Source organism: Triplophysa rosa, linkage group LG20 (genome assembly GCF_024868665.1).
Source record: "Triplophysa rosa linkage group LG20, Trosa_1v2, whole genome shotgun sequence".
Lineage (NCBI taxonomy): Eukaryota > Metazoa > Chordata > Actinopteri > Cypriniformes > Nemacheilidae > Triplophysa > Triplophysa rosa.
This window is the reverse complement of record NC_079909.1, coordinates 17,181,007-17,246,377: the sequence shown is the minus strand read 5'-3', so window position 1 is coordinate 17,246,377 and position 65,371 is coordinate 17,181,007. Positions and strand designations below refer to the sequence as shown.

At 37.9% G+C, this 65,371-nt stretch overlaps 4 protein-coding genes, 1 long non-coding RNA gene and 1 pseudogene across 8 annotated transcripts; 1 reads left to right on the top strand and 5 right to left on the bottom strand.

Annotated features, from left to right (window-relative positions):
* Window positions 1–22,966: 22,966 nt before the first annotated feature.
* Window positions 22,967–39,068, bottom strand: mst1rb (macrophage stimulating 1 receptor b). Its single transcript, XM_057362880.1, has 21 exons — window positions 38,833–39,068; window positions 35,798–37,093; window positions 33,442–33,618; window positions 33,221–33,343; window positions 32,455–32,625; window positions 32,035–32,195; window positions 31,671–31,809; window positions 31,430–31,566; window positions 31,154–31,333; window positions 30,758–30,857; window positions 30,245–30,463; window positions 29,696–29,842; window positions 29,448–29,601; window positions 29,177–29,269; window positions 28,582–28,788; window positions 28,282–28,362; window positions 27,182–27,363; window positions 26,860–26,969; window positions 26,449–26,614; window positions 26,229–26,365; window positions 22,967–24,697 (listed from the first exon to the last, which is right to left on the bottom strand). Exons 2-21 carry the CDS (start codon window positions 36,998–37,000, stop codon window positions 24,466–24,468), a joined length of 4,119 nt encoding a protein of 1,372 aa, XP_057218863.1. The 5' UTR covers window positions 37,001–37,093; window positions 38,833–39,068; the 3' UTR covers window positions 22,967–24,465.
* Window positions 39,069–40,004: 936 nt separating this feature from the next.
* Window positions 40,005–42,201, bottom strand: LOC130571383 (urokinase plasminogen activator surface receptor-like). Its single transcript, XM_057362304.1, has 5 exons — window positions 42,083–42,201; window positions 41,865–41,981; window positions 41,632–41,772; window positions 41,359–41,472; window positions 40,005–41,270 (listed from the first exon to the last, which is right to left on the bottom strand). Exons 1-5 carry the CDS (start codon window positions 42,129–42,131, stop codon window positions 41,089–41,091), a joined length of 603 nt encoding a protein of 200 aa, XP_057218287.1. The 5' UTR covers window positions 42,132–42,201; the 3' UTR covers window positions 40,005–41,088.
* A 423-nt stretch (window positions 42,202–42,624) lies between these two features.
* Window positions 42,625–44,759, bottom strand: LOC130571680 (uncharacterized). Its single transcript, XR_008965108.1, has 5 exons — window positions 44,648–44,759; window positions 44,316–44,411; window positions 44,117–44,233; window positions 43,881–43,980; window positions 42,625–43,799 (listed from the first exon to the last, which is right to left on the bottom strand). It is a non-coding gene; the product is annotated as an uncharacterized LOC130571680 (long non-coding RNA).
* Window positions 44,760–45,394: 635 nt separating this feature from the next.
* On the bottom strand, window positions 45,395–52,920 carry mon1a (MON1 secretory trafficking family member A). Of its 2 annotated transcripts, none has more exons than XM_057362476.1 (6): window positions 52,857–52,920; window positions 51,744–51,965; window positions 50,489–50,923; window positions 49,647–50,412; window positions 48,872–49,019; window positions 45,395–48,468 (listed from the first exon to the last, which is right to left on the bottom strand). In XM_057362476.1, the coding sequence occupies exons 2-6, from the start codon at window positions 51,871–51,873 to the stop codon at window positions 48,328–48,330; spliced, it is 1,620 nt and encodes a 539-aa protein (XP_057218459.1). In that variant the 5' UTR covers window positions 51,874–51,965; window positions 52,857–52,920; the 3' UTR covers window positions 45,395–48,327. The 2 variants fall into 2 exon arrangements, with proteins under 2 accessions (XP_057218459.1, XP_057218458.1); XM_057362475.1 differs by lacking the exon at window positions 52,857–52,920 and adding an exon at window positions 52,650–52,762.
* traip (TRAF-interacting protein) lies at window positions 52,052–57,274 on the top strand. 3 transcript variants are annotated; one of them, XM_057362479.1, is made up of 16 exons: window positions 52,052–52,119; window positions 53,235–53,339; window positions 53,534–53,591; window positions 53,693–53,779; window positions 53,879–53,918; window positions 54,360–54,487; window positions 54,618–54,712; window positions 54,827–54,940; window positions 55,199–55,286; window positions 55,387–55,476; window positions 55,699–55,787; window positions 55,892–56,047; window positions 56,131–56,170; window positions 56,252–56,359; window positions 56,452–56,502; window positions 56,620–57,274. In XM_057362479.1, the coding sequence occupies exons 2-16, from the start codon at window positions 53,242–53,244 to the stop codon at window positions 56,734–56,736; spliced, it is 1,359 nt and encodes a 452-aa protein (XP_057218462.1). In that variant the 5' UTR covers window positions 52,052–52,119; window positions 53,235–53,241; the 3' UTR covers window positions 56,737–57,274. The 3 variants fall into 3 exon arrangements, with proteins under 3 accessions (XP_057218462.1, XP_057218460.1, XP_057218461.1); XM_057362477.1 differs by lacking the exon at window positions 52,052–52,119 and adding an exon at window positions 52,963–53,079 and having other exon boundaries at window positions 53,222–53,339; XM_057362478.1 differs by lacking the exon at window positions 52,052–52,119 and adding an exon at window positions 52,966–53,079.
* Window positions 57,275–62,547: 5,273 nt separating this feature from the next.
* Window positions 62,548–65,371, bottom strand: part of LOC130571654 (uncharacterized) — a 3,754-nt pseudogene continuing 930 nt past the window's right edge.

Sequence of the window (65,371 nt, the reverse complement as noted above, 5' to 3'; positions counted from 1 at the left end):
GCAGTTGAAATGACTGTATACTTTGTTATAAGTGTATTTCCACTGTGATCTTTTTTGTGCAGCCACATAGACGGACTACTACTATAGGGAATGGAACACAGAGTCTTGTTGTTAGCGCACCACATACAGGAGTGCTACACTACCAGGTTTTCATTTGTGCGGAGTAATGAGTTTGGATTGAACACAACCAACTTAGAGCAACATGTAGAAGAACTGAGATAGAGCAGATGTGTAGAAACAGAGGGAGGAATAGAAATCTACAGACTTCCAAGCATGCATGCTTCTCCCCCACACTGTGTCTGCATCGCAAGCAGCTGGTAGGTGGTGAGATGCTGTTGACGTCTGCTCGTGGGTTGCTCGTCTGCACTGCTTTTTTAACCTCTCCCTCTTTATTTTTCACTATTCATTGACGGCAAAAATGGAAAAGTAGTGTGAGATGGTCTATCTTTACGAAGCCAGAAGTCAGCAGTCAATATCTGCTTGTTGTTGTTGCTTTGGTTAAGATACTGATATCTGCAATATCAGGGTTGCCATAGTTATAGAGAGGCAAAGGAAAAACAGCAGTGACGGTACTGTAAAACAATAATAATCTCTCAGAAAAGACAGGTGAACAGATCAGCAACAGATTAATGTTGATGATAACAACCTGTGTGATAGAGTAAACAATGCGATGAGAAGTAAAATATAGATAATTCTGTTCAACACGCTTTGTCTCTTGAGAGAGTATTTGTCATGCGTCTTGATATAAGGGGGGTGTTAGGGAATATCATCTAAGTGCACTAAAATGCAAAAAAAGTGCTCTATTTTCACACACTAATTTTGAACTTAATATACAAGAAATTAGCCATAGTACTTTATAAGATAAACTTAAAAAGATCTAAGTGTACTAAACTGTGCTATTTTTGAGATGCCACAATGACTATTTTGAAAGTTACATTTTCTTTAAAAAATTACTGTTGTGAAAAAACAGCAATGGCATTTTCTGTCAGCTTGATATATATTTTTTCTACTAAATATTGAATCATCTAAATTTTATTGATTTATTTGAATAATAAAATCCCATTACGATATGACATGCCCTAACTGCGTAGAAATGTGTTAGAAAACATCCAGAACATCTTAGCAACTGCATAGCAACACTCTAGCAACCACCCATAGCAACCCAGCATCATGACAGCGAATTCTGCATAGACAAGCCCCACTCTTCAGAAAATGTCAATATGTAGTTGTCATTAACGTGTGATCATTTAAAAAGATTCCCTTCGAACAATACAGTGGTCTCTGATACTTGCACATCCTTTTCCAGCAATGTACTTAAAGGGGGGATGCAACGGTGTTTCGTGCATTCTGACTTCTTTACCATGTTAAACGTCTTCTCATGCTTGACATGGTCAACTTGTCAAAAAAACGAGTTGGACGTATTACGTAGTATTTCTGTGCTCGATACACTCCCCCAAGGTTCGTATAGGTTTCGGAAAGTTTTTTTCGAACATGAAAAACGTTAGGTAACATCTTTTCTTAGTCCCTTATTGGGCAATTCTCCTGGAAAAGCACGCCCACGGCAAGGCGAAAGAAATAGCTTGCCTACGCGTCAACCAACGAGCGATACCCGCTTACCATCAAGATTGGCTGCGCTGTGGACCTGCAGCTGCAGCTCATTACTCTTGCGAAAGTGAGAAGTTGTTTGTTTGTTCACAGCATTTCAGTGATGGATGTTCTATAAACGGTGGATATAACGCTGGATTTGGAGATCGTTTGAAACTGATATATGGAGCGGTCCCAGCGCTAAAAGATGAGGGACATGAACTGCACGTGGTAAGTGAAACTGAGACTTATGTCTGTGTTTTGTTGGCAATGTGTGTGCACGTGCTTTAGTTCCGCCCTCCCCCCGCACACGTCGTATGTCTTCAGAAATATACGTACAGCTACGATCTGTCATTTATAAATGTGATCAAACTAAATCAAACTAAAGGCTCTACGGATATTTGAAGGGTATGATACTATTCTGTAAGTACTCAAGATTAACATAAGATACCGTATGCATAAACTGAGTGACGGCCCTTTTAAATTTTTGACTGGACTGAGAAATCTTTTGCAGCTCTGTAGCACATTTATACACCAAATCAGAAGTTTTGGCTCTGGTGAGCACACTGAAAATAGTCTGTTTTCTGAAGACCATCCCTTCGGTTCGCCGTGGCCCTTAAGTTGATTTTCGTTTAATGAAGTGTCTGCCACACAAGCTCAAGAGTTCAGGGCTCTTATAACCTGTGTGGATGACAATGATGAAAGACCACCGCATTTATCCTCCCAACCAATCACCATGGGAACCGCATCGCACGTCCAACGGCATGGCAGCTGCTCACACTTACGAGGTCCTCCGCGCTCGAAAAAAGCTGATGGATGGAGTGCTGAGGGATGAGGAGCGGAAGAGTGCTTCAACACTCCATTGTTTTGAATATCCTGCTATCTGATTACTCATTTAACCCGTGATTATATGAAACCCTCCGTCATCATCTCCATCTCAAAGATGCTGTTTTTGGTAGATCTACTTCAAACCACTTGAAGCGGAGCGCTATTAGTTCCTAACAGTCCTCAAGAAAAGTGCACTGAGCCCAAGTGCACTCACACCTCTAACAAGGCACTGCCGTCGGCCTTCGCTTTTTAGCTCAGGTAGATGACTTCTTCCCCTGCAGAGGGTTTTGTCGGTTTTCTTGCAAGGCTTCTTGGAAGAGAGAACAGGAGGTGCAGGTCTATATGTAATGTTTCATTAAACAGCACCACTGGACAGGAGCAATTACATCTCAACCTCTGCTGAGAGCCACAGCGGGAGGAGGGGCCCCTCTGCATCGCCAATCATTCAACTGACACGGGAGGGATAAATAATTTAGGGGGCGTACTGGGGTCCACTGGCTGCATCATCACTATTATACGATTCTAATAACATCTTCAACCGTGATCAATATTCAATGGGAGACACGTAGTATTCATACTGGAACTTAAAGATACCAAGACTTTGGGTCCTTGATTTGTGGAGTATCAATGTAATATATTAATTTAGTAAAAAATGAAATGAGAATCTTCACAATGTTCCATACACCAAAAGCACACAGTGATCAGAAATAAGGGTGAGTAAATAATAACACAATATAAGTCATGACTTTTATTGACCAATTTCAAACTTTAATGAATAATTATTCACCCAAATATGAAAATGTGCTACCCCCTTCTTCAGTTAAATTCTGTCATGTTATATTCTTATGTCTCATTATTAAAATCCTGTCTAAACATTCTAAAATGTAAGAACTGTGTCCATTACTTCAGCACTATCAAATAAAGCCTGTAGCCTGTTGCATATTCATGATGTTTGCTCTGGTACTGTAATAGATCTATCACTTTTTTCTTGTCCACAGGCTAGACTCACTGCTTGCCAATGCTTATTTTCACCCTGACCACACAGTCAGACAAGAGAAACAATTCACTGAGGTCTTCACGCCTCCTCATACCCTTTCTGTATTTGTACTACTTCTGATAAACATGTACGCTTCACGACCCAACAAATCTTATGTAATATAAACATTTCAAGAAAAAGGTACACTCATGCCTGAAGTTCAGATTGTTTAAGCATGCACACACAGATCCCTCTTCACGGTTAACTTAATGTATTATTTACTCTATATCCTTTAAAGCAGCACAAGGCAAAACCTATTTGATCTGGTTCTGAGCTGATGTTTTGCAAACCCTATTCTAGTTTTATGCCCCACAACTGTGAGATAAATGAGAGTCGTGATTTTTCCATTTTTAATAAGTCAGTCGAGAACTAAATCTCTCTCTAGAATAAATGCACGTATAAAGCACACGCAGACCTGTTCATCATCTCTAAACCAAAATTCTGGCTTCGCCTCTGGCAGCCTACACATCCTCATTGTCAAAATATCAGTTACCTAGGCAACAGGATCACGACAATAAGGCCATGGTAGGGTAGAAATAAACGTAGCGATAACAGAGAGTGGAGGTTGGATCGGTGAGACGCATTTACGCAATCTCATACGCTCCTACTGTACTGATCTTCTCAATGCCATCTCCACGGAAACGCTCAGAAAAGCACAGCTGCGCTTCCGTCTGTCCGTGGCCGTGTACGAATCAAGGAGAAATAGCCCATATGTTTGGAAGGTTCTGTTGTTTGGGAGATTTTAGCAGGAAAATAGAGGCTATAAACAGCATCTTTGCATGATTACAATAGACAGACAGTTCGTGTGTGAATCTCTAGACCTACAGCGGTGTTGTTTTGCACATTAGATGGTATACTAAAAATAATCTTTTAAAAGCCAAGGAAAACAATAAAATACGATTGTAATGAAACAAGACATGAAACTCCCATTGGGGAAAAAACAAGATGTACAGTGTTGCCAACTTGGAATTATAAGGTTCTATGACAATTTCTGCAAAATTGAGTTATCCGCATATTCTTATTCTGTGACTTGTTTACATTAGGTTTCTTTCTTTATTTCTGGACATTTTTTTACAAAACAAACTAAACAGACTAGACAGTTTTTTCTAGAAAGTCAATTGGAAGCAAAAACTTTGAAGCCCAAAATGCAGATATAACCTTATCATTTCAAGGCAACACTGTTTTTTTAATATTATAATATTTTGTGTAATAATAAGTGTAAACACTAGGGATGTAACGATACACTCAGCTCATGATTCGGTACATATCTCGATGCTGGGTTCACGATACGATACACATCTCGATATTTTGAACAAAATTCAAAAATGAAACTGAAATTCAAATAACATTTATTTTCAAAATATTAATATTATTTTAAGGCTTAACTGAAATTAGAATTAAGATCAGTGTCAATTTTGAGAGCAAATTTTGATTTAGTTTTAGTCATAGTCTTTTGACTAAAATGCAATTTAGTTTTAGTCGTCCCAATTTATCATAGTTTTAGTCTATTTTTAGTCGACGAAATCTACATTATATTAGTCTACTAAAATCTATCTGGATTAACTCATTTAACTGATGCAATTAAATGTTCCATACAAAGATTTAACTGTTTCGACATAATTGACTTTACCTTGGAATTAAATGAAACCAGGTCATTACCTTTATTTTCAGAAAAGTTGAGTAACTACTGGTTACGCATTGTTGTAACACAGAGAATATTAGACCATGAACGACATGTAGCAGTTCATTCAGTCTCATTTTGACTCAATTGACTCGTTCGTTCAGTGAAGGGCGTGTTCATTCAGTACATTCAACCAATGACACGCTCTGACAGAGCTCACGCTCAAGCGCTATTGGCTCGTGTCTCTTTGAAGCTGCGCTGTCTTTGCTTGTGGCAGTAATGAATGAGAAAAATCTTTCAAAAAGACATATTACATAAACTGTAATAAATTTCTTCAATCATGCAAATCACATACTTGTTTTTTAGCATGTCATTTGATCGTTTAATGTACAGTACGACTCACTTCATCACTTCTCTGATCGGAACAGCGCTGGTTTCTTTTGGCTTACTTTATGTTGCATATCACGTTATGCAGCAGCTCACGTTAGCGGATAAACTAACACTGGCATTTAAAATCGTTTGTGATGCCTTTCTAATGAGTTTCGGGGTGACTCGCCTGCAGTCACGCTTCAAGTTTGCTGTGTTTTAACGGCGATTGTGAAGGAAATATGACGTTTTGTAAACCACTTGGAGACACAGATTGTGTCTTGTGCTTCTCTCTCTACCGCATATGTGAGATAAGCACACGTGACGCGCTGGCGCAGAGTAGGTAGCGTCTTGACCGCTGAACGAATAGAATTAAACATATCGTAAAATATCCCCATCTCTCTACGATGCGCATCGTAACATTTTTGCATCGAGAAATTTCGTAATACGAAGTATCGTTACACCCCTAGTAAATACTGTAGCTCTGTGCCTTTAAAACATTGCAAAACTTTTGTAAGAGCATCACATCCAGTCCGACACACCAAAAATGGTGTCTCAATTCAAGCTTAAAGGTGCTGTGTGTAATTTTTTGGAGGCTCTATTGACAGAAATGCAATAAAATATACATTACTATGTCTTTAGAGGTGTATAAAGACCTTGCATAATGAAGCGTTATGTTTTTATTACCATAGAATGAGCTTTTTCTACATACACTGCGAGTCCCCTCACATGGAATTCATCATGTTGTTTCTACAGTAGCCCTAAACTGACAAACTGCTCTACAGAGCGTTTCATAAATAAGTGATCTTTTTCGGCAAAGAAGCAAAAATATGATGACATCTTTGTTCTGTGTTAGCCTCTGTAGTGCTTCTAAAAGGTGAATGAGCCATTGGTTGCGATTCTCGACCTCACCACTAGATGCCGCTAAATTTCATACACTGGACCTTTACAGCAACTTTAGTAACTTTTGCCTCTCTATCGCCATCTCTGTTTGAAATATAAAATTGCAGGTTACTTTACATGCTTATCTTAACATGCATTTAAATGAAATTATTACAAACTATACCTTTTCAGCAAACTATGCCATTTTTAACTTTGATTTGTATTATTTTTTCAAACGGACTGCAGCTTTAACTGTGATCTCTTAAGTCTGCTATGAAAAAGCAACCTCTAAGAAATATAAAGTTCCTCTGGGTATAAAAATGCAGTTCTAATGAATCTGAATCTGAAGCACAGGAAGCAGTAATGATCAGAGGGCATCTTTCTTAACACTATAAAGCCAAAGACAGCAAAACCACAAATACACAAATCCGAAACACATGCTGGCAAAGAGGCGTACTGTACAAACTACTGGTTCAAATTATCTCACAAGTACTCAGTTAGCTCATTTCTCTACAAGAGGGTGAGACTTCTGTGATCGACCTCCATTTCTCACGCCTAGAGGACTCTTACCATCCAAAATCAGATTACAAGCAACCAAGAGAGGACAGTGTGTCACAAACACAAATTGCATGCATCACAATCCATCACGGATATCACAGGACCGTTGACTTTTATTAGTGTAAACTCATATGTGAGCGAAGGCAAAGATTTTGTCATATATTGCAGGTGATGTTTTGCGCTACGGTGTAAATGTAAATTGTCTCAGCAGGACACGGTGATTCATTTCCTAGAAAATTATACTACACGATCAGTTCCAGAATTTAATCAGCTGTACGCTCCAACACAAGCCAGAAACATGAACAATATCTTTAGGCAAACAAGGAGTCAATTTTTATAATGCAAGAGTTACTTAGAAATATGAACAACGGCAAAACAACTCATTTGTTTCATTTCTGAAATGTTTTAGAATACCAGCATGTGCTTTCTTGTATTATTGCCTCAAACCGTGTATGTTATGATGGTACAACAAACAAAATAAAACCTCAAACCTACTTCATGCCCTCTCTCACCTGCAGCGTTAGAAAACTGTATAATTTGTTACATAGCATCAAAAACAATTGTGTATATTTTTTGTGCAGATACTTTTCAGAAGTCAACAAATCTTCTGGTTCTCGCAGTGGGGTCAATGCCCCGTGCCAAGAGCGAACGCGACTTTAGGCCATTTTGACATCTATAACATTTCACGCAACCCTAGTGTGTAATTATTCCAGTGGGTGTTTCGGCGTGTGCATTACACTTGTGAATTCTGCATTTCCGCCATTAGCTTTGGAGTGCCACTCTGAGCGCCAACCTTTTTGCTTGACTTCCCACGGTATATCTTTCCTCCTGCCATTGTTCGCTTCCTCTGTGCCTCTCCAGATCACTTGTCAAATAAAAACTTCTGTCTCACAACTTTCCATGTCAGAACCCGCTGAAGTTTCGAACATCAGACAGCTCTGGCCCAAACTCGATATTGAACGCTCATCTCCGAGAATCTTACCACATACCTCGAAAATTCACGATCGCCATTTCATTTTTAATAGTTTTTCTACATTTCCCAGACCGCTGAGAAGACATCATTTATTTAAAGAACCACACTGTCTCTCTCTCTCCATGGGTGCGAATGACATGGCCAAGTATAAAATGGCCATCTGCACTGCAGTCTAATGCCTTTACAAGCTAAAATATTTAACCATATTTCAAACTGCCAAGTAATTGCTGATGCTATTTTGTGTAACGGGGAGAGATCAATGTGAATTTACTGACAAAGAGATCTACTGTTTTGTAAAAAGAAATGGGTGGAAACTAGACCTACAGTACAGAATTTTAGAGTAGAGTCCTAAAATATCTTAAAACTCACCATGTGCCTATAGCAAAAAAAAACAATCGTGAAAACTGGTACATATATACAGAAAGGATTGTTTACTATAATCTCTGGTAGGTACTTGATCAAATACGCAGAGACAGAAAAAGAGAGAGATTTCAAATTCGGATTCCTATCAAACCACAGCAGGGTATGGGTATCATCTTTGTGGGGAATTGGGTCAAATGTGACGAGAACAATTTGTTCTGCTGTTTGTCCCAGTGTACAGCGTGTACGCTGAATTGTTTTGTATGAATCCGCACACTACTGTATGTTGACAGTGTTGGCACCTATGGGCTCTTTCAATCCGATTATGCGGATTACAAAGGTAAACACTTACAACACTTCCTATTTCTGCTATGAGCAAAGCACATGGCTCTGTAAAATGCAAGAAAACATATGGTTTAATATATTATATAAAGTATACTGCAAGAAAAAGTAAAATGTGGATATATTCGGGCAGCTGGTGCGCCAAGATAAACTGCAAAATGAAATTTTTAGTAAAGTAAAATTTCAAGCTTTTCATTTTATTTTACACTCGACTTACAGAAGTAGCCAGACTGCATATTTGCATTTCACCATATTTCAAAATATGCGAAAATTCTGTAAAATTACCGTTTTTATAATAGCAAATTTAGATAAGACAAATCTTGATGATCACAAGTTTTCTTCAAAGATAAAAAATATAAAAAATGAATTAATGCGAATATTTAATAATATCCAAAAATGCCCAAACACTAAAAATATGTTGCAATAAGCTTCAATATATTGCGTAATTATATGTAAAAGAAGCTTTAAAAAATAAATAGTGTTAATCTAGTTGCAGGAACAATAGAATATACATATTTTTGGAAGAAAAAAAATTAACTGCACAAAAAAACATATTTTAAAATATCATATGAAAATATTGTGCATAAATTTAAGATTTGAAATTTAAATACATATGTGACGAGGGAGGCGGGACGAGAGCTGTGAGGGAACGACGCGAGGCCTCGCATCTCTCACGGAGGAGCTCCGGAAACATAAGAGGAGGAGCGACAGGAGTGTACTACGAGAGAGGACCAGGCCTGGACATTATACGTTTTAGTTATGTTTGTGTAGCTGGCAGTCGACTGTGAGGTGGCTGCCGGCCGTTTACTTTGGTTTTGTTGTTTGGTTATTGTATTAAAAAGTTTATTTAATGTTCGCCGGTTCCCGCCTCCTTCCTCCTTTTATACGAACATTGCTACATTCGGCTTCAAAAGTAACAAATGTGGTGTTAATTTGTAAAGATTATCTTGATAGACAAAACATGTAAAACATCATAAACCTTTGTTGATCACAGAGCTTATTTTTTGCGATCTTCCAAAAGTCTATGGGAAAAATGCATAGGCTTTCGGTCGAGGGAACCAGCGCGGCGCTTACTTCCGGGTTAGCCTACAAAAATACGTCACCTCGGAGGTACAGGATACTTAGGCTGCATCCAAAACCCCCCACTTGCGGTCTTTGTACTTGACCACTTGACTACTTTCATGACGTATTTCCTGTTTTTGGCCCAAGTGTTCTAGTGGGTGTGAAGATCCCAAGTGAGCATGTAATATTTCTAACCCGATGGGACACACTTAGCAAGTGCAAACATATAACATTGATTAATGTGGTGTTTCTAATTATGTGATAAAAAGCATAAATAGATATAACCTTAAAAAGTAGTTGTAAAACTTACACTGGAAAGCTTTCCACATCATCTTGCAAGACCCAAGCAAAAAGTCTCATGATATATCCAGAACGTGATGCATGATGGGATACACTTAGCCCTGAATACTGCTCGGAAGCAGTATTCAAGATAGTGTGGGTTTAGTGTGTGTTAAGGGCACTGCACTTTGGCGTTTTTAAGACTTTTGACAGACTTGCGATCTTACTTCCTGTCGCGTGCATGTGCTCTCAAGTGGACAAGACCGCAAGTGGGGGTACACTGCAAAAAATGACTTTCTTACTTAGTCTTTTTTTTCTTGTTTTCCAGTAAAAATGTCTACAAATTCAAATTTGCTTGTTTTAAGCACAAATTCACTGAAATTTCATATTTTTTACTATAAACAAGACTTATTTTCTTAGGTCAGTTTGCTCATCAAGAAAATGCTTCTTGATTCAAGAATTTGCAGACATTTTTACTGGAAAACAAGAAAAAAAGACTAAGTAGCAGCCTGTCTCATGTTTCTGTGGTTGCTTTCCCCACAAAATTATGTCACTTCCTGGAGGATGATGTCATTAAGGAAGGTGCTTTTTTTAGTTAAAGGTGCAGTTTGTAACAATTTTGCAGTAAAATATCCAAAAACCACTTGGCTAGTGTTATATATTTTGTTCAGCTGAGTACTTGCAATATCTCAAATGTTTCCAACTACTTGTAAATCGTGAGAAAAACACCATTCTAAACAGCGACATGGGGCAGTGCAGTCGCCTGTCAATGGCGTCATATCCGCGTTACCCTTTGTTACCGCCTTTCATGACGTGGAAACCGCCTGACAACAGTGTCGTGGACAAATGCGGAAGTAGTGTTTTATGTTCTTATTTATGGACCACAATTATTCGCAACATTTATAAAACTTTACCTCATCCGCTACCATGATTTCTCGTTCCCGTCTGATTGATGGCCATCGGTGGTGGAGTTGAAGACAACAGATCCCATCATTCCATGCTCCTTCACAGCGTCATCAAGCTACGGCGTTGTTGTTTTTACAAACTGCACCTTTAAACAGATGAAGAGTGATGAGGTTAAAACCTTGTTGAAAAAAATCAATTACCAATGACAACAATGTTTCTAAGAAAACATTATCAGTTTTTAATGTTTTCTGAATTTAATGACCTCGCATGTTTTAGCTTGAATAATTAGCCATATGATTTAACATTTAAAATATATTAATATACATTTAAAATTTTGAAAGCACCATGAATCAAATGACAGCTTAAACCCAGTTAATGCTCAGTATGATGAGGCTTTTAAAGTAAGAAATCACACATTTGCTACTAATAATAACACTCATGCACTGTAGTTCAAGTTTTTCTCTCCTTTTGCATGAAACATTCAACAAATGTTTTAACATGTTCAGGGCACCTTTTCATTTAACATATTTATGGAAGTGAAGAGATGCAGCTGAAGTGTTAAGCCGTTGCATGCAGCGCACGTCAGGTTTAGCCTGCTGGACCTGACAGAATGCAACAATATCTCACCGACCCAAACCTCTCTGCGTTTGTTTTCTTCCCCTCCTTCAATGCTCACAAGAGATTTCCTTCAATCCAAACACATTCTCTCCAGCATCTGATATGTTATTGGATTCTGAAGGTATGGTAAAAGATCAACTGTGAGATTTGATGTTGCTTACAGCTTCTGGAAAAAATGGACAGAAACTGGAAAGAAATGTTCTTGCCAAGCTACAAGCTGCTCATAATCAGAAGTATTCATCTAAACTGGAAAACAGAGTTAACTGAAAGTGAAGCTTTATAAGAAGGACATTTTTTTTTTTAGAATGATCAAAAGTGCATTTTGTCAAGTTTATGTCATGCTGTAATATTTAGAAAACTGTTATTGTAACAGAAAAAATGTGGTTCACTAATGTCTGTTAGTCATTCCCCATCGTCGCTAATAAAGTTCAAAATCTCGAACCAGCTAACATTGACGTCACTGGGCTCATGCTTTATATAATGTAATTCTTGACTGCTTCAGAACCAGTAGTCCCCATGAAACTCTTTCAGCTGAGCTTCAGTTTGATGCACAATAAGAGCCCTTACATCCTTCTGCAAACCCACATGGGTCAGGTGTGTGTGTGTGTGTTTTGTGAGCAGTGATTGACAGGTGGCAGCGCATCCAACTCCCTTTATTAAATATGGATGTGGATGTCGAGAGTGAAACTTGTTTTGTGATATTGCATTAAACCAGCACATGAAAACCAGCACATGAGCAAGAGTCCTGCTGTTGTTTTCCCAGCAACTATAGTAGGCTGTGTGTTGCGGGTATGATACCTAGTGTTTAAATTGAGGAACCAGTGACATGTTTTTAGATGATCATTCACATTTATAAAAAAATATCTATGGTGATGGTAAACATCACAATGTTATTATAAAATTGCAGGATTGACTCTGTGATCTGCTGTACTGTAATTCTCTTCATTTCTTTGTTCCCAGGCTTGATATGGGGAAATGAGCCAACATTTTCCACAGATATATGCATATGGTTTATAGTCAAATCTAACCATGCAATACAATTCAGCACTGCTAAACAGTGACCACGTTTACATGGACGTCAGTATTCGAATTATTTGCCTTATTCTGAGTAAGCTAATATTACGATTAAGGTGTTTACATGAGTTGCTTTAAGAATATACCTTTCATGTTCCCTGTTACACTACATAGTTCGATTAATGGCATACGTCATTACGTCCCTAAGCGACGCCGTTCGACGTTCCCTCTATAATTTCATGTATCAGCAAACAGTTCGTCTTTGCCATGGTACCACACACAGTTTTTGGTGTTTCATTTATTTTGTTGGCATCTTTTGTTTCCCGTTCGGACCAAAAATGTGCTTTCTTGCTTGAATCCATGTTCTTTGCCGTAAAACGAAACGGCTGTCCACTGCCGTCCATGTGTGTAACCTGTCGCAAAGTGCCGCGAAAGTTCCTACGCGCCGGTAATAGTGCGATTAAGCTGTGTACATGTCTATACCGCACTTCGATAATGCGACTAAAATAGGAGTACTCCACCTGTCTTAATTCGATTTGTGTTTACTACGATTCTGAGTTTAGACGGATTAAGCTAATCAAAAAGCTCTGTTTACATGGTCCATTCTTAATCAGAGTATTGTCTTAATCGTGTTAATATCGGATTATTGTTGTCCATGTAAACGTGGTCAATGGTGACCACAAAACGTCAAAATATATAACAAACTCTAAATCTCAAAGATAAATGAACATTAAACACTAACAAGTGGTTTCTCTTTACTGAAAACACATAAAACAACACTTTCTCAAGACAATTACTTTCAAAATGCAGTCTTATGCAAAGCATGCATGGAAATCCTCTTCCCAGTTTTAACAATTACAGTATATGTGAACACAGCACAAATCATTCATGTAGTCCCACCTTGAACAAATTAAGTTAGATAACTGAACATAAAAAGTCATGTTGCACAAATTTTTTTTTAATTGTGTTGAATAAACCTGTTTAAATGGACAAAGTAGCAAAATTCTTTTTTTTTCAGTGTACATACCAAAAGTCTGTACACCAAATTCAACCTCTTTATTTGTCATTTTAAAGAGCAGATTAACCAGAGAACACACGAAACAGCTTGTACAATATAATTGCTTGTTTGCATGGGATCTGTTTAATTTAGGGGGTAAATGAAAAAGCTATTATGTTTTTACATCTAAATCTACTGTTAAAACGTTTATGTCACTTCATTAAAATGTTTCTCGTGATCTTAAAAATGTTGTATGCTTAAAGATTTGAAAATGTTTTAGATATCGTTTTGTATACAAAAAAATATGATTATGCCAACATATTAAAATATTTAACTGTGAATTTAGTTAAAGTTGAAAATTAAGGAAAGTTTTTAAAATGAATGAAGAAAAAGCAGTCCATAAGAGCTCAGAATAGAACAGATGGGAGCTCCTTCAACATTGTTTAAAAAGCATCTCATTTCTGAATTTGTCCATGGATACAGTGATTTCCCATCACTGAGGCTCTTCATCACACACTGGTGGAGGTGCTAATGACCCCCCGGATGCTGATAAATCTCAGTAGGTGATGAGTTGTAATGGCTTATTTCATCTGCAGTCATGAGCGCCAGCCAAACGCTTAAAGACGCAGGATTTAACTGAGAAGCAAGTCCCTTATCTGCATGATGTTTCAAAGTTGCTGACGTATTTTAGGATCTGTTTCTCTGCATTAATGAGGTGTGTCATCTCTGTGCCATCAGCATCACCAAACGGGATTGCAAAAGTAAATAAAAAATAAATAAGATTAAATATTAGTCTATACCATTTTATGCCATCGACACCATTATGTTGCTAAAAGTATTTATTTGTTTGTTTTTTGTTTGATTATTACTTCTTTCTTTTCATTTGGACATACATTTAAAAAAATGTCTGTCTTTCTCTTCCAGAAAAATGTAGATGGTGCATTTTAAACACATTGGCTTCACCAAAGTTTTGTCCAATGGCCTTTACAATGGATGAGCTCTTGGATATGCCCCGCCCAAAATTTCAGTTTCAACAGGAAATACGCTAACACACAACCTCAATAAGTGAAAATTTGGTATGAATCTTTCAATATCCTTCATGAAATATTCATTGAGATTGATCTTGGTATTTCGATTTAATTCCAATAGAGCATTCACTGGCGTCATAGGAGTCAAAGTTCAGTTGGCCATGAGATGTTAGACACTTGTCTTCGCTATATTTGGATTTTGAGGTCGGGAAGATGCTGTGCGATAAATTTGGGCTTGAGAATAACAAGTTTGTTTCTGCAATTCAAGCGCATGTCCTATTTTAATCTGGATGTGAGTAAAATCACAGGAGGGATGAGATGTCAATCAACATCACCAACAGTGCTTGTCAATCAGATTTTCCATGTTGTCATAATACATTGTGCACACTATAGTACAATCTAAATCAGTGTAAGACTTTTACCTGTGTAACTTTAGTTTGAAGCAGTAATGAGTGAGTCAGAGCAGCATCCCCATGGACCATAACCCAAAAGCCTTCAAACTCTACCGCTCACTGCTCCTGCCAGCCCCGCAGCCTCTCACTCTCTCTTTTCCTTATGTCTTTCTCTTTCTCTCATGTTTTTTGAGCAGTCTCATCGATCACCCTTTCTAATGCAAGCTGTGTCAATCTATCACCCTTGCTGATTTAATCTGAGTTAGTTTCAGTCCTACTCAATTAAAATTCATTGGGACAAGTAAAGAGAAGACAAAGCTATCTGACATTAATGACTCTAAAATAATGACACTAAATCATCCAAACCCTGAGCTGCCTAGACAGCATTTTAAATCATACTGTATGCTTCCATCTTTGAAGGCCTGAGATAGAATGCATTGCAACGAACGCATGCGGGACAAGACGGCAGATGTAACCGAGACAAATATCAGGTTTACCAATGATCACGAAAACTACGTGCATTTACACAACAGTTGTAAATGTATGTAAGTATTTCAATGCCATTAGTCTTTGAAGCAAAAAGCATGTTGAATTACCACTAATCAAAAATAAAGCTGTTGCATTACCAGTGCTTGCATTTTTAGAGTCTGCAATTCAATATGGTTGTATATTTAAGCTGTGAATATTTCAAATTGAAACATTTCACGCACAATTTCACCGTTAAAAAGTTCAATAATCAAAATTCGCCTTTTAAATTTCACTTAAAAAATTCAACTTGTTATAAAATACAACCTTTAATTTTCGACAGACCATTTTCAGTCCATATTATTTCGGTTTAAAAATTCGCTTCCACAAATTCAGTGGTTCAAATTCGACTTGAAATTCAAAGTTTCACATCCGGGAATCCCAGGAGAAGCAATAGAGCGCCGATTCCGCCAATGCATGATCTCTACCTGATGCCTGACCGCTTCACCAGCAGGTGGTGCAAGTCGCTTCTGACGAAGACCAAAGCAAGAAATGCAGATACTTTTTATATGTTTGCAGCACAGTCCACTCATCTCATCTGCTCGATTAAGTGAATTTATTTGATCTCATAGATCTCTTCTTATGCATCATCAACATCAGAAATTTTAGGTTTCCTGCTCTGGCTCGAAGGAATTAAGTTATTTTTTACTTCAGCACATCGTGTTCACATAAATAGCCTACTATGCATCATCAGCATTTACAGGACATGTATTGTGTTTGAAGCGGTCAAATAACTGAGATCTCAACTAGGAGCTTATTGACCCGTACTCTCCCATGTGCTTCTGTTTATATGAAGTAGCTGCAATCTCAATAAACATTCTTTTTATTTTCCTTGCGTGATCTTGTTTTAATTTGAGACTCTCAGAACATGCTGGATGTTGTGGAATTGTGGAAACGTTCGTTTGTTAATACGAGACAGAAAAACTGATATTTTAGCCAAGCGAACTTCTTGAGCAGGCCAGATAAAATAGACCAGATAAAAATAGTCAGCACTTTCTTTAGAACCCGACTAGACCCGAAACGTCTTGTGCAGCCTGCAGCCAAGCAAGATACCTCACGGCGTTATGGATCTATACGCGCAAAGATAAAAACTTTTGTTGCATGCTGTGTGCGTTTCCCAATAATGTGCCACACACGAACATGCGAGTATGACTACACGCTAATTGCTTGAGTTGCTGTCTGTTCATTAAATGCTAAAATGTCAATCACTCACGGTATATTAACCTAATTATGTCTTGTAAAGTTTGGCGTAACACATATTTGTTGTTTACCTAACCATAAAATGTAATTAATTTGTGTCTTTCGGGGCGATTGGTAAAAGCACATTCATTATAAATTACCAGAGACCCGATGCCATATCGGACACGACCTGTGCCCAAGGCATATTTTGTCAACGTTTTAGACCCGAAGCCGCTGGGACACATGAGGACCTCTCTAACATACACCTCAATGCAAGTCAGTTTGCATGGCCGAGCAGTGAAAAATATATTTAATTACTGGTCAGAAAACAATATGAGTGCTCCATGGCAATATACACAACTATCTGTAGATGTTGCTGTTTGGCGACTTGTATTTCGTATACTTTTATATTAGGCTATAGCCTTTCTTTTTAATTAGCTTACCCAATACTATAACATATCAAAACGAAATTACGATTTGGTATAATAATTTTTAATCTATATGCTCACATAATAAATCAACATATTGTTAAATTTATGCATTTTAAATGACAGAAATACACTAAAACCATGTTGGAGAAACACGTAATGTACGTGTCTAAAATGTATGTGTACAGTTCAGTTAAATTATCAAATTTACCCTCTTTAAACTTTTGCTAAACATTTAGCTGAATATCCACAACATGTATGGTGGCATGGTGGAACAAAAACGTTATAAGCTTGCAAGATTTGCTAAGTGCCTTTAGCCAGGGCCGGATTATCCAATGGGCATTATGGGCCCATGCGTGCTTGGGGCCCAAGAAAGGGGGAGAAAATGTTTTCGCTATATTCATTCTGCCGTGTGCCTCTCTGGCCGCACACACGCAAGTGCGCACACAAAACCGTGTTTCTAACGTACGCAAGTCTGTCTCTTGATTTAGTAACTTTTACAAGACTTTTAGCAGCTTTTGTTCAGAAGCACAATGCGATAAATCAAGCGACTTTCCGATAAACTTTAGCTTTCAGTGGGAAAATGTCCCCCGCGAGCGCAAGGTCTCTCTTTCCTCGCGCAGGGATCGTCTCATTGAGCGGCAGGAAGAAGCAGCACATTCCACAGGTGACTCCTGAATGAAATGAGTACAAAACAGCGTTTCCAACAACCTGTCACTGTTATCCACTGTTTGAATGTGTACACATGAACCCATTTCGTCTGTGAATATGCACATGGTTACCATGACAGAGGCTGTGTGACAGAATATAGCCAAAATCGCCGCTTTTTATAGAAACTGAAAAGATGTAAATGAGAACGGCTTTATTGTTGTGAATATAAGATATAGGTTAAGTTAGAATACCCTCACGGTTGTCTTTAAAATCTTAAAAAGGTAAGAGTTTTTTTTACATGTATTTGGTGTGTCTTCGCCAATAATGAATTTTATATTGATATAATGTTGATCAGGTCTAACTGCCTTAATTTACCGATTTTTAGCCTAAGTTAATAGAAAATCCAGAGTGCTTTTACATGCATTGCAAAATGTTTACTTACACAGACTCGTAACAGTATAACTAATATTCGTTAATGCCGTTTACATTACACGCTTACATAAGAACGTGAGTCGCGAAGTGCTTGTTACACAAATAAAGTTGAACAAGTGGACAAATTACTCTTATAGTATAATCATTGACAAAGTCTGCCCTTTTATTCTTAGAAAAATGAATATGTTTATGTATGTGGGGGGGTCTACAAGACACTTGTGCCCAGGGGCCCCTGAATTCTTAATCCGGGCCTGCCTTTAGCCTACTCTGTCCATTTAGCTTCCACGGACCACGCCATCACGGCCGGTGTACCATGCTAAAACGCTTAATGTTGCTTAATCTTCAGACCAGATGATTAGTATAGCCTATAGCCTACACCTTTTTAATAACCGTAGGCTACAGAAATGCAGAAGAGCCCTAAATATGAATGCAAAAAGCACAAAATGACACAATAAGAATTTTAGCATGTCCCGCCGTATTTCTCACATAATACCAGAACTAGGTATAGGTGTCTTTATTGTTGCAGTATTTCAGTTTGTTTTTATTCATTCGTTCATACAATAGGTTATAATTGGCTTTATTTTGTTTGCGTTCTGAGATTTCAGATGAAAAGTATAGGCATAATTATTTCCATTGATATTTCTCTTTTAAGTGGTGTAGATATTCGTTTGTTTAAGTTACATTTATATCCTACATTTACTAAATATTTTACAATTACGTTTTTAAGAAAAGATTTATTTATATTGTAGATTATTTTACGTTCTGATGAAAAATTGTTCATGGCTTGTTCTTACATCTGTTTTCACTACTATTTCAGTTAGCCTACTACTATTGTCTGTTTAAAATGTATAATTATTGCTATTTTTCCTATTTAGTTTTAAACCGAAATAAAATGTTTTATTTGAATTTAAATGTTAAGTTTATTGTGATGGTGTTATGTAACTAATGTAATGATTTAAAAACGTGTTGTCTTGTTTTCTGGCACATTTAATCAGATACCATTGCATGTGTCTTTCAAATAGCTTCATGCAATTAGCTTATTTTATTCAAACACAGTATGATTCAGTAATTCACTGTAACATATACAATTTTCTCATCCTCTAAACTCAAACCATTATTTGATGACTTAAGATCGTGCTTATCAAAAGCACGATTTTATGTTTGTATTTGGCGAGCTACAGAAATTATATTTTGCGTGCATATGATACGCATGTGTTTTGCGTGCACTTTTTATGTACATACCGACTTAAACCACACCATCTTAACCAAGGGGGTAATCATATGCACGTAAAAAGTAATGAATGCGTATAAATAGCAAGCCAAATACAAACATAAACTCTTACTATAGATAGGCAGTACTAGTAGATCGGGTAGGATATTTAAATAATTAAATTAATATTATAAATGTATGAATAGTCCACTGATTCCAGGCCACCTGGAATTGTCCCCGTGCTCCATGTCCGTTCCAGGGCTGATAGTGGTGAGCTAAGCTGCCAGTACAAGAAACAATTATTTTTTTCTTGATGATGCATAAGAGATCTATGAGATCAAATAAATTCACTTAATCGAGCAGATGAGTGGACTGTGCTGCAAACATATAAAAAGTATCTGCATTTCTTGCTTTGGTCTTCGTCAGAAGCGACTTGCACCACCTGCTGGTGAAGCGGTCAGGCAGCAGGTAGAGATCATGCATTGGCGGAATCGGCGCTCTATTGCTTCTCCTGGGATTCCCGGATGTGAAACTTTGAATTTCAAGTCGAATTTGAACCACTGAATTTGTGGAAGCGAATTTTTAAACCGAAATAATATGGACTGAAAATTGTCTGTCGAAAATTAAAGGTTGTATTTTATAACAAGTTGAATTTTTTAAGTGAAATTTAAAAGGCAAATTTTGATTATTGAACTTTTTAACGGTGAAATTGTGCGTGAAATGTTTCGATTTGAAATATTCACAGCTTAAATATACAACCATATTGAATTGCAGACTCTAAAAATGCAAGCACTGGTAATGCAACAGCTTTATTTTTGATTAGTGGTAATTCAACATGCTTTTTTGCTTCAAAGACTAATGGCATTGAAATACTTCCATATAAATGCTACAATTTTTGACCATGAGTTGCGTGAGCGCTTAAACATCATACAGACACTTCCTAACAAAGACACCACACGTGGATGGGGTGACCATTTTTTATGGTGCGCATTTTTATAACTAGTGTTTATATTTATGCTAATGAAATTCGAAGCATGTTGCCATTACATTTCATTTATTCAGTAACAGATGCAGTGAGGTAGGCTATGTATCTAAAGCGTTTGACTAATAAAATGCTTTTTATTTTGTTTTTTTGCATACAAATTTGTGTACACACATTTGTAGAGATTTATAAATCAGAAAATGAGGTGCAATTTCAATTAGGATGTTGTCTTAAAAGCCAGCTGTTGTTCACAACAGATAAAAGGTAAGCTCACTAGAGCTTAGGTATGTTATTTGTTTGTTGGCATCTCAGTAATTCCGTGTGTGTGTGTGTGTGTGTGTGTGTGTGTGTGTGTGTGTGCGTGTGTGTTAGATAACAGAGCATACAGATCTAAGCTGTATGAACATGATGAAAAGGGTTGGAGGCTGCAGGTTGAGACTACAGCAAGATCAGCCTCCGTCTACTCGCTCTTCATCTCCGCTCAACCAATCTCTCTCTTACACACACACACACACAAATGTATGTTTTATTATCTCTGTGGGGACAGTCCATAGGTGTAATGAGTTGTATATTGTACAAACTGTACATTTTATCCCCTAACCCAACCCCTAAACCTAAAGATCGTAGAAAACTTTGCATTTTTAGATTTTCTAAAATTATCATTCTGTACAATTTATAAGCTTTTGTGCCCATGGGGACCTCAATTTTGCTCCCCACAGACGAGTCCCCCAATGTGTTGGTGTGCATTCAGGTTTAGTTCCCCACTAACATATAAAAACCAAGTCCACACACACACACACACACACACACACACACACACACACACACACACACACACACACACACACACACACACACACACTGTGAGGTCATCTCTGCACAGTGCTCGAATTGAATCAAGTCTTATTCAAGGGTGTTAGTCTCGCAATATACAATTTATACAAAATACACAATATATTTAATCATAATATGCATAACTATAGGCTACACTATTTATAAAAAACAGGCTTACATAAAAGAACAGGCTTCTTTTACTGTATTTTGGATCAAATTTACGCAGGCTTGGTTAACAGAAATGACTTTTGAACAGTGTACGTCCAACAGAATAATTCTAGCATTATTTACCAATGCAGTATTTACTATTTCCCTAAAAACAACTTGATGATTGACACTTTGTGATAATAATGTTTGTTCCAAAAGACTTGTTTAAATGCAAGAAACTAGTTTATAGATATTAAAAATATAAATTGAGACAAGACCGGCTGTCAGTCTGTGTTAGTGTTGTGGGGACTTTTCAACGATTTCAGTGCAGTTTACATAGTTACGTCCAGTAGGTGGCGGCAAGGGACAGTTATGAGTGAGTCTGTCAGTCAGCAGACTATTCAACCGTTTCAGTCCAAAACTCTGCTTTATTCAGGAACTAACGATGGCTATCAATATGTCAATCATAGCTATTTCAAGAGTGAATCCCGCATTTATTTGCCGATGTAATTCCTGAAACTTTGCAGCATGTATGTGGCCGTTGGTTTTAGCAGCATGAAAAACAAGTTTTATACAATGAATAAATTATATTTATTGGATTGGATTGAATGGATTATTTATAGCACAGAAACCGCACAACAAGCACTCACTTTATAATTACTAAAAAGCTGTCACTCATCTTCATCTAGATCTCTAGCACCCCAGAACCAGGCCTAATAATAATTTAGGTAAGGAATACAAAAGCCCCAACATGGAGTTGATAAATATAATGGAAAGATATAAAGAGAGAGAAAATTACCCCTCAAAAAAAGTAGAAGCTTCGTCTTCCCGACTGCGAGTGGAGGATTGTTATTCTCCATTTTTTAGCTGAAGTTAGCTTCACCGGAGCGACGCCAATCAAGCGCTTATAGCGGTCTTTAGAAGTGGGGCGGGGCGTTTAAAATTTAAAGAGACATGACAACTAAACATACTTACGATCCCCCAGCCCCCCTTCAATTCGAGCACTGTCTCTGCACCGATCAAAAGCTGCGTCTTCTGGGGGATTTACCTTTCTTCTTTATATCTAGTAACAGAGGTATCCCAACGACTTTATGATGTTTGTTTCCCTGCCGTTTTATTGGTGTTGACTTGTGCTGTTTGAATGCAACTTACTGTCTTGGAGTTCTTTTGTAGTGTTGTCGGCTTGGCAACAGTGATCTGTCTCTCACATTCCTCTTTCACACCCCCATGAGACACATAGGCTAATTACAGAAATATTGTTAACAGGTGGTCTGTAGCATATAATGTAAGCTTATATACAAGAACATGTTGCTGTCATATTGTCTTTAAACTCAATTCCAATAAATTCAGATGGTCAATGTTGAATATAAAGCCAAGTGACTGTGAATCATTAACTAAATTACACTGCAATAGAATAATTTGGTTACACGTTTATAAAATGTAAGAACCACGTTGCTTTTGAATATAAAATTGTACAGCGCCGACTTATATAAATGAGTCAAAGGTGTATTTTTCCCCATTTCACTGCATGCGAGTGACGTTCAAAGATGAAGACTTTTACTGCCCCCTAGTGTCATTTTATGGTAGCCTGCAACTATAAAACCAGAGCTTATTGAGGCCATAACAGATGTAAGCAACACCATTATTTCATAATGTGTTGCATTGCATTAATATTTATTAGGTGACCCTTCTTCCTATAGAAGATGGAATGGAATATAGATTTATGGAGGGAGTAGGTGGAGAGAATGGTTTAATGAAATACACAAATAAACAAAACTCCGAACAAAAGTATATTTGATTTAGTTGATTTGAAACAAATATAGATTCATATGTTTGTCATTTCTGTCAGTCATATGCATGTCATTTTGTACCAAGAAGCCACTGCATTCAATAAGTTCTTTGTTTCTTTCATAAAAAATGAAACATGAAAATGAAATATTACCACAGATGATGTAAACACACACCAAAATAATAACATCAACCTGAAATACGATGTTATTCAGTAATGTGCGTCACAAAACAGTCAGTCAAATTCATTTCTACAGTTCCCATTATTGAATCACATTAACCTGTCAATGATACATTCAGTTCAACACCTTTTAAAAGCTTACTCATCTTTGACATTGTGAATTCAATCTTTAACATTTCTTTGTCTGTACAAACAACTCATCTAATCACAAACCATATACCAAGTAAAGGGTCAATGATTACGATATACCTTCACAAAGCAGTGGTGCAGAACAAGATTTATATAATTACAGAAAATTGTAATAAAAAAGTAATTGTTTCATAAATTATATATAAATCCTCTACTACTCAAGTATATCCTAAAACAGACAGTGCTTTAAATAAATGCATAAATACTGTTACCTTCATTTCAGTGATGCATACGTCTCTTATTTTCTACTTTACAGAGACAAAACTTCTTCACTAAAAGCGGTAGAAAATACTACAAGTACAACACCAGACAGTGACTAAGAGCTCAGCTATGCTGGTTTCACCAGCTGTGTTTGGCCAGTTTAATAACATTTATCTAATGTCTTTTGAACAACATCTTTGTTTATCTATATACTCTGATAGTGTCCAGAATGAATAAGCGCACAGCAAGTACATAGTGTGGAGTACTATACTGTATACTACCTGCTATAAATGAAGAGTTTGGTTCCAAAATGAGATATCTCCGTTTTTTTCTTCAAAAATCGTGTTTTTTATTATGTTATTGTGTTTTTATTGTTTTAGTTAGCTGTATTTTTTTTAGTTATTATGGCTTAAATCAAAACAAACCAACTGCAGTTTGATTGACATTAATTGGAATGCACAATAAAAAAACATGATTTTTGACAAAGTTATCTCATTTTGGAACCAAACTCAAATTCAAATATAGTATGTGGAAAATGTATTATGCATTTTAAACAATAGCAGGAAATAGGGCGGTCACAATATACCGGTATTGACAATAACCGTGATATTAAAACTTCTACACATGTGATAATATCATAAATAATCCAGCACCTGTTTAAAGTTTTGTCTAAAGAGCCACAATTCTTTAGCCATGATAACTGTGAAGTAAAAATCTGATATCGTGACAGCCCTATACGCAGCATTATTGTCACATGATGTCATTAGATTGTATGCAATTAATGTCCAGTTACCACCTTAGAAATGCCGTTTTGGGCATTTTTAACCAAGTCAAGTAGTGAAGAAAGAGATCAGATAAAATAATGTTGCCAATCAGATAGAGACTGAGCCCGCATCATCGGCGTCTGACGAATCATATTCATCAGCAGAGTCTGTTAGGGCGGGGTAGGGGCGTGGCTGGTCCAGGTTAACATAAGTTACCTTCAGACTTATATAGTGTTCACCCTCCAGGCTTGACAGAATACTCATCACAGCTGACACTAGTGTGGAGAAGGTTGGTCTCTTATCAGGGTCTGGGTCCCAACACTGTAACATAATGGTGTACCTGCAGATATAAAAGTGAGGTTAATTTATCACTCAGTGATCTCGAAGTGAGTTTTCTGGGTCCGGAAATCTGTATTTAGGTCATAGCACTGTGGTCTGTGCACCTGCTCTAGACATATAAAAGCAGTTGGCTAACTGAGACCCGGGTTTGATTCTGACCTGGGTCGTGTCCTAATCCAACACTAACTTCCTACTTTTCTGTTAGCACTTTACTGTCCTATAACAAATAAAGGCAAAAACACACTTAAAAAAGACAATCTCATGTCTGCAATAAGTGTTTTATGTCTGGCGAACTTGTATGACCTAATGAGTCAATAATGATTATAATAATTGAGTTCTCCCACGTGCCTGGAGAGAGAATCACACTAACAGACTTTAACACTTTTCATGGTGGAACCGAGTTTTCAGTTATGTTTTCATATTTTCACATCCTTTCACATACTAACAACTTCACTACTAAATATTTATGTTGACTTTTATAATGATCTTTTATCATGCCTGTATAAAGTCACACATCTTGAAACTTTGAGAAAGTTGCACACCATCAGAAAAATAAAAAAAAATTTAAGAAATTTTCATGGTACAATGTCAGATAAAACAAGTACAATCATATAAAACATGTACTGTACAGTTTACAACTGCACATTATAAAATCTAAAAGGTTTGATTAGCAATTAAAGGTCCAATGTGTAACTTTTTGGAGGATCTATTGACAGAAATGCAATATAATATACATGTCTTCAGAGGTGTATAAAGACCTTATATAATGAAGCATTATGTTTTTGTTAAAATGAGTTATTTCTATCTACATACACCGCGGGTCCCCTTACATGGAATTCGTTTCTACAGTAGCCCTAAACGGACAAACTGCTCTACAGAGCGCGTTTCATAAATATGTTATTTGTATCGGCAAAGAGGTGAAAAGGTGACGACATCTTTGTCCTGTGTCAGCTACCATAGTGCTTCGAAAGGTAAGGGTGGAGTGAGCCATTGGTTGCAATTCGCAACCCCACCACCAGATGCCGCTAAATTTCATACACTGGACCTTTAATCTTAGTTTTTAGTTATCAGGTACCACCTCCAGAACATTTTGCAATGTCATTCAGGAAACATTTACACCTAGTTTGTTTTGAGGTTTTTACCCACTGTGTTTATCTTCTTTTGAGAGTAAACAATGATTAACTTTCTCAATGTTGTTCTTGAAGTGTTGGGAAACAGAAGACATTCACAATAACCTTCTGGTTGATCTTTTCCACAGCTCTGAATACTGAGTAAGTCTGAACCCACTGAACCTCAGATGGTGGAAAAACAGTAAACTGATCGACAGAGAGACTCTGACACGGCCTTTTACAATTACTGATGGAATTTCAGAAAAACCCAAAGCAGCCACTGTGTTCTGTTTTAAAGAGATGTATTTAAAAAGATGTATAAAAAAATCAAGGAATAAATAGAAAAACAAAATATACATCAACTTAATCCACTTATTTACACTGACAGTTTTCGAGGGGGAAAAAGTTATTTTTAAAACTTACAATGGATCTGGACAATATTGTGGCTGAGGCAGCCGTCGTCCCTTTAAGAGATAATGCGTGACATCATAAGGGTCAACTTCAGGATAAGGGCTGGCCCCTCTTGTGAGCATCTCCCACATCAGAACCCCAAAAGACCACTACAGTAAAAGAAAGAAAAAGGATATGTGAATCCTAACTGTGATCCACAACAATGAGATTTTATTTCATGTTTATATCTCACCACATCTGACTTGGTGGTGAACTTCTGCGTTTGCAGGCTCTCAATGGCCATCCATTTAACGGGTAATTTAGCTTTCCTGTGATCCTGGACGCTATAGTACTCCTTCTCGAGCACATCTCGTGCCATACCGAAATCTGCCACTTTCACGGTGTACGATTCATCAAGCCTGAACATATTTGTAATTTTCACAAAAAAACATCACCGTCGAGCTTCAGTACACTACCGTGTTTGAACAATCATGGCAATAACGTATTTAATAGCATTTCACAGAAAATAAGTGCCACTTAAGATTACTTCAACGTTATTGGCAGATTTTTACTGGAGTTGTAGTCCTAATCCAGATTCGGTTGTGTTTAAATCAGTGTTAATACTGGATTAGTTGTGTCTGTAAATAATGCATCCAAAACTCACATGCAGTTGCGTGCTGCCAGATCTCTGTGTACAAACTTCTTTTGTGCCAGGTACTCCATTCCTTTAGCAACCTGGAGTCCGAAGCCTATTAAATCCTTTACTGTAGGATTCTAATGCAAGATATAAAACAACATATGTACGTAAAACTCATAAAGAATAGCAAGCAGGGATATCTTGGGTCTTGGGTATTAGGCAACATACTGGAAGTGCTGCAAGCTTCTGATTTGATATGATCAACAAATGTAAAACTGTTGTGCAACAAAATATAGTATACACAAATATATTTCAAACGTGTGCTTGAGTTTACACTCCTGCCACTGACCCTCTTCTCACAGCGAATAAAATGACGCAGGTCTCCATGTTTCATGTACGGTAAGACCACCAGGGGGAGACCCTCCTCAGGAAGCAGGATACCCAACAGAGAGAGAACATTACTGTGATGAAAACCCTTCATCAGAATCCCCTCTTTCAAAAACTGCTCGACCTCCTCAACATCTGTTATTCCTACCAGAGAGAGAGAGAGAGAAACAGATAGTGATGTATAGTTGTACTTGAGACTGGTCTTGGTCTCGGATTAGATTGACATAAAACGCAAATGTCATGTCTGAATTTTTTAACAGTCAATATAAAGTATAAACCGGCAAACATCTCAAAATGTCAGTCATGCAGTACGCAGTTAGACAATCATACAAGCTTAATTTAATTTAATTTTCATTTTTGCAATAATGTATGCAATAATACTATATTGCATTGTATTCATTTGTATTATATACATGCAATAATTTGTCTGCTTTCGGGTATGTTTTTTTATGTAAAGCTGCTTTGACATAAAGCAACATTGTAAAAATATTGTAAAAATATAATGTATTAATAAAACTGAATAGAATTGAAACGGAATTGAATTTATTGCCAATTTTCCTTAATGATTGAAACTTTCAGTACATACATTTAAATACAACAGCAGAAAAAGTAATAAAGTTGGAGTAAAACACGCAAAAAATATAAATGTAAAAATATAAACACAATAATAACCTTAAAATGTAATTTCTTCAACCACAACTGAAGTTGAACAACAAACTGTCTGCATTTTAAAATAATACAAAATATTGTTAAATCATAAGTCATACTACATTTTTTCTATATATTTGTCACCTACAGGTAAAGATCGGGCTATGGTTCTTCAAGTGTAACAGTGTCCTGTTTGAGAAACGTTTTAACATGTTTATTTAGATGACAGTAATTTTAACATGTCTATTTGGGTGGTTTCTTGTCGACAAGATGAACTGCCCAATTTTGAAAGCATCTTATCCTGAGAAAAAAGCAACCTTTTTAGCAGACAAGCGTGACAGTTTTAACTACTAGTTAGTTGAATGAGTGGGCTGAGCAGATTTTCAGAACAGTGTCTGTTTTGGAGTTACTTACTGTTAAGAGACTTGACGGCACAGTGGATTTCTCTGTTGTTGTGGTCAGTGAAGTAACCATGATAAACTGTGCCAAAGTGGCCTTTAAAAAACAAGAACATATTCATTGATCCTGACAACCATCTTCATGACCACCAAGTCTTTCTAAAATATGACCTCATCCCATTTCTAACAATTACTGTTATTGTAAATAAACAAAGCTTAACCCACACTTACAGTGAGCAAATCACAATATTTACATAAATCATATTTGAAGCATTTGTTTTAGTTTCATCTGGTGTGTATTTGGTCATGATCATACCCTTTCCAATGATCTGGTGGTGATGGACCTTAAGCATGGAGGCTGGGATCAGCACATCCTTCACCTCCTCCAGGAGCTCGGGACGGAAGCTGGTGATGGAGATCTTCTCCGGGGGCATGAGAGGGGTCAAGGTCGTGTCCAGAGTGCCTGTGTAAGCCAGGCCGGGAAACGCCACGGCCCCGCTGAGCGCAGTGATTAGAGGAAGTTCTACAAAAACCAAAGGTCAAAATGAAAACGGGTGCATTTTGAGAGTTCTTTTTATATTTGTTGCTGATGTGAAATTATAAAACGGTCAGTTCTGGTCCTTGATTCTGATTGGTTTAGCCAGCTAACGTAGTGCTTCGAAAGGGAAGGGTGGAGTGAGCCATTGGTTGCAATTCGCAACCCCACCACCAGATGCCGCTAAATTTCATACACTGGACCTTTCTAAGCCGTTATAAAATACCCCGATATATAACGTCTGACCGCATTACATAGCCTAAATATCATTTTATTTACTTTATTTTATGAAACCTTGCTACGCATATGGAATAGCCGCTTCGCGTCGTGCCACAACGCCATTAGCTGTTTGGGGCTTATTGCTTTAGTGTCTCACCGCGTCTGTAGTCTCCCAAAGGACACAAATCCATGCTATTATCACGAGAGCGACTGTGCGCAAAATAAGACAGACGATTCTCTGCCAGGGGAGCTGTGGATTTCAAAACAAACAAACAAAAGAGTCACATTGCTTTTTGGTGGCTGGGACTTGTTTGTGTATTTTTTTTCACATGCAATTGAGAAATACAACATATTTAATATAAGCTATGGCATTAGAGACTAATTAAATTATATTTATCCCCAAATCACATTGAAATGTTCTACTTTACCTTTCTTCTGCTTCCTCAGATGTTTCAGGACAATAAAAGCCAGCACTGCACCAGTCACCAGAGCTGCCAGTATGCCAAGCACAATACCAACCATATAGTGATTACTGACCAAAATCACAGTGCCAACATTGTGGGTGAATCCATTAACTGTCACCTGCCGGGGAAAATATCACAGTGAACGTAAGGGCCGACAAGATACAGGGCCACAAATTTCTGGGATAATTTAAATAAACTTTTCAAAGTCTCACCTTCACAGGTAAGCCCTCACTGGGGATGGTGAGGTTATTAGGGATCCTGCAGGTGATCTCATTGTCCAGAACTTTAGCACCACAGTCAACATCTCCAACCGTCATCGTGATGGACATGCAGGAACTCACGAGGTTCAGTTTCTGATGCTGTACCGCGAGCAAAACAAAGAGAAGAAAAATCAAACAGAGCCATGGATCATACCATGGAAGAGATGAAAAAGATAGTTCTTCCAAAATCCTTTCATCATTTATTCACCCTCATGTCATTCCAAACCTGTATGACTTTCTTTCTTCAGCAGAACACAAAAGAAGATATTTTGAGAAATGTTTCAGTGGTTTTGTGTCCATATAATAAAAGTCAATGGGGGCCAAACTTGTTCGGTTACTAACATTCTTTAAAATGTCTTCTTTTGTGGTTTGCAGAAGAAAGGAAGTCATACAAGTCTGGAAACACATGACGTGTGTTATGTGTAAATGATGAAAGACTTTTTATTTTTGGGAGAACTATCCCATTTAAAAATGCAGTCATTAATAGAATTATGTACATACATGTAAGGACACTTCATCAAAGCCAGGGTACAGTTTCAGAATATGACCCTCCGTCTCAAACGGGATTGGCCGGCCGTACGGGTGGTAGGAGAAGTCTTGTTTCCACAGACCGAGCACCCCGTCCATGTCAAATAACAGCTCCCCCTCTTCGGTCTCATCACGATGGAAAACGGGAGTGATACATTCCATACGAGTGGGCTTGGCTCTACCTCTGCACTCCTTTACAAAACAGTGCGAGACAAATGCGTTACATCAATTTTATGGACGAATCATGCTCACAAATCTGTATCTGCAATTCACAAGCTCAAAAGAAACTCTGAAGCAGTCCCATAATGACAGCACTGCTATGTAAAGGTAGAACATTTTCACAATATGGCTTTAAAATTTATACATTGCCATGGTCAGATTAGGTGGGGTTACCCAACCTTAAGTATGCTAAATACTGTATATCGTTTTAAAGTAAAACTTTGATCAGATACACATATATGAGGAGCAAAGGTTTACAATTCATACAGTTGAAACAGGTTTGAGGTGAGATTCTTTGGGTTTAAAATGAATGACAGTTCTGTAGACCGAGTCCAGATTTCGGCCTTCAATGATGATTCTGGACCCACTGCAACACAGCAAAAGAACAAAAATGATTAATGGCTAGAATACACTACAAGACTTTTAAAATCTGAACAGATTTTTTTCATACACTTGCAGATTTTATGAGAGTTTCAGATAGAAACACACTAACTGATCAAATCTGCAGACTGGCAAAGACTTTCTGCAACAAGTCCAGACTGAAAATCTGGGCAAAATCTGAGCAAAAGTCTTGTAGTGTATTTTAGCCTTGAGATGTTCAATAGCTGTATAAATCTGTTCTCTCAAATGGCAAAGAAAACAAGACTGTATGCATTTCTATACCTGTCAAAGCTGCAGTCAGGCAGAACCGAGAGAATCTCAGGCGTCTTCTTGTATCGGAAGACTTTAGTGGTCATGACACGAGACTTATCGATGTAGATGCGGAGCACCACATCTTTTACCTCCCATGCAGGTCGAGAAAGGCATACGATGGAGGACAGATTTCCTCTGATCATAGATACACTGTTGGGAAACGTGAGCAAACGTGCACATACATAAATATGCATGTACATAAATATTTCCAAACAAAGTGGAACTGGATAACGGATACACACACACCTTTGGATTGGACATGTTTCCCCATCGAGAGTAACTTTCCTGTTCTTTCCAGATGCCAGGTAAGGTCCTGTGATGGTGATGAGGGTTCCTCCATTCACAGGCCCGTAGTCAGGCTGAACCTCAGTGATGTTTGGAACCTTACAGAAAGATACAAAGTGTGAATTAAAAATGAACTCTGCAAAACAGACTTTTGTTAATAAGTTAATTTTGCAGAGGTGGAAATGTTTTGTTCATGTATTACCACAAAGGTGAATCCAGGCATCTCTGCGCTTCCTTCAATAGAGTACCGCCCTTCCACTCGACCTTCATGCACTCTCGCTGTGACGTTCAGGGGTTTAAAAAGCAGCTCTGACGCCCCAGAACGGATCTTACAAACTAAACTGGGCAGGAATTTTGATAAGCAATTGATGTGAAATTCTTCCTTGGATGAAAACTGCATCTTTGCAGCTTTATGACCTTATAGCAATTGCAACTACATGGAGTAATTTTAAGTATTTCTTCTCACAAATTCATTTTAGTTTTGAGCATAAAAAGACATTTCTTATTATTCCATATTATGTACAAAAGCTATGTTTAGAGAAGAGCGTGAAATTGGTAATACTGACTGGGTGCTGTTGCTCTTGTGAGGCTGGACCACACATGCCGTCTCGCCCAGCTTTACTTCATGGGTTCTGGTTGTGATGACGGGTCTCATGGGTGACTGAAACTCCCACCCGCACAAAGTCAGCTCACTCTGACCATCAGGGGGCGCTGTCTTCGGGAAAAACTGCATAAAACAAAAACGTATTTTTTTGGCCAAATGCTTTTGATCGAAATGTGTAGATAAAAAAGGGTCACAAGTTAGATTCAGAGTGTCTGTTGGCGTAAAGTGAGTCATTATCAAAAAAAAAGATAAGACCTAGAGTAAGATATACTATGTTTATTATTAAATTATACTCACACAGCTAAATTACACACCGCTTCCTCTGATTTGTAATGTCAAACATTAAAGCTGTGTGTGTTTAATGACGTTGGTCATATCTCACCTCTGTGATGACAGGTGGACATGACTCATTTCCCCAGTGTGTCTTGCACTCAGACACCCAAGTACACTGACCGGCACACCAGCCACACCCCATGAACTTTGGCGCGGTCAAACACATGGCACACGTGAGGAAGTGACGACAGCCCGGTCCTCTCTGAGGGACCTGAATCATCTGTCCATTGTAAATATATAACCGTTATTAGCCCAGAGAATGAAAATCTTCTGGAAATGTATTAAATAATGGTTGTGTTTTAGAATATGATCCTTGCATACTACACAGTGCTGTATATAAAATATGCAACATAATATTTCTTAAAAATAGGCAGTGTAAGTGATAAATGTTTCAACCAGTACTGTATTGTTGCCTTGTCACATGATCGACCCGACATTTTTTAGAGACATACAGCAATTGTAAGCAATAGTAATAAAAGTTTGGTATTATGCTATTCTGAGAATAGCCCTGTACAGGGCTGGACTGGAAAAAAAATCGGCCCTGGCATTTTTTGGCCCACATCGGCCCTCCACATTTCTGTCGAGGGGGGGGTGCGCATAGTTGGGATTGTCGACGGGGGGGGCATGCATATGTGTCTTTTGCATTCGCGTTGCGTGAATTCGCATTTATAATACGTCTGTCTAAGAGGCCAAAGCATCCGTTCCGGCCCCAAACGATAGCGGCCCACTGGGAAAACGCCCGGAACGCCAGATGGCCAGTCCGCCCCTGGCCCTGTATCTGATTACAGAATGTGCAAAAGAAAAGAAAGAAGTACCTTATCTCCAACTACAAACAGCAGATGTTCTGGTGAGAGAACCGCTGCGGTGGATGACACCTTCTGGTTCTCCACAAGAGTGTAATTGGCAAAGATGACGGGGCTGGACCTTCTCAAGACAAGCTTTTAAATGTGAAAACAACAGAAGAAAAAATCCACAATACATGCACACTTTCTGTTGATATAGAAAGCAGCACATCCAGTGAATGTCTTTATGATACCTGCAGTAATCTCCCATCTGATGTGCCAATATGAGCCACAGTCTTGTTCTCGATGCTGGTGACCAGCAGTGAGGTGAGCAGAACATCTCTCATCTCTCTGTTGAAGAGATCGACTCTGTAGTACGGTTGAGAAACAAGGGTGGGCTGATCCCTGCAGGTCATATTGTGCTCCATACTCTGATCACAAATACAGAATCATCAGGGCTTGATGAGCAAAACATTTTTATTACAGATGTTTATTTCTATCTATTAGTTTTTATTATAAAATAAATAAATAGTGTAATTTCTGTGCCAATCCAAAATAACTGTTCGTCATGTGGAGTGATTTATAACAATTTACAATTAGATTTATTTCTGATTAGTTGATGCTTAAAACGTGGCTACAACTTTGCCAAGCTTGCACTCATTTCCTGTAAAAATGTGATAAATCATCCATTTTACCAAACATATCCAAAATAAGTCATGTGGTATGTGTGTGTCTTTGTTGAATCTCAAAAATTGCACCCTCATTTTCTCCTTTCCAGTCATTTACTATAAACACTGACCTCACGGAAAATCCTTCTCTCTTAACACAAACACACACTTACGCACACCCTCCTGTACACAGCCGTTTTATATCACCGAGCAACCACACCCACATTACACAGATTTCTGGACAGCACTATGTGGGTCCTAAGATGATGAATGTGGCCTTGTGGTTAGATGTGCTGTCGTGCATCCAAATTTCTTTTCAACATTTCTAGCAGATGTTGAAAAGAAATTACAGAAATATAAAACCCTGGGGATACAAGCATTTTAAAGGAGTTGTTTTTTTTAACAAATATCTTTCCATTTATGCCATGTGGAATGGATCATTTATTTTCAGATAACGTTTGTGATAGTTTTAGAAAGCACTTTGACCCCGAACTTTACATTTACACTTACATGTATGCATTTGGCAGATACCAATGTATTATATGTGTACGGGAGTTCCCTGGACTTGAACCTGTGACCTTTGCGTTGCTAACACAATGCATGTAAGCTAGAGAAACACGTAGTAGTAGCATTCTGAGGCACTCAGGCATAAAGTTTCCTTCAAACTTCTTAAAGTGGTTTGGCTGCTGGCCAGAAAAGGTTCGTTTAGACCACTCTGAAATACAAATGCATTGTTTTGCCATTTAGAAACCTTCATGGAAGTTAACAGAGCTCAAAATAACATTAAAGGAGTCATATGACATGGCTAAAACGAATATAATCGTTTGTTTTAGATGTAATGCAATGTGTATACACGATTTAAGGTTAACAAACGCTGTATTTTCCACAAACCGTGCATGTTTGTATCTCCTCTTTGCCCCGCCTCTCTGAAATGTGCAGATTTTTTACAAAGCTCATGGCTCTGAAAAGCGAGGTGTGCTATGATTGGCCAGTTAACCAGTGTGCAGTGATTGGTCGAATACTGCAAGCGTGTGATGGAAATGTAACGCCTCTTACCATATTTGGAACATCAGGTTCCAAAGCAATTGTACTGACAGGTACGCCCACCTTACTTGCGTATACATTTGGGCGGTCTTAGTCAAATCATACCACCAACTGACGTAGATTTGTGGGGGTGTGGTTACACGAGGCGTTTCAGGCAGGTCTGGGTGAGCATTCGCTTTTAGATAGAATGCATCTTTTGTTCTGACACTTTAATTTTTGCATTTTTACGTGTCTAATACATGCATGGGCAACTTATAACACACCAAAGACACAGAAAAACACATGTTCACGCCATATGACCCCTTTAAGACGTTCTAAACGAGCCTGACTTTCAATTCTCATGATCTTTCTATAGTTCTGCAAGTTCTAGGGCTGTCAAATTAATTGCGATTAATCGCATCCAGAATAAAAGTTTGTGTTTACATAATAAAAGTCTGTGTATTGTGCATGTTAATTTTGTATTTATGAAAACATATAAAATGATTAAACATTCATAATTTAAATCATATTTATATAATTTAATTTATAGGTAAATAAATACATGTAAATATTTCCTAAATATGTATACATGTGGATGTGCAATTTTTCTATCCTACGGGTGACAACTGTTGAATACCACACATAGCCCTGGTTTCACAGACAAGGCTTAAGACTATAGTCCCAGACTAAAATGATTTTGAGCTGTCTTAACTGAAAATAACTTGCCCTGACATATCTTGAAATATGTCAGTGCCATTGTTTTGTCTCAAGATGCACACCAGTAATGTTTTTATCTAAGGCATTTTAATAAAAGCGACTCAAATAGCCTAAATTAACTAAGGCATAGTCCTGGCTTAGGCTAAGCCTTGTTTATGAAACCAGGCCATAAAGTCATTAATTCTAATGTAAATTTACTGACCTCGTGAGGACAGCTTTCACACGGCTGAAAGTGGCAGAGACCTCTGGAAAGCTGCTCCGGCCCAGACTTACAGCAATCCTCCACTCCATCATCTATTGCCGTGTTCACCGTATCCATCGGAAACGCACAAAGCGCAGAGTCGTGTTCTGGAACTCCAGAGTCATCGGTCACAGCAAACACACCATACAGAATATCATCCTCTTCCTCAGCACCCAACTCATCAGCCAGCTCTCGCCCGGCCTTACCGAAGTGGGCAGCTTGGACCACGTTGTAGACCACGTCTTTAAAAGGCTCGCTGCCGTTGCTTCTCCTCCTGCGTTTGGGTTCAAAGCGACACTCTAAAACGATCTCCCGGTATCGCCGCATCTCCCATTCGTGCCGTGGCAGGCGGCCCAGTCTCGTTTGGTAGGGCGAAGAGTCCAGGTCCGTTTTTTCCCGTTGTACGGAGAGAAAGTAGACAAAGTCTTGCGTGTAGAAGCTGTAGACGTAGGCAATGTTGTACGTCTGCCTTAGACTGGGCAACACCGTCAACCCTCTGACATCGGTGTAGAAACCGTCCTCGGTCGCCAACGGGCGACGTACAGAAATGGACATGCGACCGTATCTCTGCGTCACGCTGTCGTTCACCGTCGCCGCGACGAAGAAGTACACCGTTTGGCCTTCTTCCACCATGGAGACCTTTGTGCCCAGAGGACTTGCGATACAATCCGGGCATAAATCCGGGGAGTTAAACTCCCTCCTGAATAAACACTTGGAGGGCCCTGGAAGCTGTCCATTCTCATGGAGTTGGTGGAAGTAGCAAACGCCATACTGAGAACTTCCACATGAGTACAAGTACATAAGAAACGTGTCGAGTAACAACACCTCACTGTCTGTGTTCTCGTGTAAGGGATCTCTTTCAATATCACATAAATTGCATATCTGGCACTCTGGGCTTCCCACAGGCCCCGTACGGAGAGCCCACAGCTTACCCAGAGTGCCGTTTACCGCCTCAATGATGTTCTGAGAGGCCACGTACACCTCTTGGAAGATGGAATTGGTCACTATGTTCTGGATGGGTTTTCGGGTCTGGAAGTAGGGCATGGGGTACGGTACCGAAAAGTCCACAGCAGTGGGGGTTGTTGGGGGACACATGTCTAACGCAGAGGACATTAAAGCCTGTATCCAGACACATGTCACCAGATGAGTGGCCCAATGGACCATGTCCACTCAAGGGTGAAACTATGAGGAGTGTGTTGTGGTTACCTCCAAAGCATGTCTGATGATGAAGACATCCTGAGAAGTGGATGAGAGTGCCTGAAAGCAGAGAAACCACTAGAGAAGATTGCTTAAAATATTAATAATGTCTAATAATTAATAAGCTAATGTCTTCACTTGCCATTTATTATTCTCAAGAGCACAATGGCAGGCCCTTAAACAATGTGTTAAAATGTGTTAAGACAAGGTAAGAGAATTATATTTTTCGTGAAAGATGGAAATATTAAAAGATAGTTTAACGGAAGGAACAAATAATGTTTTTTAATTGATGTAAACGCACAAAGACTATAAAGAATTCTGACAGCTGACGTTTGCACACGAAGTTTTATGTTTTTTGTCTGTCTTGTCTCAGTAATAGAAAGAAAAAGTCATACAAAAATCTAAACAAATATTTTATATTTTGAAAAAGCAAGAACACCGAGTTCGCATGTGGTTGTGTGTGTAATTTATTAACAGAATTCATCACCATGTTCTAGACTAAGGCCTCTCAAATTGGCATTCTTGTCACAACCTTGACGTGCTTTTTTGAGCAAAAGATGTCAATGCACTGTTGTGCTTTTCAGCCAGGCGTCTTTTCAACCAACAAATGAACCGATAACTGCTCAAATGCGTGCCGCAGCATTTCACCTCTGCATTGAATGCATTGTAGGGACTAAATGTACAGAATGTATATATCTTAAAGGAGACAACAGAAAAAAAACATGGCATCTTTAAAAGCACATTTATGGAATGTAAGATAAATAATGCACAGACTATCACATGAGGTTTATATTTAAACAATGGTCCCTTAACCAAAGAAGAGTTTATAACTAGCCAGAACATGAGTATACATATTAAAACTGACCAGCACATGGTTAATAAATGAAAAATCTTTAGTGAGTTTACATGTTGCCGTTTTTAGCAAGACAACCAACAATTCAAGGTGAGTAAAAAATGCAAATAATATAAATATAGATTATATTAATCTATATATCTTTTAGAATCTATAATCTATTATATTTTATCTATAACTACCCAATGTGTGTGTTTAAACTCACTTTAATAAACAAAAAATGTTTTGCATGTTTGACAAAAGCAAACTAAAAGGTATTATCATCACATAAATTCACAGTGAGATAAATAGAATAAATAGATGATCTTGTGCAATACAGCATACTTTGGTTTGGCAATGTCATATTCATTATAAAACTGGTTACATCTTGAACTACATATGTAAATGTTTGCTGACTGACTCACACACTTTGTAAAACCCAAATGCAAGATAACTGTAATGATTGATTCACTGTGTTATGTGAAATGTGTTTAAGTTTCATTTCAGATTATATGTCACTGCATCGCACAAAACACAAATCTTACAAAATGTCAAAGCATGCAGGGATATTGGAAATTGGAGTGTCATTGGTTGCTTTTTGAAGGGATGGCTGCTCCAGTTTGGGGTGGATTTGGACCACACAATATAACGATGAGGGACAGTTACATTGACACTGGAAAGAGGATTCAGCTTGTGTTTAAGATGATATGCCCAATAATGTTCATAATATAGCCTATAATGTATAAAATATAATTGTTTAATTCTTATTAAATTTAAATTGTCAGTCATAACTAAAAATAACGTCTTGTTTTATTCACCCCTATTAATAATACTATTATCTGGGCCAAATAATCATTGATAAGCCTGTTCAATAATTAAACAAAAGTATTATGTTTCCTTCTAAAAACCTTTTAAAACATGTTCAATGTTTGACGATTAGAATCCTCAGAAATAAAAAGTCACTCACCTGTTTTGCTGATGATAAACTCGTGAATTATTAATCTTAGGCTGTAGATATCACTGCATCTCCAACTTTAGTTCAAGTAAACAATGACACATTCACAAGGAAAAAGCAATACAACAGTGGAACTCTCAAAATCGAGTTAGACAAAATATTACCTTTATGTTTACAAAAACGATAAAATTATAACAACAGTAAAGAATATCTTATTAGCGTCGGGTTGCTGGATGTGCGGCTGATTCGTTTGAGGCAAATTCTGCACTCTCCGGATATGACAAGCCCCGCCTTCGCCCACTACGGCCAATCAGAGATTAACGTCATGCTGCGTCAGGTTTCTAGTCACGTAAAACAATTCATATTAATAAGCGATGATTCGCTAAACGCTAAAAGAATAAACAAAATATGAATTCACAAAGTATGCTAATGATTAACTAATGTGTTTTGGGTCTTTTAGATGTCTTTTAGAAGAGTTTATGAGATGACCTTAATTGTGCTTACTCAAAATATTATTAAAACATTTTACAACAAATGTTATAAATTTTCACATTCATAAAGATACAATTATTTTTTTAAAAATTGCACATAGGCCTATGTGTAGCGTACATACATTTTCACGTATCATAAAATTGGACAAAAATAATAATGGGGAAGTAAAATGCAGAAACCAAAGGTTGTCCTTTCCTTTAAATGATTAATGTCAGCTGAAGTTTGTATTTATATATATATTTCTTGCCCATAAACCACTTTCAGATGTACAGTATGACTTTATTAAACAGCCTATCAATGTATGCTTTCTTTAAAATTACAATATGCTGTTTATTTTATATTATTTTTATTTTAAGTCACGAGTAAAATACTAAATTGCATGAATCTTAAATATTCACTAGAAAATCCAAAGTCTTAAAAACAATCTTGCAAGAACACATTGACACTTTTTCTTAAGTAGACTCTTTCATTTAACTGTATTATACCATTTCATATGATGTGAGGTAAAGAGGTACAGCCTGTTTCACCTTGGTACTTAATTTGGCTAATAAATCAATGAACAAATAAAAAACATTTTCAGTACAAAAAATAACATAAAAGTGTCATGTCAATTGTTTGTTATTTTCAGTTACTGGAAATGTATTGAGTGTCAGGGATTGCGGACAGAACCCAGACGCAGACAGCAGTTGCGGGGTTAACAGAAAATATTTATTAAAATGTAAAACAAAAACCCACGATGGGGGAACAAACACGATAACAAAAGACTTTTCAGACCAGAGGCCAGTTGCATAAACTGCTTAGACTAGTCTTACACCGCGTCCTAACCAAACGCGATGCGACGCTGCGACAAGCGATATAGGGTATCTATCTTTTCCATGTTAATCAGAGGTTTTGTCCTAACCAGCCGCGTCAGCGCTGCGCGACGAGCAACGGCCGTTTCTATTTTAGAAACGGTTTTTATTTCCGCGACGTCGCGGCTGACAGCTCCGCCCACACAACGATCTCATTCGATGTAAGTTCTGCACCTCATGAATATTAATCACCAAACATGGATGAGGACAGGCTATATACGTTTGATTACATACGTTTAGATTCTAAAATTATATCATAGCGTCCGGTGAGGCGTCACTGCACTCATGAGAACAGGACGCATCGCTCTGCATGTGCACTCTTTAGCTGCAGCGTGAGAGGGTGCGTGAACAGCGAAAAACAGTTCTGATTGGCTGCGTTTTGTGATTGATTGTCGCGTCCCGCCCCTTTTTCGCGTTCGGTATGGACAAACAAATTGCGTATCGCAGGAATCTCAGTGGTTAGGATGCGGTGTTAGATGTTAATCATCCCATTTTTTTCTTGGAGACTTGTCATAACTTTTTTAAATCAGTTACATAAAAAGGTAGATTTGGCTAATTGAAATATGAAAATTAATACTGATTAGTCCTCCTAACTAATTCCTAGTCTGTGAGAATAGCTGTTAAAACACGTCTTAACATAGCGGCTACGTTTATGCAACTGGGCTCAGTCACCCAATATATATCACACCACAATATCCCTTATTGATGTATTAACCATCAAAAACATTACTGTATTTTTAACATTTCATTTGGTTATAACCAAAGATACAGTATATGGTCAACTTTTCAAACATTTTCTCTGTGGTTTCTGCAAACCAATTATAGCTGTCATATCTACAGAAAAATGTAATGTTAATCTGATGTTTATTTTACATTGTTTTAGAAATATAATTGTATACTTGATATAAAAAAGGTAGAAGAGATCTCAGATCATGAGTATGTAAAGAAGTGGTGCGAGTAGCAGCACCAAACTCTGAGTCGTGTCCTGGGCATCATTACACAGGTCTCCTGTGCAGCACTGAACACGATACATAGAAGTCAGTATATTACTAGTGTCACAGCTGCTTGCACAACCTTTGTAAGTGATTGTGTTGTTAATCCATACATCTGAGAGAGAAAGGTCAGAGAGTTTGTAGCATTAAAGTCAGCTCTGTCCATTATATCAGATTTTATGAAGAGGTTTTTAATGACTCACATGACACACTGATGCACTGGTTTTCATCACCTTCGCAATCCAAAATCTTCGAGCAGTCTGTGACATTACAGGTGTAGCACCTCTTACCATTATAAGACTGCTTTTGTAACGTCTCTGTACAGATTAAAAGAGCCTTTATTTAAATTAATAACATTCAAGTTATGATACCACACACAATACACTATTGAACCCATTACAGCTCACAATGTAATGGGGATAAATGCTTGTTGAAAGACGTAAGGAAAATGGGGAACGTCATGGTGTTTGTATTACCAGGTAGATCCTGATTGTTGCATAGATCAGCACCACAACATTGGGCGTTAAAGGCCAATTTCACTACTCCAAGATTGAAGCTTGAATTAACACAGGAGCCAGGACTCACACAAGTCCTATTTGTAAAAACTTTCTTGCCATCTGCAATGAACAACATTATACATTGTAAAGAGTTACCCACATCAATGTGTAACAAACACTTGTAAGAATGTTTACAATTATTTTATTCTTACTGTTATATATGCCGACCAAGCCACATTTGGAGTCACAGTTAATCGTTGAGCATCCTGCCTGTGAACTTGCTGTACAGTTATATAGTGCTGTATAGTTATAACAGCTCAGTGTCAGTGCTGAAAGATAAGGAAAATTAAATATAAAACACAAAGATTAATGAATGCAATCCAGTAAATACAAAGACTGAAATGAATCCTGTACGCCTACTGTACTTTACCTTTGGAGCAGAACACGATGATGAGAATCACAGAGATGTACCGTGGCATATTGGAGCCGGTTCAGATGAAGCGCAACTGATGGAGAAGATCTTTTTATACCTGAATAAAGAGGTGGCAACGTAGCTACATTTGAGGACCTTTACCTAAAGATCTTTAGATAAGCATGATGACATCATATCCAATTGTTGGTGTCATTCATTTAACAGAATTTACATTAGTAGAATGCATATATAAGTAAATAAATTATATTTGATCTATATTTACTGATTGGCACTTTACATTCTGTTAAAGTTATGAATGCATCATCGATAAAAACATAGTTTATCATTTGTCAAATTTTCTCTCACATACACCAGTATTTAGAATACAGACCATTTGTTTGTAAATGTTAAAGTACAGGTGAGTGGGACACAAACTACCACAGGGTTAATTGTAACACAAACCAACTTCAAGTGTACAATAATAAAGAATTTAACACAATGTCTATTCCATCAATCAAATAAAAAATGAATTAACTAATTAATTGCAATATCAGCAGAAATAATTGACAATTATGATTTTTTCATAAATTCATAACTGTGCTGCATGTTCTCTCATATCTATATGTATGTATCCATCCATAAAACACTGGTTAGATAAGGGATGGATCAATTCTGGGACATCATTGCCTACCATAGTAGAAAATAAATAAATGGTATAGTCAAAGGTGCCCCAGAACTATTTGCTTCCCTAAATTCCTCAAAATGTATTTTTGTGTTCAATAGAAGAAAAAAATGATGTAATATTTTTTCTGCTATGATGTCACAGAATTGTCAGTTGCTAACATTCTTCCAAATATCTGTCTTTGTGTACAACAGAACAAAGACATTGATACAGGTTGGGAACAACTTGAGGGTGGGTAAATGATGACATTTTGGGGTGGCGTATCCCGTTAACAAAATATGTCAACTATTACTGGTTTAGCACAAATATGACTTTAGTCTCTTTAAAGGAACTGATTATTTCTGTTTGGGAACTGTCAACATAGGAAGTATGGTATAGCTACTTGATTCTTAACAAACACATAATACAAACACAATAATAAAACCCAGAATTGTCACTATTCATACTGAATAATTAACTGTTCATTTCTCTTTTTTACTGTATAACTGACCACTTGGGAAGTACAGTGGTTTACTTTTGCATTGTGTTATACTTTAACCTATTATATTCTCTTCTGAATCTTTTGTGTTTTTACAATATAATGTACACCTAAAAATACACAACATAAAAAATATCATGTTACAATACTTGAAGCTATAATGATAGCCTGCAAAAAAAAAACACATTTACCAATAAGTACATTTAAACTTGCATGACTTTTTCAGAAATACAATAGTACATTTCATATTGGAAAGGTAATTGAAACAATGTTTGAAAGAATTACCCTCGATTAACCTGAAAGATTACGCTGCGTTACATTAACAATAAAAGAGCATCTACATTTATCAATAAAACCCTCACAAAACCCCCTAAAAGAGATCTAATCTCAGATCATGATGATGTAAAGAAGTGGTGCCAGTAGCAGGACCAATCTCCGGGTCATGCTCTGGCCATCATTACACAGGTTGCCTGAACAACATTTAGGATCCGTAAGATTGTACATAGACTGCAGTAAAGTACTGTTCTCACAGAGGTTTTTGCTAGCACATCCTTTGAGTGTCACGTTTTGCAAATCTAAGTGAGAAAGGAGAGCTATTTGGTTGACTTTTTAAAACAATATTATGAGAGGTTATCAAGAGGATTACAATAACTCACTTGCACTGATGCACTGGGTTTCTTCATACACAACCCAAAGTAACTGAGCAGTCTGTATCATTGCAGGTGTAACACTTTCTCTCATTGGGGGAAGATGCGCCTGCAGCGATAAAGAGCCCTTTATTACCGACATTACTTACATTCAGTATATAATATAAGACATATAAATAAATAAACAAAGTGAAATCATATCTGGAAAAAGGTAAAGAATGTGAAGAACACCATGGTGTTTGTACCTGTGTTGCATAGATCTGCACTACAACATTGGATAGGCTCGTTTGTTATCTCCTAAATTGACACTTGAATTAGCACACGGGTCAGAACAAGTCCTCTCGGTTGAAATTTACTATCACCTGCAATGAACAACATAAAGAACTATAAAGACGTACTTCAATAACAAACCATGCAAATTTTCCATAATCATGTTATTCTTACTGGTATATTTGTTAATAGAACCACACAGAGATGAACAGGTGGTAGTTGGGCATCCTTGTGAAGTTTAAGTAGAGTTATAACAGGTCAATGTCAGTGCTGAAAGACAATGAAAATAAAATACAAAGCACACAGATTAAAGATCAATCTTATACTTACATTTAAAATCCTGATTTAACAGACAACAGACCATCCTTCTAAACCCTCTCATAATAAACCCACACATTCAGTAATATGAGAATTAAATGTGTATTCAACAAAGCTTTAAGAATCATGAACTTAGTCGAAATCAATACAAAGAATAAAAGAACTGTGCATGCCATACTGTACTTTACCTTTGGAGAAGAACACAGTGATGAGAATCACAGAGACGTACAGTGCCATAGCTGATCCAGATGAAGAGCAACTGATATAGAAGATCATTATATAGCCTACCCGAATAAAGAAATTAATGGTGACCTTTAGCTAAAGATATTTGCATATAGGCATGATTAAATAATAACTAAAGTCAGTAGCTTATAAGAAGGAAAAGGACTATATATAGTGTACAGTACGGTAAAATGATGTCTGGTGGGGCACATTTGTACAATATTTGCTTTTTATAAAATATAAAAATAACAGGTGTTTGGTACCAAGGTTATTTTAGTTTACTAAAATTAAAACTTTGAAAACGTCTCTGTTCATTGAAATCAAATAAAATATTGACGTAAAACTTATGGGGAAAAACTTAACTAAAGGAAAAATTGAAATGTTGCCTCAAAAATAAATTGAAATAAGTTTAAAGCACTAAAATTATAATAATAAACAAAAACTGAAATAGAACTCAAATAGAAATTAATTAATATTATATAGCAACATAAAAAATTTTTTATTATAAAATGACAAAAGCATATATCAAAATTGCTAAAACTTTAACTAAAATTAACATAAAAACTAAAGATCTAAAAATAAAAGCTAATTAAAAAAATAATAAAACTAAATAAAACTAAAATGAAAACTATAACTCTGTTTGGTACAAAATGGATAAAACACAAAACCATTTTTAAATTAAATTATTTGGCAAAAAGGCAAATCCCAGGGTATCAAGGAATATGAGTTTTATTTTAGTGTAAGAAAAAAACAGAAAAACAAGAAGAAATGAAGCATACATCGACTGCAATTTGACCAGTTATTGATATTTGTTGATAATCTCTGGTAATAGTTTGTAGTTATTCTTCTGGACTTCATGAACTTTATTCACTCTATACTCTGAAACACACCAATAAATCATGCATACCAAAATGTAAATGCATCTTTAATAATATACACGAATAAAGAGCAAAAATGTCAATTGTCCAAAGTTGGACTTCAGTTTTGGCCACTGTATGAATGATCTGTTTCTGCTATTTCAATATTTGTTTTGTTATAGTCATTTATAAATAGGTTATTCTTTTAAAAATCCTTGAGAACCTACATTTGGTTATACAAGCATATTTGCATCATATCATGCAAACATATTAAGGAAGACTAATGAGATATTCAAATCAAGCTTCATACAATGAGTAAAGTAACATTTTGTTTGTTTATTTTCTTAATGTTAAAAATAAATGTGTGACAGTCGCAGGTATAATGTTAAAGCATTTTAGCCAGTGGTGTGATAAAATAACTACTACTTTTCTCTGAAGTGACCTTTTGTTTAAAAGAATCGTATAAAGGAATGTAGCATTTCTTTCATTTTTTTTCGAACTTATTCTTGATTCAAGGTCCAAAAACAGAATGAAAATTTCCTTCTTGATACACAGAAATTATTATTTGTTAATTTCCATGGGATCTTATTGAATAAAGGTTTATTGTGTGTTCATTAGGATTGATCCTGCATTAGAAAAGCTTTTATTTAAGACATTTTGACAAGGGTTTTCATAACAAGAACTACAACAGCCATGATGTCAGTTTAATGTGAATTAAGTCATTTCTATGGCTTTAGATTCACTATTTAGTTATTTTCGAAGGAATGACATGTTGATGCATTCAATTTAATCTAAAGACTATTTGTTCATCATGCTCAATATATTTGTTTATAAGTAAAAGAACAAATATCAGGATCAACTGTTTATGAGTTCAAATGATCATTTTGTGTTTTCCAGGTCAAATCAGTGTCTTGTGACAGATTATTGATAATACAGTCATAATAAAATACAACACATAATGCCATATAGCTTCTCATTTGGACAATTATGGAAAAAATGTCACAACCCCTATGTCTCCTGTAAATGCATCTAAAATTGCTTTAATTGTTCGCACAGAGACAAAATTTTAAAGAACATTTAAATGAACTTGGCATATGAATTAATTTTTCAGATTAGTTATGAACAGAGGAGCAGAAAAAACACCATTATTAGTGTCACCATGCAAATACGTTGGAAAACCAGATTTCCGTATTTTGTTTCATCTCATTCCCATCAAAGGAGAACATAAACAGTATGTCAAAGGTCCTTCTAACACACAAATCGCTTATTCTTTTACCGTTTGGGAGCAATCCTTATTTTAGCAGTTTTGTTTGGTGTCACAAATAGAAATGACACACTACACCCTTGAAGCATTCGTAAAAAATCATGTGCATTAACTTTAGTAAGACTAGTTTGGACGTATCTCTAAGTTGAGTGATCCATCTGAACCAGGTTTATAAAAATACCTCAGTAGCAAAACACAGTCAGTCATTAAAATCTCAGATACATGCATTTGTGGTTCACATGGAGCCACATGCTTTTGCAACATTTGTCAGTCGAATCTCTTAAGGTCCTTGCACATCTAATCCTTACAGAAATAAAGTCAGTTTGGTTATCAGAGAAACACTTTAGTTCCCTAAACATGTTGCACTTGGAATGTCACCTAACTAAAACAATAAACCATATGTAAGCTATGTTGTGAGAAACTTCACCCTCTACTCATAAGAGGAAATGTTAAGGCCAACTCCAATATTCCATTAAAGGTACAGTACACCCCTAAATAAGAATTAGGTTGTCAATTACTTACCATCATGCTATTCCAAACCCGTATGAGTTTATTTGTTCTGTGGAACACAAAAGATGTCTCAGTTACCATTCACTTGTAAGTTGTATGGGAAAAAGCAGCATCGACATTCATCAGTATTTCAATGGGTTTGACACAACATGAGGCCAACTAAATGCTGACAATTTTTGGGTGAACTATTCCTATACTTTTAAGTTGGAGAAGATACCACTTTGAGTTGAAACAGTGGCAGGTCTAGTATATAAATAAAAAAGCAGAAGCTATGCAGTTTCAGTTCAGATTTAGCAGCGTTCTGTGAAGATTCATTAGATTGTTAGTGCTAATTCTACTATCTTTATTGTCTAGCTTAAAAGCAACCCTCGGCAGATACTACACTACATTTTATAATGTGACACCATCTCAGCTTTAAAGGGATAGTTTACCCAAAAACGAACATTCTGTCATCATTAACTCGCCTTGTCGTTTCAAACCTGTATGACTAACTTTCTTCTGCAGAAGATATTTTGAAGAATGTTGTTTACCAAACATCGGTGGTACCCATTCACTTCTATAGTACAGACAAAAGCAATACAAGTCAATGGGAACCGCCTATATCTTCAGAATATCTTCTTCTGTATTCTGCAGAAGAAAAAAGTCATTCAGGTTTGAAATGACAAGTGGGTGAGTAAATAATGACTTTTGGCTGAACTATCCCTCACACAGTTTCAGCCTGTAGGACAAGGAAGACAAACCGTCTCGATTATACCGATACTGCAACCAGCACGTGTAGCCCTCAAAACAGACATCAATCATAAGAAATCACTTAATATCTCCCAGCATGCTTTAGCTTCTTGATTAATTCATTTGTTTGTTCAGTTGTTAATTCACTAATTAATCAGTTCATTCATTTACTCATTTGTTCATTCATTTGTTCAAGTATGACATGACAGCACAAGTTGCTCGTCAGACAGCCTGGGCTCAGTGATTTACTAGTGTTTCTGTTGTTCCACTTAAGGCCCAAACCGAATCAGTAAGTTAAGGGACTGAGTATGAAGAGACGATCTTCCTCCTTTCTGATCCACTTCAGCAGTTTAGGGACCGCAGATACAGCCAGTGCTTTTGTTCCCAGAGGACTGAAGCAGAGGTAGAGCTCAAAGCCACTTGTTACCTACAGAAGACGAGGGTTTGATGAAACAATCAATTAGAAAACAATGACATCACTATTTGAAAAAAGGATATATTTGTTTATTTAAAGAAACACCCAAAAATCAAGTATGAATCACTCACCTTTATGTACTAATTACAGAAATGAATAAATGACAAAAACTTTGTTTTTGGGTGAATTATTACTATGTGGATTTAAAAGTACCGTAATAGAAAAGGCTTTCTGCTAATGCCTATTCATGGAATCAGAATCTTCAAAAATATACATGACTAAACTTCACACAAAACAAGAAATCATTGTCATGTGTAAATGGCAACTTAATTGTGTAATTCTTTTTTTAAACACAAACAAAATCTCTGAATGCTATCAATGAATCCCAGTCTATTGCACTTTACAGGAGGCTCACCAAGGCATAAAGGTTTTCAGTTTCTCTGCAGCAGTACATGTAGCGCAGGGGGCGTGTGGGGTGATGCAGGCAGCTATGCAGGTTCTGGTACAATCCTATCAGCCTCTCGTGCTCCTCGTCTGCCTGGTACGGCACTGGAAGGTCAGGGCTACAGGAAAGAACAGAGGAAAGCATATTGAAAGGTTAAATGAAGCAATGACTGTTTACAAGTCTGCTGAGACGAAAGCTGAGACAAAAAGAGACTTTGATTTACTTCCATATGCTTATGCATCCTTTCTAAACTCAGTACATACTTGCCATATGGCATCAGGGTCATATTAAAGGAATAGTTCACCCAAAAATAAAAATTCTGTCATTGTTTATTTACCCTCATGTGGTTCAAAACCAGTATATATATATATATATATATATATATGACTCTTTCTTCTGTGAAACTCAAAAGAAGATATTTTGAGAAATGTCAATGGAAGTCAATGGGGTGCATTGTTGTATAGTTATCCAACATTCTTCAAAATATATTTTGTGCTCTGCAGAAGAAAGAAAGTCATGCAGGTTTGGAATGACACTAGGGTGAGTAAATGATGAAAGAATCTCATTTTCTTAATGCGATAACATTCCATTTTCTTGTGACTTTTTGTACCATAAAACAGAAAAGGTGATTTTTTTGCTGTCATAGCTGTTCAGTTGATTATTTGGGTAACTATTTTTATATCTTTAACAGGGTTGTATAAAAATCATGACCTTTTCTGTTCATGATAAAGACCATCTCTCGTACCTTGTGTAAAGCCCAGAGCTTTTTGATTTGTACACAAAGTGCCGCAGCTCAGGGATGCCGACTTGAGAGACGGGATAACTTGGCATGCTCAGCGCCTCCTGCAGGGCTTGATGGGCACTGCGTTTGCGCAACCGCTCGAGGAACCTCTTCTTGCAATCTGAGAGGTTAAAGAAGTCCTCACGGTCGGTGGACACCAGGATCAGACAGAGATCCGAGGCCGGCTCCAGATAGGAAATATGGGCATGGAAGAACCCTGCTGGGTTGAACTTGGGCAGACATATGGGCGTCCATCCCTCACCCTGTCTAAAAGACGACGAGGATCCAACCAGGTTAAAGAGCAAGTGCAAGTCCATGTGGTGCAGAAATTGGTCCTTTTTCCGCACCAGCGTAACCAGTCTGTTTCCTGCTAGCAGGATGGAGAACACTAGGTTCTTGGATTTAGCGGCCTGCAAGCTGGAGGAGACCACGTCACGGGCCGAGCCGGCCAGAGGAAGGCACATCACAGCACTCAGCAGCAGGCCCGGATCTCGATCCAGGAGCCGCAAGAGGTTGTCGGTGAGGTGCTCGGACCCGGCCAGCAGGCGACGGAGGTCGTAGCTTTGCCTGTGCTGAAAGACGTGGTTGAGTTGCGTGAGGGTAAGCAGGCTCACGATCTGGAAGTAGACATACTGAAGTTCTCGCGTCAGCTCGCGGTCGGAGCAGCTCGTGCGGGAGACTCCAACCAGGATGAGGGGACTCTTGCGCAAGAAGACCACCCTGTAGCCATCTGAAAAGTACATTAAAATAAAACAACATTTCCACTTCAGACTGAAAACATAACAAATACATCATCTGCATCTCACCTGCATGAATGGAGCGAATGATGTTCTTTTTATCTTCTAAGAAGGACATGAGCAACATCATGACTCCCATGATGCTGGAGAGCGCCTCCTCCGTGCCGTAGCGAGTGTAGATGGGTTTCCCCGCCTCGCTCAGCACGAACAAATGCTTCCTGTGACTCCGCCATGTTTCGCTCGTCACGTCCTCGTCTTTCGCCTTGTTGCTGCTCCGCACCTGCTTCGTCTCCTCCTCCCGTTCAGGCTCTGAGCTTCCGTCCTGCTCTTCCTCACCTTCTTCGAGAACCTCTTCGTGGGCATTCCTCGCCTCCGCTTCATCAGACGCCGCCGGGGCTGAGCCGCCCGTCTCTGCTGACCTGTCATTAGTGTTGGGTTCACCTTCAGCAGTCAGGTCCTCAAAAGACTGGGCATGAACAAACATGGCACCCTCTTGACCAGCACCTGTTAAGGCAGGCGAGACACATGAGCGATGGTGAGATAGAGTGACAGAGCCACAAATACAGTTTAGATAAAGCACTGAATCCACATCAGATTCCTTTCTTTTAAATATTCAGTATATTTCAGGTAAGCATAAACATATAAAAGTATAAAATCATTTACAAATGTAGGTCTTACACAATAGCAACTGCAAATATGTATGATTGATAGATATACTGTATGATATATATGGAAATACTTTGGCAAAATCTCAAAACTTTTTAACTGTCATTATGAAACCTGTCTGTGCTGAGACAAAACCTCAACTTCTGTATAAAACCACTTACAACTCAATTTGCACTAGTTACTGTATCTATCACTACACTAGCAGTCAAATAACAGGGGCCATGAGTATAAAACTTTGCATAGATTACATTTTTAAAGTCTTAGCGAATGCATTAATTAATTGTTAACAAATAGCACCTTATTGTAAAGTGTTACCGTATTTTTTTAATAAATCCTGATCATTTCAAATTCCATTTTTTGCTTATGCAACATTATTACATTATTATTTAATACTTTTTCATAAATTTTAGAATAAGAGTAAAGACATTAAAATGATTAAATGGCACAGATGTAGGTATGGCTCCTTGCATGACTAAGCAATAAGGCCTGGTTTGTTGGCAAGATTATGAGCCATAAATGTCCCATGAAATATGATAACAATTGTAGCAGATTCACTTATTTTTTTAAAGTAAATAAATAATATAATTCCAGACAAACCACACACAGTTTGTATTTAAGCACCACACAGCTGTATGATTGAGTGTTTACTGAAACTTACCTGGCTCTGTCCCCTCCACCAGGCCAGGGGTCGGACTGTCCGACCGATCTTTTTGGAGTCGATCTGCAGGTGCTAGGTTGCCATTTTTAACTTCCCAGGATGCACCCTTATTATGGACATCTGCTGCCATTCTGAATCATTGGGCAAAGACAACCCCAGCAGAAGAAAGGGCACACAGTGTCTTACCAGACAGTGCCAGGGACGAGCATCACTGCATGAGCCCTACAGAAACAGAACCGTAAATGGGGCTAAATGTTATTAGCCTGTCCCGAAGAACCTACAGCAGAGGAATTGATAGAGTTTTAACCAGGAACTGAAATTATAGCCTGTGGTGTGAAATCTAGCCTACATATTAAAAAAGGAACAGTTCACAGCGGTAAGAAAAGTCATCACTTGTAAGATAAACAGTCTAGAAACTCTCTCAGAATCAGGCAAGTCTGTTGGACATGAAAGTAAGGGAACAGTTTTCAATAATATAAAGTCAGTGCTATGAATGTCGAATTCTTCAAGCTAATGATAATTCTAACTATAGAATAAAATTTACTGAAATACATCCAAGGTACGACAAGAAATAAGAATACATTATTTGTGATATTTTTTGTCCCAAGTTAATTTCTGATCCTGATATGCATCATCTTATAAATCTGAAAGCTTCTCACTTTGTGAACAAAACCGTAAACACAGTACATTTTAACGCCGCATTTCATTTATACAACTCAAAACATTAATGTTGGTGTATTTTATAATTAGTGTCCGAACTGGTCTGCTAACGCAATAGCCATAATGCTAGTCCATTACAAACTTTTGAATTTCGTTTTTGAACATCTGTTTCGGCTAACTTCACGTCTAACAGATGATATCCTTGAGGTTTAAATTCCTAATAAAGTAATTACACGTTTTCTATACCTTAAACAGTCCTCATCCAAATCAATGTACGGTGACTTGACTTCTCTAGGTCAAAAATCAACTCAAAACTGTCAAACAGTTCATCGAATGAATCATGGGAAATGTAGTTTCAGTAATCCCTAAAACGTAAATACGTTAACCATCTCAGTGTCACGTGCATCTATTTTTGTCAAATTTGTGAACCACCTTAAAACACTGTCGACATACCCTTTATTGCAGTTTATTAGAGGTTTATTTGAAACCGATGTTTTCGTAACTTTCTCGCGCAAAGTCGCATGTTTATGACGCCGCACCAGGGGCGGAGTCATTACGTTTGAACTAAGCGCGGCGCTTCGCCGTACCAATAAGCTTCAAGTATAAACATGAATTTGGGGTTTTATTAAAAATATTTGTGGGCATAAAACATCTCGACCGTTTACATATCAGCTGGGTAAGTAGAAACATATATAATTCCAATAACTGGTAGTAGGCTACAGAGGTAAACTAAAGTCCATTATGTGTGCTACCGCTGCACGTCAAAAATAAACAACACAAAAACGAAATGATTTGACCTAAATGTGTATACCTAACAGTTCATAATTTTAGATCAACGATGCCCATTCGAGCATACTGCACCATCTGTTCGGATTTCTTCGATAACTCGAAAGATGTGGCTGCAATTCACTGTGGTCACACTTTTCATTATGCCTGGTGAGTGTTGCCATTGCCACCCGACGGCCTTTTTGTTTGAGTACTTTATTGTACAACATCTTTTTGAATTGTTTTTAAACATTAACAAAATCTATTACATGAAACAATGGTAATGGCTGCTTAATTATTAAGCTGTTAAACTTATAAATAATGCTTGTTAATGACACATGACGTTAAATTTCTACTAAAAATAGTCTTCTTCAGTGGTTCCAGTCGGCTCCAAGCAAAACCTGCCCGCAATGCAGAAAACAGGTAAACCATCTGCTTGTTTTGTGATCTTATTGATTTGTTCTTCAAAATTATTAAATGAAGGCCTTCAACTACATTGAAACCCTAATTCTTTCTGTTTTCAGGTCAGCACAAGACACATCATCAACAAGCTTTTCTTTGACATAGCCCCAGAGGATGATGCTATTTCAGTAGACCCAGAAAGTTTACAGGTGATAAACCCCTCCCATTTCTTCTATTCTGTTCTATTCAAACTGCCCTTTAAAATGCAAATTGACAGTATTGACTGTGTTTTATTGTTTTGATTACAGAATGACATGGCCAGAATGAAAGCAATGCTGTGTGAAAAAGGTAAAACAGAAACATGAAAACAATCATTTTACATACGCAGTCCCTAAGTATTCGTGATGCTTGATATAGACTGACTATATCAGTTTAAGCCATTTTAAATGAGGCTAATAATGGAATATCTACCATTATATAGTGGCTTTTGATGAAATGCAATGTTTTAATTCATGATTTCGCTTGTAGCATGTACGTAGGAGTTTTACAGTAAATAGTACTTTTATTTAAAGAAACAGACAAGCCTTATTGAATTAAAAGGGACACTTCTATAGTCAGCATTATATAGGATTGCACATTGAAACAATGTATAGTATAATGCAATGTAAGTCGCTTTGGATAAAAGCGTCTGCCAAATGCGTAAATGTAAATGTATATCAGTGAATCCCTATATTCACACTGCAATATTTTCTAATCGTACTGTCTGTTTGCATGTGTTTTGTATTTCAGAGAAGGAATGGAGGGATAAACAGAAGTCGGTAGACACCCTAAAAGAGACAATTGAGAGGCAGAAGAAAGACCTGGACAAACTCAGGAAAGACATTGGAGACAAAGAGATGTTATGTTCTGTTCTCCGGGTATGTCTCTTTCTGCTCTATAGCTTCTATATTAAAATCTTTATCTGTTAGCCCAAGCTCTTGAATGCACTACGCAAACTCATACATAAAATATCAATCGCTAATGTTGTCTATTGTGTGAAATCTTTAGAAACAGATGAATTTCTTGGAAAGTCAGAAGAATGAAGGGCAGGCAGCCAAGGAAGAAGCCAAACGTCTCCGAGTCAAAATGAAGACCTATGAGAGGTACATCATCATGTGCCCACGACAGGATTTTGTCTTTTTATGTGTGTGTGTGACTGGTTGTTACAAATGCTGTGTTTAGTTTGTTCACATGTTTTGTGTGATTCTGTCCCGTAGTTTAGATGCGGTCTTACAGGGTCAGAGGTCAGAGGTGGAGGCCATGATCACTGACATGGGTGTTGGTCAGTCGGCAGTTGAGCAGCTGTCTATATACTGCATCTCACTTAAAAAGTAAGATCCTCGGTCAACCAAAACATACATCTCATTGCTGAATGTTTTGGTATTTCGCGTAGTCACGCCATTTCCAACCTCATATGATTCACTTCCTCTAACCTATTCGAATTTGAATACAGATACATGCAAATACCATTATTTCCTGGTTTAGTTCCTAGGAACATGAATTGATGAAATGTTTATGTAAGTTTGTTGTCGGTCACGTTGGATAAAGCAGCTGATTGATTGACGTAAATGTAATGTCTTTTTCCGCAGGGAATATGATAACCTGAAGGGAAGTCTGAAGTCATCAAATGAGATGTGTGAAAAGTTGAAAAGGGAACTGATCTCCACTAATAGCAAGGTTCACTTCCTGTTTCTGAAAATGTCAATTAAAAATATATTTATTGAGACTTTATTAGCATCTGTTAATTTATTTGTATCTCTTTTGTTTTTTATTGCAGTTGCAGAAAGCCACATCAGAAACAAGCCGAGCAAATGATGACATGAGGGCCCTTCAGAAAGATCTGTCCAATGCAGACAAAGAGATCACTGTTAGAATTTTAATATATACAAACTTTCTTTTATATTGATTTGTTTTAGTTAAAAGTGACAATTCGTAATCTAATACCTGATATGAAAAGACGTTCTTGGAGGGCAACAAAAAACACACTGTCATTCCATCAGCAGCCACTAGGGGTTGTGATTTGCCCTTATCACACTGTTTCTCTTGACTGTTTTCTGAATTCCTGATCTGATTATGAATGTTTTGACAGAGCTTAAAGAAGAAAGTAGAAATTCTTCAGCGGACGTTAAGCACTCCTACCCGTACAAATGAGGCCATTAGCAGACTGGTGTTTGAAAGGTAAGAATCGGTTACTCTGGTTTTACTCTTGAATCTAACCCTTGGCTAAAAACTATGTACTTAGGTCCAGGAGAATCAATATTTTGTTCATTTTTGTTTTTCAGCCCCGCCCCTTTAGAGTTGAAGCGTCCAGGTCACGGTCAGCTTTCAGACTCTCAGGAAATCGACCTGAACCTGACCTTCGACATCAACACGCCTGAACAGGTGGAGAAGAAACCCATTCAGGTCCCATCTAAAAAGATGCGTCTCGACCCATCAGCGTGAGTTTTTACTCAGTGCTGTTATTTTTTGATATTATTCATCTGATTCTTATAAATTTGAATTTCTTGTTGTTTACATACAGATCTTTGTCAACTAACTCTGAAAATACTCTCGGACGTAACGTAAGTACTAAATACAGATCTTTGAGAGCACTGTATTGGATTTTGTTGAAGGAGTAATGTGTCTGTGTATGTTTCTCGCAGAATGCTCGAGTCAAAGATGATGATGTGATGGGGCCCATGATAAGGAACTCTCTGCTCTTTAGAAAGAATGCATTTGGAAGCATGCTGGACCCAAGCAAATTTGGCACGGTGAGATTTTTCACGTTTTTTAATTTCATTTTTAATCTCCTTGCAAAAAACACATCATCACAGAAACCATGCATTGTTGCTCTATTTATCAGGTAAGGACCGGATATGACGGACTTGGAGGGAGAGCTAAATTTATACAGTCTGTATCCTTATGCTCTGAGAATTATTATATTGCAGAGGTTATTGAAGTTGTTTCAGGAATTCATCATCTTGTAAGTCTCTTTCTCTGTAGTAATATTTCTTTAACTGCAGCACACCAGTCTCCTTTGTCTGAAATTCGTCCACTTGCCATGAAGCCTAAGAGGAAGAAGGTGTCCAGGCCTGTTTCAAGCAAACCCACATCCACCCTGACCACTCTGGACAGTTTCTTGGAGTAAAACGTTTCCTTTTAGACAGTGTCCTTGCTTGTTAAACTCCAAGGACCCATTAAACCTCATAGATTATTGTGTGCGAGATTGCTGTACTGGTCATTTATGAGAAATGTCCAGTACAGGATGCTGTTGTTCTTGGGAATCCACAAGCTTTTAACTTGTAGTTTGATTTAAATATCATGTGCTATTGTGTATATTTGTGTGTCATTGCTTTTTTAAGCTCTTTGTTAGACATGGGCTAAATGGTGCCACCAGGTAGTGAGTGCCTTTAGGTTTGTCTTAGAAAATCAATTAAACAGTTTTATTTATTAACCACCTATGACTTTGGCATTGCAAAATGAGTTTTTCTGTTTGTGGAGTTTGAAGCATCTTTATTATAGCATAGCCATAGCCATTTCCTATATAGTTTTGGTCATGCTTTATTTGATTTTCCCGTAATGTATGAACTTTTTTGTGTTTTTTAGTATTGTTTTGCAATGTGTTTTGTCTCTGTACAGGTGTACATAATTTGATATAAACAATAAACATGATTTTACTTGTTTTAACAGCCTCATCTTGTGTCATTTCTTTAGTAATAGGTAAGGTAAGATAAATAAAAGCAAAGAAAAACTTTACTTGGTTATAAGCACTTTGACAACATGCAGCAGCAGCAAGTAAAACAAATTTTGATGAGGTGGGGCTTATTTTAAATCAGGCGAGCAATTGCTGTTCACTGTTACAGCCAGCAGGGGGAGCCAAGATTGTGTTTATTTGATGAAAAATAGGGCGACTAGCTATTTGCTATAATCAAGTTAAATAATATGAACTCAATAATAGAAAAATCAATACATTGATAAATATATGAAATAATTATATAATAAAAAATACATCAATAAGCATAAAAATAATCATTGCATAACAATGCATTTTTAAATGTAATCCATTAATTAAAACCACTGACAATCAAAATGTTCTATTCCGATTTTCACAAAATGTAAATTTTTCTATTCAGTATTTCCTGTTATTAATATAAAGCCAAAGCTTAAAGGTCACAGTAATGATGCAGTGATGTACTGTGGAGAATAATTTTAATCTCCTCTGTAGTTCTGGCACTCCAACATCATTACATGCCCGTAAGCCTCTTGTGTAGCCTCGAGGTGAAATAGGCTTGTATGTTGGTGGACTACCTACTGAATGATGTTCATACTCGGGAAGGATTTTATTATACAGAAGCTCGTGGGATTTATTCACTGAATACAAAGGGAATCTATTTTCGATGGCATAATTGCAGATCTTGAAAGCCTCCCGACGTAATTGTGTCACAGAGGTTATTTTTCCTCAAAGCCTCTCGTGGTGCTGAGGACCCATCGTTCTGTTTGAGGTACACAACAGATAGCATTGACAGCAAATTTCACTCATGGGTTTCAGTCTCTCTCTCTCTCTCTCTCAAAAAAAAACAAGCTTTAATTTCCAATAAAGATCCTTTTGAGCTAAATTAATGAAATACATTTTCCTTCAAAATTTGACAAAAAATTGCCATGTCTAATAACTTAGTTTCTTTCCATCCACCCATCCATCCATTATGCATTCTTCGTGCTAAATTTGAAGTGAAAATGTGTAAATGTTTTAAACTTTTGTCTTCCCTACATAATTTTCCTTCTTGGAACAAGTTCTCTGTGAACTCACTTTATAAGAACCAGCTGGGTTGGCTCGTGGTCGGTAATTGTTTTCATTAGGTTAATAAAGCTATGGGAGATAAGATACGGGGTCTTTTTATGGACCACAAGGCTCATGGGAAAGCAGATCTGGCAGGAAGCGATGCATGTGAACCAGTCCTACAAAATGTGTACATAATTATTCAAACTGATCAGCTCCCCTGACCTCCTGGTCTCTTCTTAGTGCCTTGATCTTCTTACAACACAAGGATTCAGACGAATTTGTGAGGCTTTTCCCAATATTTACTGTCATATTTGCTAATGAGTTAAGTTGCTCTGGCCATGACCATTTCCTGTCCAGGGCTGCAGCTGGGGCAGTAATATAAACATCTGCGGCTGATTTGGTCGTCTTGTTCCTCTGGGCTGTTTTAAAGCAGAGTTAGGAGTGTTTATATAAAGCCTGAGTGGGAACGGACGGCCAGACGAGCATGTGAACCACAGCGAATGGACAGTGCCAAAATAGAAGAGCGTCTCTGCTAACCCCAAAAATCTCCCAACGTCCTCCTCTCTAACATCTCTGTCTGTATATATCTGAAAGGAGATCTGATGTGGGGTTGGGTTTTGGATTTTAGGCAGGAAGGTGATTCTACATCTTTGCCGAGATCTTGTTTGATCTGAACAAATCCTTTATCACGCTTAACTTCAGCGGGGTGCTTAACAAGTGTTATAAGTCAGAGGGATTTCAGGGGACTCCTATAGAGTTTCCTGTCTTAAATAACAGCTCTTACAACACTCAGACTTAAGTTGCATCATCTCTGTTGCAAAAACGTGTGGTTAGGCATGTGTGCACATTTAGATTCCTCTCCTCTAAAAAGAAGGATTTTGAAATTTGGGGTTTAGCTGATGAAACTATGCTTGGTTGTCAGGCAGTGCTATTGGGTTGCTAATGTGTTTTTGCATGTTTTTAGACGTTTGGGGTGGTCCATCCGCAGGTCACAATAAAAGCCTGGTCGGAAGATGCCAGGGTGCCAGGACATTGGTTTTTGAACACTGCAGTTGCTATGGTGTTCTCAGGGATTTTAGTGTGTTGCTATGCAATTGCAAAGATGTTCTGGATGGTTGCTAGGGTGTTTTGTATTTAAAAACAATATTATCAGCATGGCAGTCTGATGAAATGGGCAGTATATGTATATTGTATGTTGTTTAACTGAAAAACGTAAAACCGAAAGCTCAAGGCAGAGACTCCAATTGCCAAACATGAGCATTTTTATCCTTTGGGATACACATACATTTATCATTATAAAATTATATCCAGAGTGATTTTCTTTGTTCAAAAAGCCCTGCAAGGAACTATCTCCATAAATATCCGAGTGTGTCTGTTTTTAAAATAAGCAGCACTTTCTCATGAGATAAAACCTCTGTATGGGGGTGACAGGAAAAGCAAAAAGAAAAAAACAAAACAAAAAGGGCAGTGTGAACGTTTCGCTCACTGTTCTCTCTCTCGAGTCTGACTTCATCTATTCATGGACGGTCAACACATCAGTCAGAATCTCACATCCCGTGTCAGTTTATTTTTATCATTGGAGGAGAGAATAAACCCTATTAAGAAAGAAGCGCAACAGGAAAGACTCCCATTGAGCCACTGGGAAATAAAATGATTTGTTCTGAATTCAGCATCACATGGTGGATGTGCAGAGGGTATCAGTGCTGTCTTCTGTTTCATGATTAACTATTAAAGAGATATGGAGTTTGTTGTGGACACTAGCATCTCTTATAGCTATTGTAATGTAGAGAGAAGATCTATTCTGTCCATCTCGCTGGCACAGTTGTTGTCCCATTTCTGAAAAGATTATAAATAATGTTATATATTGGGGATGATGAAGTCAACAGGTGTTATTAAAATAAATCCAGTCATATATTGATGCATTTCTATTACGTTATTTAAGGCCAGATTTTTAGATTTGGAAATACCAACGAGTCGAGTTGGGAAATTATGGGGTCATTTGGGTGGGTGCACGATATGTTACCCCCAAATAGAAAACGGTGTAAAACAATTCTCATTAAAAAATGCAGAACATAGAAATAAAAGCAAATTAGGGAGCAATCGTCTTAAAAGGGTTTGACAAAAACATTTCAGGAAATATGCACACATTTAAAGCTTTTGTTTTTACTAAAGAATACAAAAATGTTGAAGCTTCTAAAAACGGCAAACCAAAATGAAAAATTACATTTGTTTAACTTCATCAAATTATTCTAAATATTAAACAATCCTAAGTGGTTTATGGATAAAATGGACATGTTAAAATAAAAATAAGATATATTTAAATAAGATATGTAATTAAATGCATTACTTTCCTTTTCTTTGAAGTCCTTCCGAACTCACAGGTCAGGACGGCCCTGTTTATCAGTAAAAGTCACACCCAGGTAAACGCTCTGATCTGAGAAGAGCCTCTCGCTGTTCTCAGATCAGTCTCAGATCACTATTAAATGTCAAAGGTCATGTGTAAACTGTGCTGACAGTGACTCACTCACTGCCGATGACACAGTTTTCTGTTATATTTTGTCCTGGATGTCTTGTGATGAGTTCTTTAATGCTTTGACCTTTACCTGAGACATTGCTTATGTTTATTTAACTGATCTTGGCTTTTGTGAAAAGGTCAGAACAAAGAAAACCTTCCTGCAAAACAAACGGTAAAAACAGTTCATGCAGATTAATTGATGTAGACAGTTCAAGAAAAACTAAAGCTTCTTATGGACTTATTTAGATTCATTTTCAAAGCTATTCTGAGGCGCTATTGTAGAAATATTCACAGGTGTATTCATCCCACAATAAATGTATGATTAATACAACCCATCTGTTGAAGTGAGAAGTTTTTGGAAAGTCCGTCCCAAATCATCCCAACAAGTTAACCATCCTTTGTACTGCAACACAATGGTGGTTACTCCTAAAAAGGCTCGAGACTCTGGCCTTTTGGGTTGTTCATCACCCCACACCTCTCACCTGACCAGATCCGTGTTTGAACCTGTCGTCTTGATGACATGACAGACAGTTTTGCAATTAAGTCAAAAACAGGTTTACAGTAAATCATATGACGAATAAGTCTGGCTATTTCGTCAGGTTGTCTTATAGGTTGTGTATAGTGATATTTGAAATGAATCCAGGTATCTGCTTCCTCACATTTTGGGCAGTGTGGAGGTGGTATGTTCATCACAGACAGGAAATGAGGTAAGAGTAGAGTAAGGCCCAATCCCAATTCTATTTTCTACCCCTTCGCCTACCCCTCGCCCCTTCCCCTTGCCTCTTGAAACAAAGTGGCAAGGGGAAGGGCTACAAATTTTCCGCTAAGAAATGGGACACCACTACTACACTGTTATACGACATCATATACGTCGTTGCTAGCTCGTCACGTCAGAGGACATGTGCCGATGCACCGGGTATATGACAAAAATATATTTTCTAGTATCGTGCAATCAGTGCTGTCCGCTAGCAAACTTTAGCGATTTTTTTGCAAACGTTAAAAGAACATCACCGTAAATACTAACACAAGATTGAATGTAACATACATAAAAGGAAAAATTGTCATAAAAATCCTTATTAATGGCAAAAATTACTTACATTTATGGGTCTGCTTGCTCGAGTGAGCGGCCATGTTGGAAATTTCTCTTAGCCCTTCGTTTGAAGTGAGGTCCCGAAAAATCTTCGTTTGAAGGGCTATCTGGCCCTTCCCCTTACCCCTAGCCCTCCAACCAAAAGAGAATTGAGACACCACTACCCCTTCACGTGAACGCGCCAAACGGAGGGGTAGGGGAAAGTGTAGGGGTAAGGGGTAGAATTGGGATTGGGCCTAAGTCTGCTTTTCTAGATCCTCACCGCTTGACAAATGTGATGCTTGATAAAATGGCAAGAGTAACGAAGTTAATACTTTGGCATTTTTATTTTGTTAGCACTTTTTATATTACATTTTATGTTTTGGTAAATTTGTGGTTACTTTAAACATGCTAGAAAACAACAATTTTGATTTACTTGTAATATTTGTAAGTCACAACATAATTCCCACAGCCACTTTTTTGTTATTTCATAATCGTCATTTAATACTTTTAATAATAATTTACTATTATTCAAAAATGAAAAATACAAATAAATAATGAGTTAGTGATCCTAAATTTTTGACTACCTTATCTAATACATATTTATACAAATATCAATCTATCCATTGTAGAACATATAAGTTGGAAAAAACATCTTCTGATGCTACTTGGACACGTCTTCAGTGATGAACCCGGGGTCTCTGGATGTTTCGGGTCTTTAATCATCATACACCCTCGCCCGGGCGACCAAGCCGGGGGTGATCAGCCCCCGACTTGTGTCCAAGTGGCGCGGTCAGCCACGGATCCCCCTACGGATCCACAGCCACCGCAAGGACCTTTCAGTGGCCTCCAAGATGTTCTTAATGGCCCTTCTGCGCTGCAGTCCTTTCCTACCAAGAAGGTTAAGAGTTTGCAGAATTGATCTGCCAGCGAAGCCCCGACACCCAACGTCAACTGGTTCACACCGTGCTCTCCAACCATTGCTCCAGCACTCTGTTACTGTAGGCAATTCACTAATGCTTGCCTACAGGACTATCACTAGAACTGCACCGGCACACTTTCACACCCTCCTACACCTCATCAAGAACGCTGCGTTCAGCAAACGAGCACCGTCTTGTATTGCCTTCTCCAAAGGGCAGTAAATCGCTTTCCCGCTCATTCTCCTTCATAACTCCTTCCTGGTGGAACATTCTTCCCAACTCAGTCCGGTCACACCTTCTCTCACAACATTCAAAAGACTACTTAAAACCTATCTCTTCTGTGAATCCTTGACAGGCAAATAAAAAAAAATCTCTTTCTCTCAACAGGTATTGTTATGGCTTTTGTGGAAACTAGTAACTTGGTATTAGCACCTATTGTATTATTGCTCCTGTATGACATATCGCTTTATTGCTCCCTGAACTCTCTGTAAGTCGCTTTGGATCAAAGCGTCTGCTAAATGACTATATGTAAATGTTACAAGGCCTGCATATTTAGCCTTCTTGCGTTCGTACGCTTCCTCAATTCGGTCTTCCCAGGGGACAGTCAGTTCTATCAAAACCACTTGCTTTGTAGACTCCTGTGTTAATACCATATCTGGGCGGAGCGTAGTAGTTGCAATGTTGGTTGGGAACTTTAACTGTCTTCCTAGGTCAACCTGCAGCTTCCAATCCAGTGCACTAGCAAGAAGTCCCCCTACTGAACCACACCACTGGTGAAACTTCTCTCCAGCTCTAATGAAGATGTAATATCGGGGAACATGTTGATTCTTGCTTTCTTGAATTGCTGTACTGATAGTATCTGCCAAAGACCTTAACACTTGGTCATGGTGCCAGCGATATCTCCCTTCCCCCAATGCTTTGGGCAGGCACTTAGGATATGCTCCAATGTGCCCATCTTCTGGCACAGCTGGCATGCTGGAGTGTCTGCCATTCCCAACAATGCGGATTGGCTGGGCTGGGAAGGACATCATACACTGATTGGATGAGAAACTTGATCTCCAGAGCTCTGTCCAGGTAATGTGTTGTGCTTCTGCACGCCCCCATCTGGTCCAAGCTCCTTGTTAGCATATGCTAACCATCTAGTCCTGCCCGCCCCAACTTTCCAGGGAGCCCGGAGTTGTCAATAGCTGTAAGCCAGGCTATCAGGTCACTCCTAGTTTGCTGAAAAGAATCTGCGTCCTTCAGGGACTGGTCATACATATTGCCCAGGCTTTTGATCGGCTTCTCTGTCACCGATGGAATCTGGATCCCTCCCATAGTGAAGCGGAACTGGTCTGCCACTCTCCCCTTCTTCAGGACCAGAGACCGAGACTTGGCTAGTTTAAAACTCATCCTTGCCTGTCATGAGCTTTTCCAGCCCTCGCAAGAGCCATCTGCACCCCGGAACTGTCCATGAATGCTCTTATGGGGGGTTGCCGAGTACCAGATCGAGACTTGGGGCCTCTACATTCCACCTCCGCTGACTTTAAGATCATATTCATGGCCAAAGAGAAGGGTGGAACGGAGATTGCACAGCCAGTGATTATGCCCTTCTCCAGTCGCTGCCAGGCAGATGTTAACGATCCCGAAGAGACTCTCAACCTGAAGTCACTATAATAATCCAGAATGATACTTCTGATCTTCTCTGGAATATGATACTTTATTAGTGCTATTTCGACAAGCTTGTGTGGATTAGAGCCATACCCGTTAGATGATACGAAACTGTTCAATGTTCACTGAAGCCTCTTCTTTCGGTAAACATACACCCTCTGCATGCCTTCACTGAACAGCAACCTTTCCTCTTCGCCAGACTGCCTTCAGATCTTCCAGAGTTTCACTAGAAGCCTTGGGCACTGCTCGTAAACTTTATATGGTACTCCGCTGGGCCCAGGGGCAGTGTTTGATCTTACTGCTCTGACTATTCCTTTGACCTCTTTCAGAGTCGGCTCAGAGGTGTCAAATTGAATCAGCGGTTCTAGAGGTGTCACCAATGCCTCACACTGACGAAATTCTTGCTCTCTCAAGTTGTCACTGAAGGTGAGATTGAGATACTGGTTTACTTCCTCCATGGAGCAACTGCGGCGGCCGCTTTGTATTTGACTAAGTAGCCTTTTGGTAAAGCCGAATGGATCGGCAATGAATGCACTACGCTTTTAGGCCCTCTCCTTGCACTTCCCACGGTGCCGCTCCGCCCGCCTAAGTATAATGAGCCTTTTCCTTATAATATCTGTAAGCTCGGACAGGGCAGTTTTTTCATCATCCTCTGCCAACTTATATTGACGCTTAAGAGATTTAAGTTCTTGCCTTAACTGGCTGATCTTGAGTTCTCGCCGGTTTGGTCTTGCTGGATTGTTCACACTACGCTCCTCAATGGCACAAAACCACTCTAACCCTATGGATATTATGAGGGTGCACATCGTCTGAAGTTTCTGATCAGCATTCCCCCTTGCTGTTACCTCT

What these genes read in the sequence shown, in the direction of transcription:
- traip (XM_057362479.1), top strand. Translation starts at nt 53,242, where the DNA reads ATGCCCATTCGAGCATACTGCACCATCTGTTCGGATTTCTTCGATAAC. An exon ending in TAGACCCAGAAAGTTTACAG is followed by an intron (nt 53,780 to 53,878) that starts GTGATAAACCCC and finishes TTTTGATTACAG; the next exon opens with AATGACATGGCCAGAATGAA. An exon ending in TGATCTCCACTAATAGCAAG is followed by an intron (nt 55,287 to 55,386) that starts GTTCACTTCCTG and finishes TTTTTATTGCAG; the next exon opens with TTGCAGAAAGCCACATCAGA.
- mon1a (XM_057362476.1), bottom strand. Translation starts at nt 51,873, where the DNA reads ATGGCAGCAGATGTCCATAATAAGGGTGCATCCTGGGAAGTTAAAAAT. An exon ending in AGCTCTGGGCTTTACACAAG is followed by an intron (nt 49,020 to 49,646) that starts GTACGAGAGATG and finishes TCTTTCCTGTAG; the next exon opens with CCCTGACCTTCCAGTGCCGT. An exon ending in CTGAAAACCTTTATGCCTTG is followed by an intron (nt 48,469 to 48,871) that starts GTGAGCCTCCTG and finishes CGTCTTCTGTAG; the next exon opens with GTAACAAGTGGCTTTGAGCT.
- LOC130571383 (XM_057362304.1), bottom strand. Translation starts at nt 42,131, where the DNA reads ATGCCACGGTACATCTCTGTGATTCTCATCATCGTGTTCTGCTCCAAA. An exon ending in CATCGTGTTCTGCTCCAAAG is followed by an intron (nt 41,982 to 42,082) that starts GTAAAGTACAGT and finishes CTTATCTTTCAG; the next exon opens with CACTGACACTGAGCTGTTAT. An exon ending in CAACAATCAGGATCTACCTG is followed by an intron (nt 41,473 to 41,631) that starts GTAATACAAACA and finishes TAATCTGTACAG; the next exon opens with AGACGTTACAAAAGCAGTCT.
- mst1rb (XM_057362880.1), bottom strand. Translation starts at nt 37,000, where the DNA reads ATGGTCCATTGGGCCACTCATCTGGTGACATGTGTCTGGATACAGGCT. An exon ending in TGTTTGTAGTTGGAGATAAG is followed by an intron (nt 32,626 to 33,220) that starts GTACTTCTTTCT and finishes TACAATGGACAG; the next exon opens with ATGATTCAGGTCCCTCAGAG. An exon ending in TTTGGGAGACTACAGACGCG is followed by an intron (nt 28,789 to 29,176) that starts GTGAGACACTAA and finishes TGGTTTTTGTAG; the next exon opens with AACTTCCTCTAATCACTGCG.